Source organism: Cryptomeria japonica, chromosome 1, assembly GCF_030272615.1.
Source record: "Cryptomeria japonica chromosome 1, Sugi_1.0, whole genome shotgun sequence".
NCBI lineage: Eukaryota > Viridiplantae > Streptophyta > Pinopsida > Cupressales > Cupressaceae > Cryptomeria > Cryptomeria japonica.
The window spans coordinates 597,855,253-597,927,341 of record NC_081405.1 but is presented as its reverse complement, the minus strand read 5'-3'; the positions used below and the strand labels follow the sequence as shown (position 1 = coordinate 597,927,341).

At 37.2% G+C, this 72,089-nt stretch overlaps 1 protein-coding gene and 1 long non-coding RNA gene across 2 annotated transcripts in view; both read right to left on the bottom strand.

Moving 5' to 3' along the window:
- Positions 1-46,154: 46,154 nt before the first annotated feature.
- On the bottom strand, positions 46,155-56,776 carry LOC131048138 (uncharacterized). Its single transcript, XR_009372393.1, has 3 exons — positions 47,778-56,776; positions 46,996-47,627; positions 46,155-46,778 (listed from the first exon to the last, which is right to left on the bottom strand). It is a non-coding gene; the product is annotated as an uncharacterized LOC131048138 (long non-coding RNA).
- A 6,005-nt stretch (positions 56,777-62,781) lies between these two features.
- Positions 62,782-72,089, bottom strand: part of LOC131875537 (uncharacterized mitochondrial protein AtMg00810-like) — an 11,971-nt gene continuing 2,663 nt past the window's right edge. The window contains exons 1-2 of the mRNA XM_059220141.1: positions 66,216-72,089; positions 62,782-66,116 (exon numbers count right to left, since the gene is read on the bottom strand). The exon at positions 66,216-72,089 is cut by the window's right edge and continues 2,663 nt beyond it. Of these exons, the coding sequence (XP_059076124.1) occupies positions 68,426-69,424 (999 nt within the window). The 5' untranslated portion in view covers positions 69,425-72,089 and the 3' untranslated portion in view covers positions 62,782-66,116; positions 66,216-68,425. The remainder of the gene's footprint in view (positions 66,117-66,215) is intronic.

The window sequence follows — 72,089 nt, the reverse complement described above, 5'->3', positions numbered from 1 at the left end:
GATGTTTCAAGAGAAACTAGTGTATGAGTACATAGGTCACACACATAGAGCTAGGTGGTTAGATGAGCAACTTAAGTTGTGTAAGGACACTTTCCCCCTCGGTACTATTGTCTCTATCATTGATTTTGCTGAGAATTATACACTAAAGCCACAAAATGAAGTATAATCTATGTATTACCACTCTACACAAGTTATAATTTTTGCACACATAGCATTCATGCATGCACATGATAGCACCGAGGAGGACAGAAAGGTTATAAGAGAATATCACTTCTATATCAGTGATGATCGTACTCATTCCTCAGAGTTTGTGCAAGGATGCTTTACAGTCGTCTATGATAGTTTAAGGGAAAGAGATATAAGATACAACCAACACTTAATATGGTTGGACAATTGCACTGCACAATTCAAGAATGCAAGGATGTTCTATTGGTTGACTAGGATGCATGTGACAAGTGGTGTGCAACATTTTTAGAATTTCATTGAGGCAGGGCATGGAAAGGGAGAGCATGATGGTGCAAGAGCATGTGTGAAAAGAGCTCTTACCAAAGAGGAATTGAAGTACGAAGGTGGTGCATTGTTAATAGATGCAGAAACAATTGTGCAATGGTGTAACTCTACGATGGGACTAGGTAATGTAGGTAAGTCTATGGTTTCTAGATTTTTTTGATTAATACATTAATCTAACATTGAAAACTATCTAGATTGTTGTACACTTACCGGATCAAGTGACATGCATTCATTTATAAGTTCAAATGCAACATCACTAGTTATTTATACTAGATAGATTACATGCTTTTTCTCTTCGTGTATGCATTTTGTGTGGAATATATGTGAATCAAAAGAGTGGGTTGACCAATGGTCTTGTAGACCTTTGCAAACCCTAGATACATATCAACTTCCTAGAGCACTACAAATGAACCAGATTGAAGCACCAATGGATTTTGACCATGTATTAGACATATTTGAAACAAGTAAAGGGTTACAATTTGCTACAATTTTAAGCTCAATTTATTAGTATTAACTTATGCTGATTTTGGTATTAACTTATATCCTTCTATTAAATGCAGGTAATGTATATGCAGTTATTGTGGATGATAACAATGAAGAAGGAACATATTACTTTTTGTGTCATTTTATTAAGGCCAAAATGAAAATTGACCTCTACAATGGTTGATGGAGAGGGTATTGAGTACCCAATAGGATCTGTTGCTATGACAGGGACATGGCTTAGAAGGTACCATTGTTGTGTCGAGTTGTATTGAGACCTCTTAAACTCATTTATTTAGCAGTCATTGTATTAATTTTGGCATTAACTTATCCTTCTTTAAAATGCAGGTACCCTATCAAAAATTCTAATGCCTAGTTGTTTGAGGACTTTGAGACACAGATATATTCTTCATTACTCAAACCTTCTTGTTGCAACAAATATTCATTTGATTAAATATCATGGTAGACCTCTTAACAAGGATTCATGGAAAGTTCATGAATCTGACCATGAGGCAATACTTGAGACAGTAAGCGTTAGAGCTGATCTAGAAGGTTCACTTGATTGATTTTGGGTCATCTAGAAGAATAATTCTACAATATGGTAGAATAATTTTGACAATTTTGTATATATCTTTTGCGAAACATTGTAACTTCGCTTTTTTGGATGTGCTTTACATGCATATGAGCTGTAATATGCATATGAGCTGTAATGTGCATATGTAAATACAAATTTTGTATATAAAAAAATCAATGAGTTGTAATTTGCATATCTAGATGCTAAATTTTGTATATAAAACAACAATGAGTTGTAATGTGCATATCTAGATGTTAATTTTTGTATAAAAAAACAATGAGTTGTAATTTGCATATTTAGATGCAAAATTTTGTAAATATAAACAATAATGATCTTGATCGTTTATATGAGATGCCAAATTTTATATATGAAAGTGTCAATGGGGCTGATTTGCAAATTTTGAGAGCCCAAATTTGTACCATTTGATTATAAATACATTTGTAATAAACTTGAACTATTTGATTATAAATTTGTACTATTTGATTAGAAATAATTATGTCTAATTTTGACATCTATTAAATAACTTTCAAAGGGCTATCTGAATATGCAATTTTTTTTCCAAGTGTCATGGGAAAGTTTTGAGTTATTGTTGAATTACCCGATTTGAAGGGCTACTAAGAATAGTCTAAAACCGAGAGAGGCCCTTTTAGGCAGCGATAACATGACCCCATAGGTTCAAATGAATCATCCATAAGGTCCATGGTCTCCAAGTTATGTGACATCAAAGTTTGACCCTTTTTTTCCACTTTGAGCACTCAAGGGAAAACGTTTCTACGAGGTGGCTCGGAATGATCAGACGTCTTGGGGAGTGAGAAAAGGGCACACCTAGCATAAAATCGGCCACCCCAACACGCTCGCACTGACATTTCATTTCCATGACGAGCAGAATGAAAATGCACTATTTTGCCACCTCTCACTAACAGTTTTTTATGCGATAGAAAAAATCTCACCACAAGAAAACAAAATCGAGTTGTCCAAAACCGAGAGATTTTTTTTAGGAAGAAATAGCATTACCCCATAGGTTTAAATGGATCATCCATAAGTGACACGGTCTCCGAGTTACACAACATCAAAGTTTGACTATTTTTTCCACTTAGAGTGCTCAAGGGATAACTTCACTACGAGGTGGCGAGGAACGATCGGACGTCTTGGGTAGTGAGATAAGGGAACACCTTGCGTAAACCTAGCCACCCAGATGCACTCATTCTGATGGTTCAATCCCATGATGAGAAGAATGAAAGATGCACTATTTTGCCACCTCTCACTAATAGTTTTTGATGCGAGAGAAAAAATCTCACCACAAGAAAATGGAATTGAGTTTTCTAGACCGAGAGAGGATTTTTTAGGTAGAGACAACACAACCCCATAGGTTTACATTTATTGTCCATAAGTGCCATGGTCTCTGAGCTACGCAACATCAAAGTTTGACTATTTTTTCCACTTTGAGCGCTCAAGGGAAAATGACACTATGAGGTTCCTCGAAATGATCAGACATCTTGAGGAGAGAGACAAGGGAATACCTAGCATAAACCTATCCACCCAGACATGCTCATGCTGACAGTCCATTCCCACAATGAGTAGAATGAAAGATACATTATTTTTCCACCTCTCACTGACGGTTTTTGATGCGACATAAAAAATCTCACCACAAGAAAACGGAATCAAGTTGTCTAAAACTGAGAGAGGATTTTTTAGGCAGTGCAAAACAACCCCATAGGTTCACATAGATCATCCATAAGTACCATAGTCTTTGATTTACGTGACGTCAAAGTTGGACTATTTTTTCCACTTTGAGCGCTCAAGGGAAAACGTCGCTACGAGGTGGCTCAGAAAAATCGAATGTACGAGGGAACACCCAGTGTAAACCCAACCACCCAAACATGCTCGCACTGATGGTTCCTTCCCACGATGAGAAGAATGAAATATGCTCTATTTTGCCACCTCTCACTAATGGTTTTTGATGATTTTTGATGCAATAAAAAAATCTCACCACAAGAAAATGGAATCAATTTGTCTGAAACCGAGAGGGGATTGTTTAGGAAGAAACAACATGACCCCATAGATTCACATGGATCTTCCATAAATGTCGCGATCTCCAAGTTAGGCAACGTCAAAGTTTGACTATTTTTTCCATTTTGAGCGCTCAAAGGAAACCATCGCTATGATGTGGCTCCAAATGATCGGATGTCTTGGGGAGAGACATAAGGGAACACCTAGCACAAACTCAGCCACCTGGACATGCTCTCTCTAACGATTTGTTCCCACGATGAGAAAAATGAAAGATGCACTATTTTGCCACTTCTCATTGATGGTTTTTGATGCGACAGAAAAAATATCACCACAAGAAAATGGAATCAAGTTGTTCAAAACCGAGAGGATTTTTTAGGTAGAAAAAGAATGACCCCATAGGTTCAAATGGATCACCCATAAGTGCCACGGTCTCTAAGTTACGCGATATAAAAGTTATATGATTTTTTTCACTTTTAGTGCTCAAGGGAAAACGTTGCTACGAGGTGGCTCTGAACAATCGGACATCTTGGGGAGTGAGACAAGGGCACACCTAGCATAAACCCAATCACCTGGATGTGCTCGCATTGACGGTTCATTCCCATGACAAGCAAAATGAAAGATACACTATTTTGCCACCTCTCACTAACGGTTTTTGAAGAAAGAAGAGCTAATTGGTTTGATTTGATGTTAAAATGATTGCTTCAACTCTTCTTTTATAGGTGATTTGGATGAATAGGTGTGTCTCTTACCTTAAGGCTGACTTGTTATGGAACAAAATTTAAATGAAAACCTTACCTAAGCCTACTCATCCTTAGATAAATTTCAAATCTATTTTGTGTGCTCAAATCTTGTATTAATTGGTTCTTGAAATGATGAAATTCGCTCCATAAGCATGATTTTATGAAATAATAAATTCACTCCAATCTATTCATGCACGAAGGAAGTTCAAAGAAAATGCACTCAATCAAAATACACAATATCAACATTATTGGTGTCGGTACTTGGGTATACACAATATGAGCAATAGATAGTTTAAAAGTATAAGCCATATGAGTTACAAGTAATGAATAAATTGGATCACATTTCAAGACATATACACAATGAACAAGTTTGATCACAGTTCAATAGCAAATAACTAAGCTTCAAGAATATCAAGTTTCATATATATCAATGAACAAATTGGATTGAATATCAAGTTTCATATATATCAAAATGAACAATAATCGTTTACATATCCAAAAATGGCATGGATGCCAAACCAATAATAGTTACTATTGCATGTGATATTGGAATGGTGATGGCTTCCTTCTTTTTCGGTTATGGTTGCTTGTGAGGCCTGCGCTTTGCATGTAGCAAAAGGAGTGACAATCTCCTTTGTCAATAGTCAAGAGAGAGGTTGTCCTTCTTATCCGCATTGAAATTGAAGACTCTACTTCAGGTGCATGGTGAATGAAGCGTTGTTGAAAACTACAAAGGGCTAGGGCATTGTGGCAGTGTTTAGGTTTATTTTAGCAGATCTGAGAACTAGAAGTAGGGTTGGTTTATGAATTGCATAGGTAAGATCGGATAGCTGGGAGTGTTACAGTTGGATTCATTGGGTTTTATCCCAATGTCGGGGTCACTTGATGGACTTTCACATGCATATTGTTGAACTAGTCATTATCAAAAGTGTTGGATCTGTTTGGATCCATTTCTACTATGGTTGTATTGTCTGCAAGGATGGTGCATTTACTCTTTAAGCGAGGTTTTCAAAACTTAGGGTTCGACGCTATGGTTTCCATTCAAAGAGGGCAGAGGCTGGTGAATTAAGCATAGTAGAAAATTGCAAAATGAGATAGAGGTGACCACTTTGACTCTTTCGTAGTGGCACTGTAGTAGGATTGTTGGTGGTAGGGATCGGATCATTCGATATAAGATGACGAACCCTAAATGCAGCGGTGGTCATGGATTGTTTAAGCAATGGAAACTAGGTAGCCAATACAGATCACAAGGACACATAGAGGATGGTAGACCGTGATGGCATCCAGGGATATTTGAAGAAACCCCTAGGAATGGCAGATAGGTAGATGTAATGGGCAGATGTGTCATTTGACGACCATGATTTGGCTCAGTTACAAACTTCTAATCATTCTCCTCAATGGGTTGTCAAGGATGGTCGCTAGCATGACTTGGCTTATGACAAATTCTTGTCGGCTTCGTCATATTTTCACAAATTTACAAGTAATTTTGTTCCAAAACCTTCGCATTCTTATTATAAATCTTTTGTTCCCAAGGCATTAATATTTTAGGGCATTCTAGGTCCTCCTCCTGTTGATCACCCAAAGACTCCTTTTAAGCATTTTCATTCTTTTTTTGGTTCTAAAAAACCTAGGAAGCATAGATATGTTTCGCCTCAACCGCCATTCGACATTTGTGATGGCTCCCCGCGTTCTGATGGTTTTTCCCCATTAGCTTCTTCTGGATGTCCCTCCCATGATTGTAATCCTTCCCTCCCATCTTATGTCACATGGCCAAATAACACTTTGGTTTCTAACCCTCACTTCCTTTCTTTCGTGAATGACATTCATGTTGCTAAACGAGCTCCCTTCCATCCAAATCCACTTCCCCATAACTCTCCCTTCGCATTTTCCAATTCGATAAGGGGTAATCCGCATTCTTTTGTGCAGTATAAGGTTATATTCCCCGATTACATGATTTGGGACTCTATGAAGTTATTGTGTTCTACTGCCCTCATTGGTAAGCTTCTTTCTCCAGTTTCTTTTGGTAAATTGTTAACATGGGCAAAGTCTAATTGGGATGGTATGAAGGATTTATTTCTCTTTGATAAAGATTCTCTATATTTCACTGTGATTTTTTGATTCTGAAAAGTATAGGGATTATGTGCATAGATTTAAAGGGTGGTTTTGTTTTGGAATAGGAATTTTTACCTATGCTTGGCCTCCTCATTTTGATATTCAATCGATGAAGCCACAGTTTATGCCCTTCTGGGTAACTTTCCTAGGTCTTCCTTCGGAGTATCTGATGTGTATATGGTTGAAATCCTGGCAAACAAATTGGGCATCTTTATTAAGAATGATTTAGTTCCTTTCGAACGGCCTTATCTTCCGGTTAGGATTTGTTTGTTATTAAATTTGTCTAAACCCATTCCCTGTGAGATTACTATTTTCTCCAAATATGGTGTGTGGATTCAACCTGTGGTAATTCAAGATTCGATCGCTATTCATTCTTGTGCTCTGTTACTTGGCCATTTCACCTCTAAATGTTGTGGTGATTCTGATGCACCTTTACAAGTTTGTTCATATTTTTCATTTGATTTTCGCCAATGTTCCTTTTTTTAGAGTAAGGATCGTCAGTCTTTGAAGGATCATAATGTTAAGGATTATGCTCCTTTACCTCTTTCTATTACATCTCTCATTCATTTTTCTGGATATACAGTATGTGATGTGCCTCTGATGGATTTTACTTTTCTCTTCTCTCTGGCCATGTTCTTCTTTGTTCTGTCCACCATTCGTCGGTTTTGTTTTGTTTCTTCAAACTCAGTTAAGTTTCTTCCTAGTCCTGTCAAGGATTATTGGTCTTCTGAATTTTGTTTTGAACCTTTTCTGTTCTCTTCTATGAGTTTTTTTCAAATTTCTTGTCCTTCAGTTCTGTTTCCAAAATTGTTGTTACCTTCTAATGGTTGCACAAATCATTGCTCTGTTAATTCTTCTCCTCGTTCTTCTTTTGTGGGTCTGGCGGATGATACCAAAATTGTTCATAGTTTTATTTTTGATAGTGATTCTTTTTTGCCCATTCCAAGGTCTCCTTCTTCTCTTTCCATTTCTGAAGAGAAGATTCATCTTATTGCTTCAGATATTTTATTTTCAGTTTCTTCTGATCTATTTGATGGGATTGTTGCAAAGGAATTTCCTGAATTTTCTTTTTCTTCTGCATCTGCCTCTTTGGGGCCTTTCCATGATGGTTGTCATGTTTCCTCTTCTCAGCCAAATTCAATTGAAGGTATGGATGCAGATCTTATTCATAGTCCATCTTAAACTATTTATAATGTGTATGGATTTGATTTCTCTTAGAAGTTAGCCTTGGAGCAATCTCCTTCTGTTTCCCCCCTATTATTAAAACTCCTAAGAAGAGGGGTCGGAAACCAAAATTGGCTAAAATCGAGGAGGAGATTGTGACTGATATTCAATCCACTATTGTACAAAAATTTTCTTCCCAAGTCAAAACATGGAGGGCATGTTACTCTCCTTGTGATAAATGAGGATTTTATCTTGGAATGTCAGGGGCTTAAATTCCCCTGACAAAAGGGGAAGGATCAAGAAATTTCTTAATTCTTCAAAAGTGGATATCATCTTATTGCAAGAGTCTAAACTTTCTCAAGATTCTTTTGATAACATAATTTCCAAATGTTCCCTTTGGAAATTTGTTCATGTTCCTTCTTTGGGTGCTTCTAGTGGCCTTATAACTTTATGGAATCCTAAATCAGTCAAAGTTGAGATGTTATCTTTTGCTTCTCATTGGTAGTTGTTAAAGGTTGACTAGTTTGAAGTCTCTTTTGTTCTGTTTAATATTTATGGTCTGACTTCTCCTTCGGATAAAATCGACTTATGGGATTCCTTATCTAAATTTTTTTTACGATATGATGATTTTTTTATTGTGCTTGGGGGTGATTTTAATGCTCTCCTTTCCTTGGATGAAAAAAGAGGGGGTAATCCGACAGCTCAGAAGGTTATTGATGACTTTTCTTCCTTTGTACAAGACAGTGCGTTATTCGATATTTTCCCTTCTAATGGTTATTTCACTTGGACTAATAGGAGATCTAAATGCTAGATTGCCTCTTGCCTTGACAGATTTCTTATTTTCCTAAACCTACGTTTGAGCAAATTTTCCTTTTCTTCTGAGATTCTGACCATTTCCCAATTTTGCTCAATTTTGATAAAATGGATCATGTTCCCTCTATTAGACCTTCTTTTAAGTTTGAGAAAATGTGGTTCATTCATCCTCATTTTCTTTCTTTATTAAAGCAATGGTGGATAAGTGCTCTATTTTGCAAAGGTACTAAGATGTTTCAATTTTATTCCAAACTGAAATTTGTGAAATCTCAAATTATGGCTTGGAATAAATTGGTCTTTAAGAATATTTTTCATGAAAAAGAGGTAGTTGCCAATGATTTGAAGGTTGTTAATGAGGAGATTATTAGACATGGCACTAATTCCTCCACTAATGATGCTCAAAAGAAATTGAAGGCTTAATGGGAGATCCTTTGCTCCCGGGTTGAAATCTATTGGTAGCAAAAGTCTCATGAGGTTTGGCTTAAAGAAGGTGAGAGGAATACTGTCTTCTTTCAAGTTGTAGCCAAGCTTAAACAAGCTGCTTCTACAATTTTTAGTATTAAGGATTCTAAGTCTGGTTATGTCCTTAATTCTAATAAGCAGATTAGAGAGGAGGGGGTGTCTTTTTTAAAGGAATTGTTATCTCCTTGTTTTTCTTCTTCCTCTATGGATCATCATGTGGATTTGATTTTAGATTCTATCCCCTCCCTTGTTTCTCATGAGGATAATGACTTTCTTATGAGGCCTTTTTCTTTAGATGAGCATCATTCTGTTGTTTTTTCCATGGCCCCTGACAAAGCTTCGGGTCCTGATGGTTTACTATCTTGTTCTTTTAGAAATGTTGGGATTTTATTGGTTTCGACCTATTAATGGCTTTGGAAGAGTCTAGGAGGGGTGGTTATATCCTTAAAAAATTTAACATCACTTATATTGCCCTTATCGCAAAATCTAAGAATCCCCAAACTTTTGCTGAATTTAGACCCATTTCTTTGTGCAACTCTATTTACAAAATCTTCACCAAGGCTATTTATTTAAGACTTAAAATTCTCCTTCCTCATATCATCTCTCCTCAACAAGGAGGTTTTGTTCCAGGTCGATAAACTCATGAGGGAGAAATTGTTGCTCATGAAACTTTACATTCCATAAATTCGTCCAATATCCCAGCTTTTGTGGTCAAACTTGATATGATGAAGGCTTATGATAAAGTTTGTTGGGCTTTTTTGCTCAAAGTTTTGAGAAAATTTGGTTTCTCTGAAAGTTGGTGTAAATGGATCAAGAGTTGTATTTCTACTGCTTCATTTTCTATCATCATTAATGGAGCTCCCTCTGGATATTTTTCTTCAACCCAGGGTGTCAGACAAGGAGATCCTTTATCTCCTTTCTTATTTATCATTATGGCAGAAGCTTTTAGTCGATTGGTTATTAAGAAAAGGGATCTGGGCTTTTGGCAAGGGGTGTTAATTCCTAACTCTGATATTTCAGTCACTCATAACCTTTTTGACGATGATACACTTTTATTTGGGTCTTCTTCTATTCAAGAGGCTACTCATATTAAATTTATTCTGGATACTTATACTGTTGGATCTGACCAGTAGATTAGCCCCCATAAATCCAAGATCTTCATTTTTAATACTCCTTAGTTGGTGGCTGATAGACTTGTGAGTATCTTAGGTTTCCTAGTAGACTCTCTTCCTTCTACCTATTTGGGGATTCCTTTCTTTATGGGATCTGCTAAGTCTTCTTTTTGGAATTCGGTTATTGAGAGACTTAAATCTCGTATTTCTACTTGGAAGGCTAGGTGGTTGTCTCTTCCAGTTAGGATACTTCTCATTAAAACGGTCCTATCTGCCATTCCTAATTACTATATCTCAGTTCTTCAAGCTCCCAGATCAGTCATCTCCCAAATTGAAAAGATTATTTGATCTTTTCTTTGGAAAAATAACATGACAAAAGATAAAAGATTCCATAAATTTCTTTGACCAAGATGTCTCTTTCCAAGAAAGTTGGTGGTGTTGGGATTCAGGACTTATCTAAAAGAAATAGGGCTTTTGGGGGAAAACTAGTTTGGTCTATGTATACTAAGCCCCAATCTTTGTGGTGCCAAATTATGCAGGTTAAGTATTTGGATTCCCAGAATCTTGCTAGGATCTTCACAATTTCTAATCCTCCACAGGGGTCTGCCATTTGGAACTTTATGATCTCATGTAGGGAAGTGGTCTCTAATTTTCTCTCCTAGCAGGTCCATTCAGGGGAGGATATTCTTTTTTGGAAAGACTCCTAGAATGGCTTTCCCCCCCTTTCATAGCATGATTCTCTTGCTTCTGTTTTAGTTGTTCTTTCTCAATCATGGGGAGTTAGATTGGTTGATTATGTAGATAGTGTTGATCTATTTTCTCACAAGGTCTCATGGAACAATCCCTCTACTCTTCCATTGTCCTTGCAAGAAATTCAAAATTTTAAATCTATTTTGCAAGACCGAGTGGCTTTCCTTTCTAACATCAAAGATCAACTTATTTGGTGCCCTTCTAAATTGGGAAACTACTTTGTTAAAGAAGGATATTTTGATGTTCAACAAATGGCCAATCAAAATGCTCCTCATCATGCCTTTTTGTTCTATTGGAATAATTCAGTATTACCTAAAGCTAGTGTTTTTTCCTGGCTCGCGTTGCAAAATAGAATTTTGACTAGTGACCGTTTAGTCAAATTTAATATTGCATCTTCCTTTTCTTGTGTGTTATGTGGTAAAGCTCTTGAAGATGTCAATCATCTTTTTTTTCATTGTGAGTTTGCGAGTAGTTGTTGGTATTTTGTCCTCCAAAAGTTATCTCTTTCATTCCCTTTACCTTTATCTTTATGGGACATGTTTCAGTCTCGACCAGTTTTGTATTCATCTTCTCTATTTGCATGTTTGTGGTTTATAATTCCCTCTTCAATCATATGGGCCATTAAACAAGCGCATTTTTAGATGTGACTCATCAGATTTATCGGTTGTTCTTGGAATTTTGGAAATAAGTATTATTGAGAAAGTTAATGCTCATGTTCAGAAATATTTCAATATGAATTCAAAGTTCTCTTCCTGGGACAATTTTATGATCTCTTCTTGAAAAGTATCATTATTCCTATATCACCCACCTTTTCAAGGATTCGAAAAACACCTGTAGACATAAATTCCATAAAATGGCATCCTCCTAATGCCCCTTTTTGTAAATTGAATTTTGATGGATCCTCCCGTGGAAATCCTGGTGATTCAGGAATAGGGATAGTTTTTCATGATCATTTGGGTTTTTTATTAGCATTAAAAGCTATGCCAATTTCTTCTGGCACAAATAATATGGTTGAGGCTTGTGCTCTTTTAGAAGGTCTTGTTATGGCTAAGGATTTGAATTTCAAATACCTTCACATTGAAGGTGATTCATCTATTGTCATTAATGCTTGTAAGGCAAGAAAAGCTAATAATTGGCATTTCCGGTATATTCTTGAACAAATATGTACTCTTCTTGATACGTTTGAGCACCTCATCATCTCACATGTTTATCATGAAGGTAATGCATTGGCTGATTGCCTCGCTAATATGGGTTGTGACAAAACTATTATTGATTCCCCTCGATTGGGGTATGATTTGATGAGATTCTCAAACCTATTAAGTATAGCTTGTAGAGAGTCAAGTATTTAATCTTTCTTACTATATGATTTCTCGTTTATACGAGTTGATATTCTCTTCTCTTGGTGAAGTATTTCTTTTCATAATTCCATTTGGTTTTGATTTGAGGAACTTTTCTTTACTCGATCATCACTAGGCATTTATTAATGATGAGTTGGTTGTTATTGATGTTGTTTGTGTGTTTGGTACTCTCTTCTGGTGCGAAATATGGAGATATTTATTTTCACATTGGGAATCTGTCCTCCATATACCATTTAAAGTTTGGTGTGGCGTTGTTGTCATGATTATCTTTGTACGTCACTTCTTTTGGTTTTTCAGATTTTTTATGATATATCTCCTCTTTCTTTTCATTTACGGCATAAAAATTTTGGGCTTCATTTCTCTCTAGCATTTCCGCATTCACCTCTTCTCCTTTGGCATTTGTCTATAATGGTAGACCACAGATCTCATGTTGTTGGTGTTAGTCATATTTTGGACCCTTGTGTTTCTTGTAAATTCTCTGCGTTCTGTAGTATATATATATTTTGGTTGCAGGTGTTTTTTGGTGCAGGGGCATGTCAATTTTGGTTGCAAGAGTTCTTTGTTGCAGGGCCTTCAAGATATCCTAGGAACTTATTTTGTAAATAATCTTGCATGCTCCTATTATGTAAAATGAGCTTGAATGCTCCTATTTGTAAATGAGCTTGCACGCTCCTTTGTTTATCTCTATTTTGTAACTAGCTCTGGCTAGAGGATTGTTCACTACTTCTCTTCTATAGTCATGTTGATGAGCAATGACCAGAGTTTTTCTTGCTAGTTATTTTCTTTGGGAGCTTAGTTTGAACCAATTTTTAAATATATTGTAAAAATTATATATTATTAATAAAATATATCAAGTGGCATTGCCACCTTGCCGAAAAAAAAAATGATAGTTACAAAAATGTGGCATGTGTCATGTCTGTCAAAGTTGATATATACATATACAAATGTCGAATATATAAAAAAAATTGGTCCTTCAATGACCACAACTATAACTATATGTCTCTATTGGTATCTATGACTGTGGTGGATAATCAAAATTGAGCCTCTTCGAAGCAGTACATGGCTCTGCACGTGGCTACACAAGGACAATTCAAATGTCCAATCAGATATATTTTCTCAATATAACATCAAAATAACTAAATACTGAACTCTAAATTGTTTGAAGTTGAAATTTTGATTACCTCATCTCTGTCTTCTGCAATTGGGTGAGGTTGAGGATCCATGGGATGTCCTGAAGTGGGGTGAAACTGGTAAAACAACATTAATACATGTAAATAACATATATGTCAAATAACACATAATAACTAAAAATGAATAGACAAAAAAACTAAAGCATACTGGAGCCTCAGATGGATGTGTTGTCGTCGTAGGAGGAAAAGTCACAGATGAATCAGTTATGACCATTTCCTGTATCCATGGTAAGTGATCCTAAAGGAGTTAACTATAGGGTTTCAACTTTGTTGTGCAATTAGTGAAAGGAGTTGATCTAAGATAAACATACCTTTTCCCTTGGCCGTGTTGGATCCCATAATATATGTGTAGGACTTCTACTGAAATGGAATGGTAGAATAACATTAGGAAGTTTAGAAGGGGCTTGTAATAGGTTAAAGACAATTATACAAGTAAATAACCCAAAGTTGTTGAAAAACTAGATAAAAAAAATACATTTGTAGAACAAATGCACACCGAAGCCTCGTATAGTTCTCATATAACCTTAGGAGGCCTAGTTGAATCTGATGCTACTATTACCATTTCCTGTATGAAAAATGATAACATATGATATAGACATAAAAGGATTTAGTTATTTAGAACAAGCAACAATACAATCCAAAGTGAATATGAAGATATCACCTCTTCCCTCTGTTGAACCTCATCGACATCAGGTGGATTCATTAATTCCGTTAACCCCATATGTTTCTGTATATAAAACAAATAAATTAAGTGCATTTATCAATATCTGCATATACATGTTCAATCATATTACATTTCAACAAATAAATTTAAATTCTACTAAATTACCTTATGTCATTTGGGTGTCCGAGAGGATATATTTTTCTGCCTCGAAGTGCCTGAGGATGGATTTCTCACACAAGATGTCCTTGAGGTGGGTGGAGTAAACTAATAGAAAAAAATTAATATAAGGAAAAAGAGCATGTATTTAATATATCACTTAAGTCAAAAATATATAAAACTAAATGGTACCACATAGCTATCTTGGCCAAAGTCAATGGCCGAAAGAATGATATCATCAAGTTGGGACATCTCAACCACTGATAAGCCCTATTAAACACCAAATAATGATACATATAATTAACAAAAGATATTTTGAAACCAATGTATTATTATATTTTTAACAAATTTACAAATCTTTACCTCTAGTGGCAATACTACTCGTGACCATGGAGTCGACTGAAAAGTATGTGGTGTACTCCCACCACCTGTTGCACCCCACAATGCATTTTATTTATATATCACTTTAAATTTTTCTAAAAATAAAAATTCATTTCTTTTTATAAGATTTAGTCACTTAATTGATAACATGTCATAAATAGAATTAAACGCACCTATGTCTGATAGAGAGGGTACAACATATTGATCAATTCATTAGTGAGGGCCACATCCTCTATAGTGGAAGCATGGCATCTACTCCCACAAAATGTACACGAATGAGTTGTCGAACCATCCTCGTTCGTGTTAGTGTCTACGCCAGAACATACACCCTGGCAGGTGGGGTACATATCCTGAATGGGTTGGCCAGTGCCAAACGATACATGAGGTGATGCTAATGAAGGAGATGACGCTGATGAAGGAGGTGCTACTGATGAAGGAGGTGTCATTGATGAAGGATGTGTCACAAGTGTTGGTATATCCTTTTCTCCGACCAACTGTGTGCTATGCTAAACAATGACATCAGTCAATGATGCAGTTGGTTGAAGAGTCTGTAATTCCATAGAATACTTCAGGGATATAGGGGCAGTGACATGAACCATGGGTATAGGAGCTTTACGCCTCCTATGCTATGGCTCTACCACCCTATGGGCCCCAGGTCTATCTTGCGCAAAGCCTCTCCCTCTACCCTAAAATTGTTGGATGTCAAAGTAATTCGACTTCTCGTTGAGGATAAACTCACAATACAACTTTCTCAAAAAATATAGAGGCACCTCCCAATTATTACAAGGTAGTTGGTCAAAGACCATATACCACCTATCCCAAAAATATTCTTTCAATCTAGCATGAACACACCAATGTATAGGAAACCAAGCCGTATTTAGTTCTAGGTTGTTACTGGTAATGAGATCGATGAAAAGAGCACATATTTCAGCTTTACCTATGGCCTTTTTTTTTCAGTTCATCATATGACAACCCATCTACATAAAATGTTTGACATCTATCCCTCCATGAACCCCATTTCATAAACTCCCTAGATACTTAATTTGCACTATTAGCCATTGTTTCTAGTGTTCTGGTAAGGGTTGAGTGGTGCTCAAGCCTAGATGACCTCAACCTATTCACCAATATAGAAATTTGGGCACTATTTTGTGTAAGGTGATTGATGAGATCCTCTTATGTGGCATCTACATGATCAAATGAAGGACATGGAGGGTTTCGGGATGGAGGTGGATGTTGAGGAGAAACATTTTGAGGATTTTGAGGATTTTCTTGTTGCTCATGTGCAATGTTTACAGGGTTTGCTTGTGTTGCTTGTGCAAGAGGAGGTCTTTGTTGTCTATTTCATTTTTCAGGATTGCTTGAAGAATCTGACATCAAATTAATAAAAACAAAACTTAAATCAATTAAAAAATTCTACTTCAATTAAAATGCAAACAAAAATAATCAAACCAATCAAATCTTACTTGTTCGACAAGGTGCCATTGTTGAAAATTACTCCCAATGTTGGAAAAATCCAAAATAATTGCAAACCCGTGCAGGTTCTATGGTTTTTTGGCTTTCCCTTGCTATTGTTCCATGGGTTTTGGCATTGAAAATGGCCAAAACCCATAGCCTACACACAAAAACAAATGTTCCTCAAAACGCGTAGGGTTTTGAGGAACTTTTGGTTTTTTAAATTGTCTTTGGCTAGGTTTGATGTTACCAAGCCTAGCACATTTTTGAATTTTTAGAACCCACACAGGTTATGAAAAATTTGGTTCTTTTTTGGCATGTGACCCCTTTTCTATTCACCATCTTGGTGCACTTACCCGATAGCTCAAGCCAAAATGACACAAGAGGCAGATGGTTACTAATATAACCATATTTTTCTATGGCAACTAATTTGTCAGAAAAGAACCAAATTTGGAGCAATGACAGAAGGAGTTAAGCCAATGTCCTACATCATCAGAAAATTTAAATTTCAAAAAGATGGCACATTGATTCACACAGTTAAGGCACATTTACTGTTGCATGAAAGACGCTTTCTGAGAAGCGTATTCAGGAGAATGTTGCATTCAGAATTACAAACTTTGAGATGATATTGAGGCAGGTTGAAGGCACATTGGATAGCGGTGAGTAAGTGCTTTGAGCGATTCCCCTATTATTGTTTCGAATAGTCTATTAAATTGCTTGTGAAATGGAAAACCCTAGTGGTGCTGCAAAGAGACGGAGAGGGGAAACAAGCAAGGGTAAGGGAAAGAAACAAAAAATAAGTGAGACAAGTCCTAAAACTAAGGATGAAGATAGAAAACTAAATCAAGACTTGCTAGATCAACTACCAAGTTCCACCCCAAAGCCTAAGAGATCTGCAAAGTGGAAATTAGAGGATAATTATACTGATGTGGGAGACGTGTACACAACCATCAGGGGATATGAATTGTTTTTGTTTTACTATCTGTAAAGCGGAAAAATCGAACCCTAGTCGTTCTCCCCTCCCCAACTCCAAGGAGAGAGAAGGGAGAGTCACTAGGGTTGATGGTTTTCACTTAGGAGAGACTTTACATTCAAAAGAGGGGTTGAAACCCACAAGATCCAATCCTGCGCAATGCAAGATTGGATTCTATATGAGTTTCAAGGGTTGTGATAGCAAGGATACCCTCTTTTGTAAAGAATGTGGATAGAATGATTAAGCTAGGAATGCATAGAAAGTGAGAAAGATTCGCTTATAAACTGAGTTAGGGATATGATATGAAGCTGCGGACCTGGAATTAGTAGTAAAATGTCGGGACGGTGTTGTTCTACAAATTTGAGCGAAAGTTGACGGGACGATGGCGCCCGGCGTGCACACGGTCCTTCGAAAAATCCGCAAAACGAAGGGGGATCTGTTCGTCTCTGCACAAGGATTCCAGATCTTCAATTTCAGCCGCATACCTGCAACCTACACACAAAAAAGTGAAGACGATTGGGGGGTTAGGGATGAGGGGTTTGCCTTTAGGTCAAACCCCGGTTTTGGAATTAACCAAGAAATGAGAATGTTGTAAATGTAATGTAAAACAAGTACTAATACCTTGTTGTAAGGATGTTTGTATCCTTATATGCGAAGGTATAGATGTTGTTGTATGTTGTATGTTGTATGTGATATGTGATCTCCTCTTCAATGGTTGAATCCTTGTCTTGAATGCAACACTTAGCCTTGAATGGAGACTTAGAATTATCAATTGCTTGAAGGAATGCTTGAATGCTTGAATGCTTGAATGTTGTTTCCACGTCTTGTACATATCTATCCTCCTTTTTTCATCTACCCCAAAATGGGAGATGAAATGTAGTTTATATACTTGTCAATTAGGGCTGATAGACTGATTTTTCCGACCTTGGGCCGACCAGGAAAGAGTATTTTCCAATTTGCAAACATAAAGACCCAAAGCCCCATAGGAGACCGAGCCCAAAATAGGGCCAGGGACCAGGGCGCTGGGCGCCATGGTCCTGGGGGACCAGGGCGCTGGGCATCCTGGTCCTGAAGGACCAGGGCGCTGGGCGCTCTGGTCCCACCTCCTGGGACAGTAGGGTGCAAGGAGGGATCAGGCCAGGGTGCTGGAAAATGCAGTTTTTGATGTCATGAGCAAGTTTTGGGGTCTCCATTCAGGTTCAGTATTGCGTCGCCATCGTGAAGATCCAAATGCGGTCGAAATTGCAAGTGTCGCAATTTTAGGATGCTACATTTAGCCCCCACTTTAGCGGGAGTATAAGCGTATGCTCATACTTCCGGTAAAGTACAAGGAAACAACATTGAAAAACTTTCACCATGTCAAGGAGGCAAGATACACCAAGCCCCCAGTGGACTAAGGATCTTACGACTTTGATTGACAAAGTAAAAGGGAAGATCACGAGGGAGAACCATGACTATCAGTAGTAAGGTTCCCTCACTATGAGTCATGCAAGAAAGATATCAAAAATTTTCAAGGCAAAGCTAAATTTGTCAAGAAATTTTCAAGTATCTTGAAAAGATATGGACGGGATGTATGCCCCTCTACATTAAAGCGATCGCACACGCCTCATCGGGGGTGATTGCTTTAAGGTAGTGATACATATAAGAAATGAGAAGGGAAAGGAGTACGTTATCACAAGGATTTAGCCCCCAAGTGTGAGATAAGCCCAAGGATAATAGACACAAAACACAAAGCACAAGGTGACTTCGCTTTCCTCGGGGTCAGTATGCTGTATGATAATTCATGTATATCATATGTATGTATGCATAATTGTTCTTCATTCCCCAATCAAGGAAAGTCACCTAGAAGAAGGGAACACATGTGTCTTTTGAGTCAACATGAGAGAGACCAAAAGAGGTCGCAATGCTTTGCATCATCCTCAAGTAGACAACACTAAGGACAACAAATAGAAGAATGAGAGTAACATATAGAAGAAGTAACAAAAGAGAGGAGGAGAGAATCTGCTATGCTAATGAAACTAGTCTAGCACGTCATCTACCCCCCGATCTTGCTGATCAATGTTTCGGGAAGGTAGGGAACACGCTAGAGGAGGAACATCCAACACAGCAGATGGAGCTATCACAAGATCCAAACAAGGGCTATATTCATGTTCCAAGCCACGTTGTTCTTGTCTAGGAGCTAGGATAAGTGCTTTAGAAAATTCGTTAGATAAATGGTTATCAATATCAACAAGTTCATATTCACTATCAGAAGCAAGAGAAGTAGCATTTCCATCATGAATGACATTTTCATCTATATCATCATCAAGATTTATAAAAATAGGATCTTTAACTCGCACAGGATCAAGACCATCATGCATCTTATGTTTAGGAGATTTCAGCTCAATCGTCGGCTGAGGAGAAAATGGAATAATATTAGTTGAAGGTGTTTTTGGGGATTGTAAAGTTTGAGAAGCAGCTGCCTGAGCTCTAAGATGACGCTTTCGTCGGCATTCACATGCAGAACGATTTCGTCTAGTCTTAGTAGGAAGTTGAGAAGATCGAGGAGGAGGAATGTTCTCATCCTTATCACTTGGGTGTTTAGGTTGTGGTCTCTTAGGCTGAACAATAGGAGAACAGGAAGGTCTCTTCTCTCCATAAGAGGAAGGAGGAGGAGCTGCTCCATATAAGGGAGGAATATTCGGTTTAGGAAGGAGACTAAGTCCATCATGACGAGGAGGTATAGGTCTACCTTTAGAAGGTTTATTAGACATAGACATAGTCACATCCATAGGGATGGGTTGGGAATCTTCTTGAGGAAAGACATTACTTTTATCTTTCAAAGGAAGAACTTCCTTCTCAAGAATGATAGGAATGTCAAGTTTGGGTGTTCTAGGTTCGCTTAGAGATAGGATCATGTCTTTTTTCCACTTTTGATAAGATTTGAAAAGATGATCACTTCGCGGAGGAAGAGATTGGAATTGTTTAGGCCAAAAATAATCAATAGGAACGCTAGAAGTTCTTTCAGCTGGTTTAAAGAGACTATGATTGACAGTAACAACTTCACCATTATGAGGAAATTTCAAACACTTGTGAATAGGAGAAGCAACAGCTTTCATGGAAGATAGCCAAGGATAGCCTAGCTTCACACGAAATTGTTCGGATGATGGAATAATAGCAAAGTCCACATCAAGGGTTTTGTTATGGACCTCAATAGGTAATGTAATAGAACCAATTGCAGGAGAAGAAAATGCATCAAATAATTTCACAACCACATCTGTTTTGTCATAGATCACTTGATTCAATTGCAAAGTAAAAAGAAATTCTTCAGTAATAACATTAACCATGCACGAAGGATCAATAAGCACTCCACGGCAAGGTGTGTTCTTGACTTTTGCAACTATGTATAAAGGACCATCAGGTGCCCTGATAGTTTCACTAGAATCAAAGGTGATGGAAAGTTCTTTAGGGATTTTCTGCTGCTCCACAAAGTTAATCACATTCGGAGTCATGGACACAAGATCATCAGGTGAGACAGAGGAATCCGTAGTATCAATTGCATTAGAGGTATGAGAAGGCAATGGATCAGTGAAAATCTGAAGATTTTTGTTAAGAGGAGCTACAGATGTATTGCCTTTATCATTCACTCCAGAAACAGAAATAGTATTATTATCAATCAAATCTTGAATTTTACCCTTTAAAGCAAAACATTTTTCAGTATCATGCCCAGGTTGACGATGAAATTGACAAAAAGATTTGTTATCAAAATAGGGTGAATTAATCTTTGTAGAATCTATTTGCCTTATAGGAGGAAGAGTAAGCACATTTTGTTCCAATAACTTATTCATAATACTATGCAATGATTCATTCAAAGGAGTAAACTTTCTTTCTTTCTTGAAAAACTTAGAAATAGGAGGCACACCTGATGCTGCATTCACATTGTTGTTGATGATGTTTTCATTGAATTTAATGGACTCTCTGTTCGGTTTAAACTTCCCAAATGGTTGTTGACTACTATCACCCTTATCACTCGGAGCCATAGGATGTGATTGTTCCATTTGACTCACAGTCAGTTGATAATTGTGAAGAGTTGCACACAACTGTTGGAAAGAAGTAAACTCAGAAAACAGAAGTTTATCTCGAATATCTTTTTGTAAATTAGAAATAAAGATTCTTTGAATATCATTGTCAGGCACTGGAAAAGAAATTTGAGCATACAAATGCTTATATCTACCAATGAAATCAGTCACTTTTTCTTTAACACCTTGTTTACAATGCATTAAATCGATCAAAGTAACTTTAGGACTTATATTGTTTTGAAATTGTTGAATGAAAGCATTTGCAAGTTGTTCGAAAGAAGAAATAGAATAGGAAGGCAACAAGCAATACCATTGTAGGGCTTTGTCTCTTAATGTTCTAGTAAATAGTTTTGCAAGCAACCTTTGGTCATAAGCAAAATCAGTACATATTGTTTGAAAGGTCTTAACATGTGTTAGAGGATCACCCTTACCATTATAAAGCTCCAAATGTGGAATTTCAACATGTTTAGGGGGAATAGCTCGAACAATGTCAAGAGAAAGTGGGCTCGCAACATCAAATGTGGGCACACTAAACTTAGATTGATTCATAGAGGCAATTTGTTGCTGTAAAGAAGAGACAGTTTGTACAAGATTGTTAATGGTCGCTTCAGTTGAAGAGTTCATATTAGATGTGTTAGATTGTGATGGAGGTGTTATGTTATTGAAAGAAGGTAGAGAGTAAGGTGGTGGGACACTATGATAGTTAGTCATAGGAGATGATTGGAAAGGAGGAACACCACAAGGAGGAATGGAAGGGTTAAATGAATTGCCCCCTTGCGTCAGGTTCATTTGTGGAGATATAAGAGGAACACTCATTGAAGGAATGAATGAAGAAGTTGGATTGAATGAAGGAAGAGGGTTGATTGAAGAAGAAGGATTGCCCCCATGACTAGTGATCATAGGAGGAATGTCTTGTATTGAAGTAGCCATTATGTTTGATGTGAAAGTAGGTATACTAGCAATAGGAGTTGTCAAAGGAATAGAATGATTAACTTGAGTAGGAGGTTGTGTATAACCTAAGGTTTCGGCACAACTTTTCATAGGCATCACATTCAAATCCATAATGTGTGTAATACCACGCAAAATATTGATTCCATTCTTATCACTTTGAACCATACGTTTTAGACCCTCAATTAATGAAAGAGCTTCACTATCAGGGTATTCTTGAGACATCCATTGTCGAAAATCATCAAATTGGTTATCCAATTTCAAAAGTTGTTCTACATAAACCTCATGGAGAGCTTCTTCATCATTAAGAGGATTAGAGGAATTACCCATGTCCTCGTTAAAAAGGCCATTCAAATTAGGTTCCATCTCCTCAGTAATTACACCTTGGAAAGACTTAATTCTAAGGCTTCGTCTAACGGGAATAGTGTAAGTAGGGCTTATTGTTGTAAAACTCATGCACTAAAGAAAGATAGAAGATTTTGAATTTTAGAGGTAGCAAATTTCAGTAAAATCAGCCAATCTTCTAGATTTAAGCTGTTAAATACAATCAGGACAATCTCTCGAAATTTCGGAAAAAATGTCCGGGACCGTGGCGCTCGGGGTGCACACGGTCCTCGCAACTTTTTCCGAAATTTGCAGGGATGAAAGTTATGATGATTTTAAAGCTAATCTGAAAAAATTGAGTGATTTTACGATCTGTAGATAGGCCAAATTAAAGTTGCAACCTCAAAATTGAACCCTACCCAGATTGTCGAAAAATGCAAAATTTGAATTTTGAAAAAGAGAGGGAAACTGAAATTTTGAATTTTATGATTTTAGAGGGAATGTTAAGAGCAATGCAAGTTTTGAATTTTAAAAGTTGACTCAATTTCACGCAAAATTCAATTTTGAAAGTGGAAATCAAAGTTGTTGTAATTAAGCACTTAATTTCAAAAGTCACAAATTGCAAGAATTTGAATAAAGCACTGAAATTTCGAATGAATGCCAACACACTTTTCAGATTTAGGACTGTAAGAAACACAATTTTGACACGAATTTCAATTTCAACAATTTTTGAATGATTAGAAGCCTCAATCCAAGCAATCGCTAAACCAACTTTGACTTTAATTTTGAAAGTGTTAAAATTGATAAAATCAGCCAAAATTCTGGATTTTAGCAGAAAAATACAGTAAGATCTAGCTCCCGAAATTTCGGAAAAAATGTCGAGGACGATGGCGCTCGGAGTGTACACGGTCCTCGCAACTTTTTTCCAAATTTTCAAGGATGAAAGATATTATGATTTTATTGCGGAATCCAAAGTTACAGCTGATTTGAAGTTGTTTTGATCAGTGAAATTGTCGGACAAATGTTGAATCAAGAGGGTTTCAAAAATTAGGGTTTTGACACTTAACCACTTAATTTTCAAAATTAAAGCACAAATATGAATTGATAATTTGCAATAGAAGGGTAGATCTAAAACAAGCATTAACATTTAGACATTTCGCAAGTTCAATTACTAAAAAGAAAATTTAGGGTTTTCACACAATTAACCTCTAAAATTTTGCAAAAGATCAAACATGGAAATGTAATTAAGGAAGCAAATTTTCAGATCTAACCATGAATAATCAGAAAGGATGTTCACGTAGGGTTCACCAAAATGTAAAGCGGAAAAATCGAACCCTAGTCGTTCTCCCCTCCCCAACTCCAAGGAGAGAGAAGGGAGAGTCACTAGGGTTGATGGTTTTCACTTAGGAGAGACTTTACATTCAAAAGAGGGGTTGAAACCCACAAGATCCAATCCCGCGCAATGCAAGATTGGATTCTATATGAGTTTCAAGGGTTGTGATAGCAAGGATACCCTCTTTTGTAAAGAATGTGGATAGAATGATTAAGCTAGGAATGCATAGAAAGTGAGAAAGATTCACTTATAAACTGAGTTAGGGATATGATATGAAGCTGCGGACCTGGAATTAGTAGTAAAATGTCGAGATGGTGTTGTTCTGCAAATTTGAGCGAACGTTGACGAGACGATGGCGCCCGGCGTGCACACGGTCCTTCGAAAAATCCGCGAAACGAAGGGGGATCTGTTCGTCTCTGCACAAGGATTCCAGATCTTCAATTTCAGCCGCGTACCTACAACCTACACACAGAAAAGCGAAGACGATTGGGGGGTTAGGGATGAGGGGTTTGCCTTTAGGTCAAACCTCAGTTTTGGAATTAACCAAGAAATGAGAATGTTGTAAATGTAATGTAAAACAAGTACTAATACCTTGTTGTAAGGATGTTTGTATCCTTATATGCGAAGGTATAGATGTTGTTGTATGTTGTATGTTGTATGTGATATGTGATCTCCTCTTCAATGGTTGAATCCTTGTCTTGAATGCAACACTTAGCCTTGAATGGAGACTTAGAATTATCAATTGCTTGAAGGAATGCTTGAATGCTTGAATGTTGTTTCCACGTCTTGTACATATCTATCCTCCTTTTTTCATCTACCCCAAAATGGGAGAGGAAATGTAGTTTATATACTTGTCAATTAGGGCTGATAGACTGATTTTTCCGACCTTGGGCCAACCAGGAAAGAGTATTTTCCAATTTGCAAACATAAAGACCCGAAGCCCCATAGGAGACCGGGCCCAAAATAGGGCCAGGGACCAGGGCGCTGGGCGCCATGGTCCTGGGGGCCCAGGGCGCCCTGGTCCTGAAGGACCAGGGCGCTGGGCGCTCTGGTCCCACCTCCCAGGACAGCAGGGTGCAAGGAGGGATCAGGCCAGGGTGTTGGAAAATGCAGTTTTTGATGTCATGAGCAAGTTTCGGGGTCTCCATTCAGGTTCAGTGTTGCGTCGCCATCGTGAAGACCCAAATGCGGTTGAAATTGCAAGTGTCGCAATTTTAGGACGCTACACTATCATAGACAAGAGAAACTAGAACCCATCTATAATCCATGGCAGTTAGGTCTGGGAAAACTTGTAGTCTCAAATGTCTTTGTTAATATTGATCTCCTAGAATTGTTAGCACTAAATTTTAATCCAAACAAAAAAGAAATATGTGACCGAGATGGAAATCCTTGTTTCTTCGTGTCACGAGAAGCAGTTTCTGAGGTTTTTGATTTGCCTAGAGTTTATGATTGTCCCATCATTCTTGAAAATTTACTGGAGGAATACAAAAGATTGGATACCACTTATGCTAGGTGGAGATTACCATTTCATTTGTTTAATCTTGAGGTCCCTTTGGAAATAGAGGAAAGTCTATCATTTCATGTAAATCTATTCAAGGACTACTTCAAATACACATATTATTTAGTATGAAAAGTATTGGGGCTAAATACTCCAGATTTCATGAGAATTAAATCTGTGATCATTGTAGAAGTCATTCAATCGCAGAAAGCCAAAGAATTTGACTATGCAACATTCATGACAGAACAACTTGTCCTTGGACTCACAGCCATCCAGAGGGACTACAAAAATTCACTTTTCGCACTATTCCCTACTTATGCATATGGTGCTATTCTATGGGAATGAGATGGGTCTATGGCCCGAAGAGATGAAGATAAGAAGACATGATGATAACAACCATTGTCTACCAGTCCAATTATGGACTTCAATATGGGATTGCAGATTTTTTAGATCTAATTAAATTCATTTTGAAGAATATTTTGTTAAAACACTTTATAGGTTTTATAGTTATCCTTACCACTCTGCACTTTCAGAAGATGTAAAGAGATTATTGAAGCCTGTAGACTTTGGGGGACCAGAAATATCAAACACAATTGGGGAGATTGGTATTGCTTCTCTGATGTAACCATGATAAGGGTTTATGGCTTCAAAGATGCCCCACTATTTTTTCCTAAAACAATTCCCAACAGGATAGCTTATCTGGAGATCATAAGGCAAATGGGGGAATCAAGTTCTATGCATCTGGCTTCACATGATAAGAAATCATTTCTGCCTGGGACTCTATGCATAGGAGAATTTGTTGTAAATGGAAGAGAAGGGCAAGATCTCACATGAAACAAATTGTTCCATTATAACATGAAATTGGGAGCACCAAGAAAAGGCTTTGACCCAGAGGGGTATATTCATTCTGTGAGAAAAAGGTAGAAACTAGGTGTCTATGAACACATCATGTATCTAAGAGATGACTTGATAAGAAATCTAGCTGAAAAGGATGTTAAAGTGGCTATAGATGATCAAAATAGAGATGTTGAACAAAAGGATAAGGAGAAGAAGACTGTAAACATATCATCTTTAGAGGATAAGGAATCATCAGAGGAGGATGAGCTCTCATTAGAACAATTCTCTAAAATACTGATTGAGGAACACATGTTGCCTGTAAGAGATCCTAATGAAGGAGCCTTGGTGGAAGATGATCCAAGGCAATTGCCATGTGACACACTGATATCTGATGATTATTTCATAGCATCTTCTGAGTTCATGTCATTTTTATATAGGATAAAAGGGAAAGCTACACTAGTATAGATGAAAAATGTGTGATGATTTATCCCTTCAAAGCAGGTGAGCGATCCAAGGCAGATCAGATTAGATTGGATACAGATTTTATCGAAGGAGGGAAACCCTAACCGTCCTAATTTTGAATTAGCTTTTGGCGGGAAGCCTCAAGTTTAAAGATGTCAACCTGAGACTAATATGAGATGATGCTGCAGAATGAAAGTGAGTGGGAAAAGTCTATTTGAGTGAAAAAATAAGAAAAATCTAAAGTATTTGTGTATCAGTGAGAAGGAACAAGAAAAACAATGTAAAGGACAAACCAGCAGAGTAAGTGAAGAACATAGAGGTGTCAAAACCGACAAAGGCAGAACTTGGAAAAGTGTGGTCAAGTGTGAATTGAATCCAGTAGTCAGAGGGAGAGAAGTTTTAGCAGAGTAAGAATCTGCAGAAAGGCATTGTTGCAGGGTGTGTGGATTTTTCATAGACCAGTAAGATTGAAACCGGTAGTGCATAGTATTGAAGGGTTGCAAAACTTCATTTGCAAAAGGGAATTTATTTGTGTATCTGAATCTTCATATTGTCTTCACTAAGTAGGTGCTTAGTGCATGGGTTCTAGCTCCTTTAGGTTGTAGCCTATAAACTGATCAAGGGTTGGTGCTCCTTTGAGTTGGTACTCATAAATCAGGGGTTGGTGCTCCTTGGGTTGGTGCCCTAAAATTGTAATTAGATCATTTTCATTGTGAGGCTAGATTGGAGCAGAATATCTCTAGCAGCTATTCTCATCAAGTTTTTTCACACATTGGGTTTTCCTCGTATATCTGGTGTTATGTGATGCATTCTTGTGTGTGTTATATTAATTCTATAGAAAATCCTTTCACACACTTAGTTTGCATTGTTTGGTTAACCGATCAGCACTCTGTTTGTTTTATATTGTACCGGTATATCCCTGATTAGGAAATAAGTGTTTGAATCACTTATTCACCCCCCTCTCGGTGATCGATTGTGTCCAACAATTGATATCAGAGCCTAGGTGACCTATTCTGTCAAAGCTTTCTCTAGCTTGGGTAGATCCTGTCAAGTGTACACAATGACAAGAAATGAATCTACCTCCTCAAAAGCTCCTATGTTTAATGGTGTCAACTATACCTTTTGGAGTGGAATAATGGAAACCTATCTATCCTCTCTAGGTTTTGATGTGTGGATGTTGGTTAAGAATGGGTATATAGTCCCAAATGTTCCCCTTACTGATCCAAATACTAAGAAATAATATGAGAACAATGCTAAAGCTAAAATTGCCATTCTTAGTGGGTTATCTGATAATGAGTTTGTTAAGGTTATGAACTTCTCATCTACCAAAGAAACTTGGGATAAGTTGCAGAAAATATTTGAACGTGATGCTAAAGTCAAGGAAGTCAAGTTACAGACATTGAGAGCACAACTTGAGGGTTTGAAGATGAGAGATGAAGAGAAGATTGTTGAATATCTCCAAAGGATTGAAGAAACAACAAACACCATTAGAGGGCTTGGAAAATAAATTAAAGATGAGGTGGTAGTGAAGAAAGTACTTAGATCTCTCACATCTAAGTATGATACAAAGGTTTCAGCAATACAAGAAGCAAAAGATCTAAAAAACCTTTACAATGGATGAGCTATATGGTTCCCTAACTGTTTATGAGATGAGGAATTCCTGTACTGAGGCTTTGATGAAAGAAGTTGCATTCAAAACATCAAGGAAAGGAAAAGAAGATTTTTCTCAAGATGGAACCGGTGAAGATTCTAATGATATCATGGAAAACTTTGTTAGAAGATTCAAGAGGGGTTCCGACAAATACAAAGGCAAGTTGCCCTTGAAATGTTTCAATTGTGGAAGGATTGGACATTTTGCTACCAAATGTCCCTATGGTGATAAGGATGAAGATGATCAATCAAGTGGTAGCAGATCAATCGGTAAAGACAAGAAGAAGAATTTCTATTGGCATGGTAGAAGAGGAAACTGGAAGCGGAGAGGCCTTTACACACATGAAAATGATACCACAGATGAGGAGAGTTTTTTAGATGACTGTTGCAGTGAATATGAAGTCAAAGAAAATCTTTTTATGGCCCAAGAGGTCTCGATACCAGAAGAAGAGAAAGAAGGAGAAGTAGATCTTGAAGCAGAACTCATCAGTGCCTTGGAAGAGCTAAAGAAAACAAGAAGAGATCTGAATAAGGTGAAAAAGGTTGCAGCTAAAGAACAAGAGATGTTGGAGCAATCTCTTGAAGAATCCAAGAAAACAATTGCAGATCTAAAACTTCAAAGTTACTAGTACTGGCTTGAGTGAAAAGGAGAAGGAGCATCAAAACTTGGAAGAAGAAATCGTTAAGCTCTGGAAGGAATTAGAGAAGAGAAGGAATGAATTGATGATAAGAAGCAAGTATGGAAGCAGTACAAAGGCCCTAGATAAAATGTTGAGCAAGAAAAAGTCTTCAATGGATGTCGGTGGACTTGGATTTGAAAACGGGCAGAGTTCTGGAAGCAAGGACTCAACTAAAAAGGAGATACAGTTCATGACATCCAATGAGAGTAAGGTCAAGTAGGTATTCACTGTTGGCAAATCTGAGAAAATGAAGTCATATGTTGCTTCTACAGAGTATCAACCAGTAAGATAGAATGTTTTCGTAGTTCAACATACAAACCGGTATGCTGGAAATAAAGGAATGAGGAAGGTTGATGACCAAGGTTTCACTAGATTTCATCAAGTGAGGAGAGTATATCCGGTAAGATAGAATCATGCTGCTCCTAGGACACAAAACCAGTATGTATCTGAATTCTATGGTTATTATCACCGATGTAATAAGTTCAGTCATAGAATTACAGAATGTAGGAAGATGAATGTAACCCCCAGTTTTGAGAAAAGAAACTCATTTGCTGCATTACAAACTACAAATGTCACATGTTATAATTGCAATGAGTTTGGTCATAAGAGTTATGAGTGTAGGAGAAATGTGTAGATGTCCTACAAGAATGTTGTGAATACATCTTTCAATGCTAATGTGAAATGTTATAAGTGTCAAAATTTTGGTCACATAGCAAGGCATTGTAAGCTGAGAAATGACAAGCAAAATAAAACGGTACCGGATCAGAAGATAGAGACAAAACCGGAACACAAGATGATAGAAGAGGAGAAGAAAAAAGAGAAACAGGTTTGAATAGAGAAGGAGAAGAACAAGACAGAGTCAAGCTTGATTGTGTAGACTTCTCTACATGCTGAAAGGAGGAATCTATGGGTAGTAGATAGTGGTTGCTCAAATCACATGACCGGAGACAAGAAAAAGTTTATCAAGCTTGATGATTGGAATGGTGGTTCTGTCCAATTTGGTGACAACTCCTCTATCAAGATTAAGGGTCGTGGTACATTCAATATTGATGGAAAGCTCAAGGATCATGATGTGTACTACGTGGAAGGACTAAAACATAATCTACTAAGTGTAAGTCAGATGTGTGACAAAGGGTACAAGTTTACATTTGACTCTACTGGTTGTCAGATAAGAAAGAAGAGTATCAGTCAGGTTGTGGCGGAAGGAAAGAGGACATATGTTAATGTCTACAATCTGAAGGAATGCTATGAGTCCCAATGCATGATGGGACAGGTTGATGAAAGTGGGTTGTGGCACCAGAGATTAGGCCACGTGAACTTTGATAATCTGGTGAAGATAAGCAAAAACCAGTATGTAATAAATATTCCACAAATAAATAAAGCAACAAGTACTTTTTTGTGATGAATGCATCAGAGGCAAGAAAATCAAAGTGAGTTGCAAAAAAAAAGAGTACAATACCTCAAGACCTCTGGAATTAGTACATACAAATTTTTGTGGACCAACAAGGACAAGGGCTCTGGCCGATGAGAGATACTTCATTCTATTCATTAATGACTACTCAAGGATGACTTGGGTGACATTTTTGCATGACAAATTACATGCATTTGAAAGATTCAAGATTTTCAGAAGAATGGTTGAAAATGATAGTGGATACCAGTTAAAGTGCTTAGGATCAAACCGAGGTGGAGAATATTCTTCCAATAAGTTTATTGACTACTATGAGAGACATAGAATCTGGAGACAGTATTCGACATCAAGAACACCACATCAAAATGGTAGCAAAGAGGAAGAATACGATAGTGAAGGAGATGGCTAGAACAATGTTGAATGAGGCCAACATACTGGATACATACTAGAAGGAAGCAGTTCATACTGCTATCTACACATCAAATTGGGTACAGTTAAGAGTGAACAATAGAATGCCTCCTTATGAGTTATGGTATGACCGGAAACCATCACTCAAGCATTTTAGAATGTTTGGAAGTTAGTGTTTCATCAAGAGAGATGTTGATGGTTTAGGAAGTTTTGATTCCCAGAGTGATGAAGGAATCTTCTTGGGTTACTCAACCAATAGTAAAGCCTACAAATTCTACAACTAGAGATTAAGAAAGATGGTTGAGAGTATAAATGTGAGAATAGATGAAGACCTACATAAGGGAAAATATGCACCGGTACCCTACATTGATGATTCAGATGTTGAGTATGAAGAACAATCTGACAATGGACCAATAGAAGAAGTACCAAGCAAGAACTCCAACTAGTGTGTGTAGAAGAACCATCTAGAAGAGAAGATCATAGAAGATAAAAATGAAGGTATGCAGACCAGAAGAGGACTAGCTCAGAACAATGAGTAGGTAAATTTCTGCCTCATGATTGAATTAGAGCTCAAAACTTTTGATGAAGCTAGCAAAAGTGAGAAGGGGTAGATACCATGGATGAAGAGCTGAAACAAATTGAGAAAAAACAAACTTGGGTACTTGTTCCTAGACCGGCAGACAAGAATGTCATAGGTACCAAGTGGGTCTACTGGAACAAAATGAATGAAGAAGGCAAGATAATCTGGCATAAAGCAAGGTTAGTTTGCAAAGGGTATGCTCAGGTAGAAGGTATTGACTTCGAAGAAACGTTTGCACTGGTTGCTAGGTTAGAGGCAATAAGAATTATTTTAGCTTTCTCTACCTATAAAGGATACAAGGTTTACCAAATGGATGTCAAATCTGCATTTTTGAATGGTAATCTTGAAGAAGAGGTGTATATGGAACAACTGAAAGGATATCTATTACATGATGATGAGAGTTTTGTATGTCGGTTGAAGAAAGCCTTGTATGGTTTGAATTAGGCCCCTAGAGAATGGTATTCTCGGTTAGACAAATACTTGAAAGAGCAAGGATTCTCGAAAAGGAATGCAGACATCAACTTGTATATCAAGGTAGATGGAGATCATATGATTATAGTTGTTGTATATGTGGATAAAATTATCTTTGGTGAAGACAATGACATCATGTGCAAAGAATTTGCAGATCAGATAAAGAAATAATTTGAGATGTCCATGCTGGGTGAGTTGTCCTATTTTCTTGGTTTGCAGATCTCATAGCAGGAGAAAGGAATTTTCATCTCACAAACCAAGTATGTTAAAGACATGTTGAAAATGTTTCAAATGGAGAGCAACATACTAATAAGTACTCCCATGGTTACCGGTTGTAAATTGAGCAAGCTAGATGAGTCACTGGAAGTAGAGCAAATACTATATAGGTCTATGATAGGTAGTTTGTTATATCTAACAGCGTCTAGACGAGATAAAGTACAAGTAGTTTGCATGGTCACTTAAATGCAGTCAGGAGAATCTTCAAGTACCTACAAGGAACAATCAGTTATGGTCTGTGGTATCCAAAGAAAGGAGACTTCACTTTCCAGGCTTATACTGATATAGATTGGGCTGGATGTATTGATGACCGGAAGAGTACAAGTGGAGGTGCATTATACTTAGGAGACCGGTTAGTATCTTGGCACAGCAAGAAGCAAGATTCAGTGTCATTATCTACTACTAAGGCTAAGTATATAGCAGCTTCTACATGTTGTTCACAGGTATTGTTGATGAAGTTGACACTGAAGGACATACAAGTGGAGATACTGGAACCTATTCCAATCCGGTGTGATAACTCAAGTGCAATCAACATCTCCAAGAATCCAATAATGCACTCAAGAACAAAACACATTGCAATCAAGTATCACTTCTTGAGGGAGAAGGTAGCAGACAAGGAGGTCATAGTAGAGTATGCTCCAACCGGTGAGTAGATTGTTGACTTATTAACCAAGCCACTTCCTTCGGGCACTTTTGAGTACTTGAGACAAAAGTTGGGAGTTGTCCCACCATCATGCAACACTTAAATGTGTAGGGAGATGTATGCTTCAGGGGGAGTCAACAATTATTATTATCTTATGACTCTTGAATTATGAAGCAAGGACACAGGGGGAGAATGTGTCCTACCCGTTGAAGGCATGAGTTGTGATTCAACTTGTCCAACTTTTGATTCCATAATTGCTAAAGGGGGAGAATAAGGTTGGAGTCTAGAAGTATGATTAGTGTCAGACTAAGGTTTCTTTTGCCATTGTTGTCAAAGGGGGAGAGAAAATGGTACAGAAAGTGTTGACATCGATACCAAAGGGGGAGATTGTTGGCATTGAGTTGTCATTGATGTCAACCGATATTGCACATTACCGGTACAGTATGTCAAATGGTATGGGAGAATAGTTAACATGCTATCATTAATCTCAATCAGTGAGTAGGAGTTGTTGGCATGGTCTTGTTGGCATGATCATATACTAAGTGTCAACCAGTATGAAGAAGATTGAACTAGCATAAAGAAGACTGGAACGATGGAAGAGAAGTATGTTCTGAGTTGACAGATGATATCACTAGTATGAGGTGAGATGCAGGAGTGTGTTGGCATGCTTGAGTGATAACCAGTAAGGCATAAACCGGTATGAAGGCTGGTTGCTTGTTTGTGATAAAGAGGCAAAATTTTATATGAATCACAACAACACTCAATGAGAAAAACAGAAAGAATGGTATGAAGACATACCGAAAGGCAAGATGAGTTGTCAAGAGGATATGTCACCAGTAAGTGATTTTTCAGTGTGTTGGACATACCAGTAAGGGTTTGTACTAGTAGAAGGACTTGGCGGATGTTCAAGTTTGAACCAACCCTATGTAGGTGAGTTGAATGTATGTTGATGTGTGCCTCGGGGAGTTGAGGTGGAAAACATGCAGAGTTCGGTGAAATGTTCATCCACATGTCTATATGTGTAGTAGGTGGTCATTAAATGATAAAACCACAAATCATGGGTTGATAACACACTGATGCATCTTGAGGAAGAATGGATGATAGAGAATGATCAGACAGTTGGTGGATTGTGATCAAAGCATGAAATATGATTGCAGATTGACCTCGATAAAGAAACAGTTGGATCATAAATGTGTCAACAGATTTCAAGGCCGAAAAATAGGGTTAGTTTGCTACTTTTGGCAAACATGCTTTGGATAGATGAAAAATGCGTGATGATTTATCCCTTAAAAGCAGGTGAGCGATCCAAGGAAGATTGATTAGATTGGATACAAATTTGATCGGAGGAGGGAAACCCTAACCGTCCTAAGTTTGAATTAGTTTTTTTGTGAGAAGCCTCAAGTTTAAAGATGTCGACCTGAGACTGATATGAGATGATGTTGGAGAATGAAAGTGAGTGGGCAAAGTCTGTTTAAGTGAAAAATAAGAAAAATTTAAAGTGTTTGTGTACTGGTGAGAAGGAACAAGAAAGACAGTGTAAAGGATAAACCGATAGAGTAAGTGAAGAACACAGAGGTGTCAAAATTGGCAGAGGCGGAACTTGGCATAGTTTGGTCAAGTGTGAATTGAATCCAGTAGTCAGAGGGAGAGAAGTTTTAGCAAAGTAAGAATCTACAGAAAGGCATTGTTGCAGGGTGTGTGGAGTTTTCACAGACCGATAAGATTGAAACCGGTAGTGTAGAGTATTGAAGGGTTGTAAAACTTCATTTGCAATAGCGAATTTATTTTTGTATCTGAATCTTCATATTGTCTTCACTAAGTAGGTTCTTAGTGCATGGGTTATAGCTCCTTTAGGTTGTAGCCTACAAACTGATCAAGGGTTGGTGCTCCTTTGAGTTGGTTCTCATAAATCAAGGGTTGGTGCTCCTTGGGTTGGTGCCCTAAAATTGTAATCAGATCATTTTCATTGTAAGGTTGGATTGGAGCACAATATCTCCAACAGTTATTCTTACCGATGTTTTTCCCACATTGGGTTTTCCTCGTATATCGGGTGTTATGTGATGCATTATTGTGTATGTGTTATATTGATTCTATAGAAAATCCTTTCACACACTTATTTTGCATTGTTTGGTTAACCGGACAGCACTCTATTTGTTTTATATTGTACCGGTATATCCCTGATTAGGAAAGAAGTGTTTAAATCACTGATTCACCCCCCTCTCAGTGATCATATGAATTAATTTAATATCAATGACATTATACTTTGTCATTGCAATTTCTTTGTGTTTGTGTGATGTGTGTGTGGGTGTCTTTCAAGTTTAAAGAATTAAACTCTTCATATAGATTGTTATGAAGTTTGAAGGAAAATGAGAACCAATAAGTACGGCTTTGTAATTGTATAAGAGGATTCAATTATGTGATGCATAATTGAAAGTTATCCACTTTTTAGAATTAACTCTATTAGCTGAACATGTTCATGATCTGCATCTTGACTCCATCTCCCTAGGATTTAGGCACCGATCTATTTGAAAGCCTGCATTATTTTTAAAATTAAATTCACATTGATAAATCATTCTTACATTTTTGTTGTATGAATAGGATGGATCTAGAATTTTGTTCTCAATATTTTAAGGTATACCCGCCTAGGTCTAGCACAACCTACAGTGCAAGAGAATTCAATCAGTATTTGATTAATTCTCATTCGTTGGCCACTGATCTAGAAACTTGTTGAATTAAATTGGCTACTTCATAGGTGTTTCTGGGAAACTAGTTGGAATAACCAACACTATGGAGCAGTTAGTGCCAAAATTTGGGCCAAATTGGCCCAAATTCAAACCCTCTAATGGTCAGAACAAGTTGAGTAGGAAATGTTTTTTCATGTCAGCCTTCTTTGTAATTTTCAACACATTTTGTGAGGTTAGGTATAAAGCAATTTCTTATTCCCTCATTTGAAACATCTCTCAATTATCTCTCATCAAAGAACTTACTCCACATCAAGCATTTTAATTAAGCAATAAATCAAGCATCATTAGAGCAATGAAGGAGAGTTCAAGTATTAAGATTTTTAAACATTCAAGATGGCATCTATGATCTATTATATATAAAGAAATGCATGAGTTCTACATGAAAACATAAATATTTTTATGAAGACTTCAAGTTAAAGAAGATTCATAAAGGAAGGTATAACATTTCATTTCAGCATTTATTTCCAAATCTAACCTCTTCCCTACAAGGCTAAGCTCTCTTTTCTATTTTGATTCATAAATATAGGGTCAATTCCAACCTAGAGTTCAACTGAGGAAAACCCCTATCAAACCAACAATATTTTTCCTCTCTTGTGTGTGCAGGTTTCAAATTTATAAGAGAAGGAATGCATATCCAAAAAGTATAGACTGAAGCAAAGAGAACCATATTTTGAAGAAGCAAAAAACCCAAGACAATGGTAATCGTTGAACAATGTCTGACACTTTTTCAATGAAAATTCAAGAGAATATTCTAAGCAACATCCTAATTCCAAATTTGATTCTAATAGTTGTGTCATACACCTTTAGGACTAGGTTGCCTAGCCTCATAGTCCAACACTTTTGAGCTCAAAATGCAAACGCAGGTTCCTCTCTAACTCTCATTTATAAATTTATACTCAAAGTCTACATATCTGATTTGTAGCTTGTTATTCATGTTGATTCATTTCAATTTTTCATCATTAGCCCTAGTTCTTGCATTTAATCATTTTATCTTATCCAGTTACATCTACAACAAATAAGAAAATAATCAACCATTGTGCCTATCTCTTTCCAATAGGTTTGAAGTTGGGTTTATTGATCATTTCCTTAATGTGATGTTGTTCTAAATGGGTTTGATTCTTAGTTTGTATGATTAGACTAGTTGGCCCCATCCCCTCACCATTACAATTTTGGTAAGCCTAACTTGTTCATTACATAATTTATGATATCCATCCTTAGATCTGATTTTTATTGCATATGATTTTAAGATTTATAGGCATTAATTGTTCAAATTTGTCATTTCTATAGTGCATTTTGCTTAGTTAAGTGGCTAATTGATCATTCTATTGGGAAATTGCATTATTCAATCACTTCTTTTGTTATAATTATTTGCATTATCAATTGTATAAGAGGCATTTTAAGTACAAATCTATTTCATTATCTTTTCTCACTTTGTGTATGAGTTTCATTACCCTTTGTCTTGAATCCAATATCCTGATGAGAAAAAAGTTATAGACTTATGGCTTCCCAAAGTGTAAATACTAAGGGTATTGAGCTTGAGTTGACTAACATATTCTCTAGGAGCTTGGGAGAATTCCCTTTACCTACACATGACATGCCTAACATTGTGGAGAATCCTTCCCTTCATGCTTCTCATGATGAGGATGACTCTTTAGCTCAAGTGACTATTGAATAATTGGGTAAGCTTGACAAGCAATTGGAAAGTCTTAAACAAGTGATGAGCAAGGTGTGAGTGTGTTGTGTAGTGTTACTCATGATGTTGGCAATAATGTTATGACAATGAAAATTTATGCTGAAGTGCTTGGTTATTCAAAGCCTACAAATCAACTTCAGCCTTCCACTCCTACATCTTTGCCTAATGAGCCTACATATAAATCTTCTATCGTCGCTACCTCTACACAAAATTTTAGTGCTACACAAGTTAGTAATGGGGGGAATCATATCAATCAATAATTATACATACCTTCCTTCAAACGATCTTCCATTTGTTTCCCAGCCATCTCCTTTACCTATCTATTGTAATGTTCCACCTACCTAGCATGCCTCCAATCCTCCAAATCAATCCCACATGTCTCCATCCAATTTATCTACTGAAGTCACTATAAACCATTTGCTTCAAAATGTTTCATCTTTACAACAACCAATTGGCTTCCATCACTCAATCCAAATTCACTCTTCCTACATGTTCCATTGCTAGCCCACTTTCCCATGAAATACTTCATACTCCTCAAAAAAAATTTGTAGTGATATAATGGATAGGGCGACCTCCAAATTCGTGTGAAAACATTTCAAACTTTCTGTAGTGATTTTTCATATGACCACAAACTCATGGAAAAACTATTGACCTGTACCTTAAGAAAAATGATTTGCAATGGTTTTGCTCTTTGCCTCCTCATTCAATTGATTCTTTTCAAAAATTGTCTAATGCATTTGTACAACATTTTCAAAACAATAATGGTTCACAAATTACTTTGGCTGATTTGATGCATTGAAAACAAGGAGTTAAAAAAAAAGTGACTAATTTCATTGGTAGATATATACATTTGCATTCACAAATTGCTTATAATGTTCCTGATGGTGATGTTCAAAGAATTTTCATTAATAATTTGTAAAGACTTTAGAGATAAGCTTTTCTTTTTTTATTGTGCATCTTTCACATGATTGTGCACAACACTTCATAATAATCAAATTCAAGTGAGTCAATTTCAGCCCTTCATCATTGGCTCTAGTTGATAAGAATGAAGATGCTCATCAAACTTTTCAAAAATTTCAAAAACAAAGAAAAACATTTCCTCAAGATCAACAATAATTCTTCCTATCATATTGATTCTCAAGTGGCAATTGCAACACCCATTGTAGCTCTCTTCTCATCAAATTTTAGACATTGCAACGTCACTTCTCTTTCTGAAACAGTTCATAGCACCATGCTTAAATTGATTAATTCTAACATGATGAAGCTTCCTCTCATTCATCTAATGATAGATACTTCCAAGCCTTTGCCACGTTCTTTTGATCCCAAAGCCTATTGCCAATACCATTGTCAAGTCAGCCATGATACTAAGAAGTGTTATAGATTGAAGCATGAAATTCAAGATCTTATTGATTCTAATACTATAGTAGTGGATTATGTGAATGATAAAATAAATATATGTGCCACACCCCCTAACCAAGACTTGCAAATTTTTACCAATCCTTTGCCTTCTCATTCTACCAATGTTGTTGAGCCTAAGGATCCAAGCTTTATAAGTGATATGTCTAATAAACCCAACAACGTTATGAACTTGATTCAGCAACCTAAGCCTAAGTGTGACCCTTGTATTATCCTTGACCCAAGAGATATCATTAGAGCACTTGATGGACCATTATACTTTATTGCAAAGATTAAAGGAAATCTCTCAAGAGGAGTGATCATAGATCCAGTATGTATAGTGAATGTTATCACGGAAGAACATCTTTATACACAACAATTTCATCAAGATACGTATGACAAATCTGATGTTATAATTAAGGTGCATGATGGTTTCACTTGTCCCACTATAGGTTCCATCACCCTTCCTGTTGAAGTTGGTACTAAGTGCTTAGATGTTACCTCCGTCGTTGTCCCTACCTCAGACCAATTTCATGAAAAATTGGGACACCCTTGGCTTGACTCCATGAAAGCTATACCTTCTACCATTCATAAGTGTTTGAAGTTCCCTCGCAATGGTTGTTTCATAATGATCGATCATAATATTTATCAACCCTTAGAAAAATTTGGAATCTTCACCCTTGATTGTTTTTAGCCTTAGAAACATCAACCTTTGTGACCTCTTCAATATTTCCTTTTATTATCTTATCAAAATCAAATCTAGAAGGATATTGGCCTTAAGTAAGCCCAGTGATTGTTCACCTATGAAAATAAATACTCCGCCTCTACATCTCAGACCTAGACTTCTTCCTACCCCTCCTATTCCTCCTATATATGTCGTGGTCCCACCTCCTCAATCTTATAAAGGTCAAAAAGAAAAGTGCACATCGTCTTGTATCTCTCAACCTAGTGAGGTTTCTTCAATTCCTCCTATAAAGGAAAAAGAGAAGCTTATGTTGAGTGATCCACAACCTTCAGAATCTTTAAGTTGTAACAAAAGAAATCATAGTGTGAGAAAACATCAACGAATACTGTTAGAAGTATGTAGTTGTCGTTGCACCAAAAAATCAACCGAGTATTCCCTGATACAACCATTAGACTTATAGAATCCATAGGAGGCAGTTAAGCCATGTCACAAACCCGAGTGTTGTGTTGTTTAGCACAAGGAGACCAAGGGCATACACCTTGCAACAATCCCCCTAGTACAAGCGAGGGGGTTTGAACCTGTGACCCAGGCTCTGATACCACCTGTTAGAAGTATGTTTGTCATTGCACCAAAACATTGACTTGTTAATGCCTGATACAACTATTAGACTTATAGAATCCATAGGAGGTGGTTAAGTTAGTGACGGGGGACCAAATTCTGGTACCAATTGTTGAACAGATTGGAATACTGAGAGTGAGGGTGAATCAAAATACTCAATGCTTTATCTGTAAAAGTTTTGGACATAAGGCTAATAACTGTAGTAATCAAGTCATGAATAAAAGCTATAGACCATTTGTGAATGGAGTAAATGGATCACATATGAATAAGCCCTTTCAAGGTTATTGTCACATATGCTATAAATTTGGTCACAAAGCTAATCTATGCAAGTCTAGAATAAATTTGTTGAATTTAGGATAGAGGAATATCAAGTGCTACAATTGCAACAATGATATTGTGCTAAGGCTCATGAGCTTGCTTCCCACAGTGTTTCCTCCCCTAATTCGTCGAATGTTGACTTGGTCACATTTTCCCAACCTTCACCTAATAAGGAGCTTTATCTTAATCATCCTCGTAAAAAATTAAAATTATCTAATTCTAAATGATTCTTATACTTCATTTCATCCATGCATGAGATCTCCTATTGTGATTTTTTTTGGATGATGATGTTGATAATAATAATGTGGATACTAATGGTTCTGATGATATGTATGAAGTTGTTGAGATTAATCATGGCTATCTTTGATATTTTCAAAAGCTTTAGCTCTAGCTCCTAGTAACAAACACAGTGATTCATCATTAAAGCATGGTCCTTGTTTGGAACTTGCAATAACTCCTTCTACTATATTTGTTGTGGCCCCTCTTGCATCTTGTGCACCATCTCTAAATGATGCTAAGCAAGATTGGGAGGGGGATTATTTTCTAGACTTCACTTGTGTAGTGAATTCTTTTCTGTGTTTTCTTGCATGTGATGTGTTCCCCATGATGTGATGCTCGGCATGTCTTTGTGTTATGTTATGCTCTTTTTGGATGACCCTTGTTGCTCTGTTGGTGCAAGGCAACGAAGGGACCAAACCTATTATGACATTCCTCTATTTGTATCTCATATCTTCTATATGTCATATACATGTGTTCTAAATGTGATCTTATTGTAAAAATGCTTTTGTGTTGTCTACTTGGGGATGATGCAAATCGTTGAGATCTTCTTGTTCTCTTCCATGTTAACCTGATAATGCTTCCATTGTTCATCTTTTGTGCTCTTCTTCCATTATGCACATAGTTCCACTACCTTTGGGAATGGGGTCAATTCACTACAATTATACTTGAAAAACATAATTTATCTAATGCACGTACTGGCCCCAGATAGTGGATCCCTTATGTGCTCTCTTTTATGTCTTGTGAACTATTGCCTTTGATTTGCCTATGCTAGGAGCATTTCATTATTCCAATGTGTTTGTCTCTTCGATGTATGTAAGCTACCTTAAAGTAATTTCTCTCAATAAGCTGTACACAATTGCTTTAACATGGGGGTATACACTGCGCTCTATGTTACACTTTGTGCACACTCCACAAGGTTTGGATTGTACAATTTGATCAAACACCATGATATGGTGCATACTACAACACCCATTTTGCAATCGATCTTTGTTCAAATTACTTTGCAAGTTGAGGCTTTGTTTTGGATTGTACAATTTGATCAAACACCATGATATGGTGCACACTGCATCACCCATTTTGCAATCGATATTTGTTCAAATTACTTTGCAAGTTGAGGCTTTGTTTTGTAATCTTTGTGCTTGGTGCATGTTGCAACACCCATTTTGCAATTGAGTTTTTTGTCAGATTATTTAGCAAACTAATCTTTTGCTTTGTAATATTTCTTTGTACCAACATGACTCATAGTAAGTAGCTCCTTACTAGCCCAAGAAATCATGTCTTTTCTCTCTCTTCTTATATGGCTCATAGTAGGCAATTCCTTAGAAGACCTAGAAGCCATATTCTCTTCTCTTTCTCACATGCTCCATGTGTTTCTCCTTTTATCTTTATGTTAGACTGATGAGATCCTAAGTCCTCGGTGGCTTGGTGTTTCTTGTCTCATTAATGTTTTGGTGAAAGTCTTTTGATGCTATTCTATACTTTACCGAGAGTATGAGCGTAAGTTCATTTTCTTGCTAAAGTGGGGGCTAAATGTAGTGTTGCAAATTGTATCCTCATTCAATTCCATGCTCACTTGGGCCTCACTTTAACGTTTCTACCTTTTATACCCTGATATGCCTAATACTGCTCAAACTAGTGCCAAAGCTATGATCTTTGTCTTCTCTTGTTTTCTGACCTTGACTTAGTCCAAACAGACTAGGGTGCTTAGCACTATAGTCTGTGACAAATGAGCCCAAATTCAAACATTCTAACAGTTGGAATAAGTTGAGCGGGAAATGATTTCTGATGTCGGCATTCTTCGTAATTTTCAACTTGTTTTGTGAGGTTAGGTATAAAAACAAGTCTTATCCCATCATTTGAAACATCTCTCAATTATCTCCCATCAAGGAATTCACTCCACATCAAGCATTTCAATTGAGCAAGCAATCAAGTATCATTAGAGCAATGAAGGAGAGGTCAACTATTCATATTTTCAAGCATTCCAGATGGCATTCATGATCAATTCTATATGAAGAAATGCATGAGTTCTACATGACAACATCAATCTTTTTATTAAAAATTCAAAGCAAAGGAGGTTCATAAAGGAAGGTATAACATTTCAATTCAACAATTACTTCCAGATCTAGCTTCTAGCCTACAATGGTAAGCACTCTTTTCTATTTTGATTCATCATTTATAGGGTTGATTCCAACCTAGAGTTTGATTGAGGCAAACCCCTATCAACCCAACAAAAAATTTGTGTGTGCAAGTTTCAAATTTCAAAAGAGAAGGAACACAGACCCAGAAAGTACAAACTGAAACAAAGAGAACCATATTTTGGAAAAGCAGAAACCCTAGATAGTGGCAATCATTGAACAATGTCTGACACTTTTCTAATGAAATTTCAAGAGAATATTCTAAGAGACATCTTGACTTTGAATTTATTTATGATATCTATGTTAGACACCTTTAGGACCAAGTCATGTAGCCCCATAGTCCAAAACTTTTGATCTCAAATTACAAACACGAGTTCCTCTCTAACTCTCATTTCCAGATCTATACTCAAAGTCTACATATTTGATCTACATGGCTTGTTGTTCATTTTGATCACTCTCAATTTTGCATCATTAGCCCTAGTTCTTGCATTTAATAATTCTATCTTATCCAATTACATCTACAACAAAAAAAGAAATAATCAATCATTGTGCCTAGCTCTTTCCAATAGGTCTAAAGTTGGGCTTGTTGATCATTTTGTTGATGTAATGTTGTGAATGGATTTATTCTTAGTTTGAATGATTAGACTAGTCAACCCCATTCCCTCAGTATTACACCTTTCAAATGCTTCAATTGTGAAAAAGTTGGTCATTGTGCTTCCAAATGTCTTCTTATAATGAAAGTAACAATCAATCTAAGGCCTTTAAGTATAAGAGGGGAAACCATCAAAAAAGTTTGTATTCCAAGAAAGACAATAGCTCCTCTGTTGATGATAATGACACTTGGTGTGCCTCTAAAAATAAGAATGAAGTCTTATTCATGGCTATAATTAAAAAGAGGAAGATGAAATAGATCTAGAAGGTTAACTCATCTATGCTTTGAAGATGACAAGGAAAGAAAATCTAATGCACAAGAAAAAGATGAAAGAAACTAAAAAGTTGTTCATTGATTTGAAAACTTAAATTGAAGAAGCCAAGAAAATTGAAGATATGTTGACAACAAAGTTGCAAGCTAAAGAGAAGGATTGTAAGCAGCTTAAATCAAAGATAGTATCCCTGAGAAAATCTTTAAATTTTTTGAGAGGAATCTAAAGTTTGAAAAAAGCATAGGAGTACTAGATGAGATCTTAAGCAATCAAAGATCTCTCATTAAGACAAGGATTGGTTATGAAGAAGATCAAAACTCAAAAGCCATCGAACCTACCAAAAAGGAGAATATAGAGAAGGGAAAATCAAGTGTTGATGCAACCATGAAAATTGAGGTCAAGAAGTATGATGGATTCATCAAAGTCAACAATAGAAACAAAAGATTTAGAGGATTTGCTCCTACAAAGCAATCACATCCAACTAGGTTTGACTACTCATTCTCTAGTTATTACTTTTATTGTAATCAGCTTGGTCATAGGGTTATAGACTGCAAAACCAATATGAGAATAAATACTTTCACAACAAAATATTCTTTTGAACCTTTGGTTGATTTCAATGTGATGTTACAAATGCAACAACTTTGGGCACATAGCAAAATATTGTAGACGCTTTTGTAAAGCCCCATAGACAAGAAAGCAGAGCTACTTCTCGAAAAGAAAATGAGAAAGATGGCATTGCTGGAAATCAAAAAGAAGAATCTACAAAGGAATAGAAAGTGAAGAAAGAATTCAAATGGATGAAAAATCCTTGCTTGCAAAAGTTGCATTTCATATACAAAATGAGAAGAGCATATGGTACATTGGCAATGGTTGCTCAAAACATGACTAGAGAAAAGAGCATGTTTCTTTCCTTGAAGGGAATTGATGAAGGCACTATGACATATGGAACAAATGATACTGCAATCATAGTTGGAAAAGGCACAATCCATTTTATCAATTTCCATAGGATTTTATTATTTTCATAGTTATTTAACCTTATTTTCTCCAAATACTGTATTAAGTCACATTATATTTAACTCTTAACTTTATAAAAATACAATTTGGCTGATTTGGCTAAATCGGTAAAAGAATATTAGACCAATTTATTCAAAATCATAGTTTTTTTTTTAGATAAAAATTGCAAAACCTAATGATTCGCAATTTTTACAAATAATCATGATTTTTTGCTTATTTGGCAAGAACATTCATATAGAATTTACAATTGCTTAACATTGCCACCAATATGTACCAAAAAAATCATTGACCTTAGAATTCCCGAACCAAAAAGCTTTAAGCACACCCACAAGCAATAAGATGTAAGGAGGAGTTTTGTTACAAACTAAGCCTAAATTAAGAGAGAAGTAAACAAAACCACATCGTCTTGCCGCTGATTCAAGACAAACTTGAACCTGGCTTAGTACTCCAATGAATTGCATAAGTAAAGTGTTAGATTTGAGTACTTTCAGATTGAATAAAACTCAGAAAATCAGAATTAGTTTGAGCTAGGTTAATTAATTAATTGTTTTCCAGATTTAAGCATAGTAAAAGAATTGAAATGCAAAAGGAACAAAGCACAGTTACCCTGGGAAAACCTCCTAGGAGGAAAAACCTAGCCAAAAGATCCTCAGATCTGATTAGATTAAGTATAACAGTGAACTACAACATTGCCTTTCTAGGGCATACAAATAACTTATCTGCTTCACTGTTCAGATGTCGATTTCAGAACATATACTGAAGTTCACTTGCCCTAGAATGGTTGTTGCTCAGCCTGAAGTAGATTCGGCAGCCTTGAATTAGGTTCGACACCCTTGGAGCAGGTTCAGCAGACTTAGGAGCAGGTTCACACAGCTAGAAGATAATTCACTGATTAATTCGCTGTCATAGATCAACTTGAGGATATGATGATTGCAGAAATTAGCACATAGCAGAGATGGGATTCGCTCAATGATTGATTTGATGACTTGTGTTATTGATCTGCACTCCTCTTAGTATATTTCGCTGTAACTTAACTGCCTTAGCATGTGATTCGCTTCCTTAGAGTATTTCGCACTTGTTCCAAAGACTGAAAAATGTGTGATATGAATTGAGTGTAGTTTGTGCTTTATTTATAGGAGAGCAATTAACCATATTATTCATGTCGGCCTTCTTGCAATAACATATTATTCATTTAATCCCTTTTAACTGAGATGCATAGGGTCGGCCCTATCAAGGATTGCCATGGAGACTAGTAGCGTGGGGACCTTAAGTGTAGCGTGGGGTCCTTTTGGAGTTGTCGAAGTATATAGGACTTGGCCCCATATTGGAGAATGGGTTGGTCCATCGGGCCCTAATTATAAACAACATAAAGAACTCCAAGCTCCCTGCCACCTTAATGATAAAACTTCCTCAACAAAATCAGGCATTGTATGTGCATATAAGATATTAATAACTGAAAGTGAAAACCTCAAGGAAATATCCCTGAGAAAAGCCCCAAGCTTTAAAAGTATATTATCCAAATGACAAATAAAAAACTAATAGGCTGAATGAAAACTCAATGCAATATCCAAGGGGTTGAATTTAATTGGTCAAACTTTAAAGCATTGAGTTTTCAATTGGGAGATTTAAGTTCAAATTCTCAATAGGGCATATAATACGGACTCTAAGTTGCCACTCTTTGTCTTCCATAATTGACTTCTAATGTGGACATGATTTCTAAATAAGTGGATTTACAAGTTGTCTCTTGGTCCTTATAAGTGGTTTCAAAGAAGCTACAATTAGTCTCATTATTGTACTCCCAAGAACTTGTATTGAAAATATTTCTAAACAATTAGCAATATAAAAAAAAAAATTTTAAAAACTCAATGCAGCATGCTCACATAGAAATGCCTTCGTTGATTTGAAATTTTTATCTACATTTCTAATCACCAACAAAAAGGAAGTGACCATAAAGTTAATGACACAATAGACAAAAGCCATTAAAAAGGATTTACTAAACACACACGTCTGTACAGATGTAAGGTCATGAAGCCAGCTCACATGTGATAGGGAAGGAAGCACTGCTATCCATTTATCAAACAGATTTACCACTTTCAGACTTCTGTATTTGTATAGCAGCAAGAGCAGATGGTTATGATTCTTTTGAATTTTTAGGACAGCTCACACAGCTTTTATTGCATACATTTCTCTGTCCGCAAATAATGATGGACTTCAGCTCTGGACCCCTCCCAGATTTTCTCTCTGGTTGATGGGCGTTCTTGTTTCAACAGAGCCTTCATTTGGATAATATTACTATTTCACTGCTGACTAATTAACAAAGCACATACACAGATACAACTCCTGAAAGTACTTTGTGTAATACAAAAGTGCATTGTTAAACACTAGATGCAACTCTTTAAAAATTCCAGACTGCCAGAGTAAGAGCCTTCTCTAGTTTTAACCTTGCAATACTGAAGTCCATATGCCTTCGAATCATGCTTCAGTAGCAGACATTAACCTACAAAAACATAAATTAATTGTGAGAATAATACTCATCAGCGGACCAATTCATTCTCAAAAAATAAATTACAAAGTGTTGTTAGGACCACGGAAAGCCTGTGAGCCTGAAAGCACCGGACAGCAGCTCTCAAAAAGTTGAAGGCATTGACCCAAGTCCAGTTGATGAAATTTGAGTTAGGAAAAGTAGAGAAGAGAGGGAAGAATAGTGATTAAACCTGAGCTTGTAGCCTTTGTTTGAAGATGGAGCCAAATTTGCAGGCAATGCTAACCCTCAAACACTCAAGGAGAGGGAGCAGTTTGTCAGGCACCTTGGCCTCCCTTTGGCTACTCTGGTTCATTGTGGACACGTCATCAGTTCCCTCACCTTGGCTCTCACCTGAACACTTTCGCTGCTACTATTCATTCTACCTCCCTCCCTTCTTTGCCTCTACGCAGATTCCTTTGACAACTTCCTCTCCAGTTTCTCTGGATTCAGTGTTGCCCTCTTGGAAGGTATCACCTGATGGCCTCATCAGTGTTTTGGATTGCACATCCATAGATTCTAGTATATCCTGTTCCAATCTGTGAGTGTGTTCCTTGGCTATTGTATCAAAGCTTTGGTAATAGAAATCCAAAGGAGAGGCAGGCACACAAACTCCAAACCAAACCCAAGACTTGGGAGGGAAGGATATGGTTGTCAATGTGGGCGTGGATGTGGGTGTGGGTATAGAAGCTTCAACAGAAGGGAGCTCTAGGTGGGATGGATATTGTTTCCCATGTGAACCCAAACGCAGATGTTCTTCTTCTTGTTTCGTCCCGTTCTACTCCCATTCTGCCTTAGAGCATTTTCACCTTCAACTCTAGAGACCTGCAACACAAGCAAAAACCAGTACCCCATCCCACTACAAGTCAAAAACCAATATTCCAAGTGGTGGTCACATGGAATCATACACAATAGAATCTTGACAAACCTACCCCAAGAAAATTCAATAAAATGGTCACAAGAAAACCCACCTACCTGCAATTATTATTGAATCTGCCTTGGGGGACATGATACTGGACCTTACAATCCTACACAGAAACAAAGACCTTGCAAGTAAACAATGATAATCAGATGAAGAAAAGGAAAGCATGATATCCTGACATATGAAGGGAAGGCCAAAGGGTTATTATTTCCTCACCTGAAGCTAACCCAATTGTTAAGCCTGCACCCAATTGTCAGTTCTGTTGGCATGAACCCAATTTTATGACCATCTCTTGTGTTTGTCTTTGCTACAGTATCTTCTATTTGCCCAGATGTCTCTAGCAGTTCATACTCTGTGTGTTAGCTCACCATAAGTTCTGAAAGTGTGCAATCCTTCACTTGCAGTGTTGTCTTGTAGATTGTTCTGCTGCCCCTGCTTGCTTCCATATTGTTGTTGTTAATTGTAACTAGGGATATAGGGGTTCGGATTGCCTTAAGGCAACATCCGAACCCCATTTTAGGACCGGGTCCTATCCTAGGGTGATGTGACCCTATTCAATGCCATGCTAAACTCATGCCATTTAACATTGGCGCCAAAATCCAAGGAGGCCGACTTACATTTGAAAGAATAAATGATGCATATAAGTAAATGAAAATTTGCAAGTCAATAATCAATCAAGTTCGATAATATACAAGGCGATTTAGCTCTGCTGTGCGAAGTCTTAAAAGGGTGCGAACTTAAGGAAGATTGAGAACTTGTTCAGCTTGGTGCAAAATTGTCCAAGAGGACATAGTGGATCTTGATGCAAGCCTTTGAAGTATACAAGGAACAGATCTGATATGTGCAAATCAGATTCAAGCTAAGTATTGTACTTATGTTTAGAGGAGAAAATATAATCTGACCTATGGGTCTTTCATGTTGGGTTTTTCCTCCTTGGAGGTTTTCCCAGGGTATGCTTGTTTGTCTACTATTCCATTTCTGATTTATATTGGCTTATTAAATACTGTAAATCTGAATACAATCTAGGGGCACAATTAATCTATGTTGGTTTACTAAAATACTGCAAATCTGATTACAACCTAGGGCATAATCAAATATATGAATCTGATTAACATACCTAGGGTTTAAAATAACATGGTATCAGAGCTATAGGTGTCATTAACCTCTTATTTTAGCAAATCAATTGTTGCACATAGCTGTTGTTTGTGTTCAGATTAAAGATGTTAGGTTTGAAGGCTGAAGATAGGCTTGAGGGAGCCATTGATTTTGCTACTTGGAAAGTTTGTATTCTATTGATCCTTGAAGAAAATGATCTACTGAAATTTGTAGAAGAAGAAAGGCTGTCTCCTCCAGAAGATGCTGAAGAGCTGAAACTATTCAAGAAAGATTCCCTCAAAGCTAGAAGGATCATAATTGAGTCCATCAAGAATCATCTTGTCACTGTCATATCAAAGTTTGTATCTGCCAGAGAAATGATCAAACACTTGGAAGGGATGTATGAAGTCAACAATCTCAGCAGGGCTCTTGCCCTAAGACAGCAACTTCTTCACATGAAAATGAAAGAAGAAGACTCAATCATAGCCTACTTCATGAAGATCAATGAACTAAAGGACAAGCTAAGCACTCTTGATTGCCAAATCTCAGATAAAGATCTTGTTATGATTGCATTAAATGGCCTACCTGATGAATGGGAACCATTCATTCGTAGCATTGGTGGAAGAGCCGATTGTCCCAACTTTGAACGTCTTCAATCTGATTGCATCGAAGAGGAATCTCGAATTGAGGTAAGAGGAAAACTTAAGAACTCTCTCAAAGATAATCATGTTCTCTTACCTAAATCTAAGAAAGGTGGTCATTGGAAGAAAGAGAAGAGAAGCAAAGATTTTAGATCCTCCTCCTATGATAGAAGGAAAAAGTCAAGAGATTCCTCCCACATTCGTTGCTTCAGATGTGACAAATATGGTCACTATGCCAGAGATTGTCAGAATGACCCAAAGGAAAGGGAAGCCAACTTAAATGAAGTTGCCGAACAAAGTGAAGACTACCTTCTTATCTCTGCTCTTTCCAGCAATGTTCCTACGGACAACAATACGTGGATTCTTGACAGTGGTGCCTCCAGACACATCTCAGGATTTCATGAGCATCTCTCAGATCTGATTGAAAAAGACACCAATCTTCATGTAGTAATCGGTGATGATGCTCTATACTCGGTAAAAGGTTCTGGCACTACCTCTTTAAAACTAGATTCTAGTATTTCCTTACAACTCTGTGATATTCTCTTTGTACCTGGTATTAAAAGAAATCTTATTTCCATTTCGGCTTTAGAAGATAAGGGTTTGCAAATAGCATTTTCTGAAGGGAAAGTACTCACTTGGCCTAAGAAATCTAATTTCAAATCTGCTCATATTATTGGAAATAGATGTGAGAGTTTATATAAGCTTGCAGCTAATCCAATTCAAGCTCTCATTCATGAGACCTCTGAATCATGCAAGCTATGGCATAGAAGATTGGGTCATCTTCACTTTCAAGCTCTTCCCACTCTCGGTAAAATGGTCAAAGGTATGCCTAACCTCAGTTTATCTCATGATGATACTTGTAAAGGTTGTGCAATGGGTAAGAATATAAAGAATCCCTTTCATAAAAGCGATAGTAGGGCTAAAGAAAGGTTAGAACTTATTCATTCAGATTTATGTGGTACTATGTCTATAGCATCTCCTAGCGGTTTCCTATATTATGTTATCTTCATAGATGATTTCTTTAGGAAAACATGGATCTATTTTCTTAAAACTAAAGAGTTTGAAGAAATCCTAAACAGATTTAAAGAATTCAAAGCCTTAGTTGAAAATACTACAGGAAATTGAATTAAATGTTTGAGGTCTGACAATGGAGGTGAATACACCTCAGGTAGCTTCTATGACTTTTGTGTTAAAGCAGGAATTAAGAGGGAGTTCTGTGTTCCTTACAACCCTCAACAAAATGGAGTTGCTGAAAGAAAGAACAGGACCATTGTTGAAGCTGCAAGAGCCATGATACATGATCAAGACTTGCAACCTTTTCTATGGGCAGAAGCATCCAAAACTGCAGTTTATATTCAGAATAGATGTCCTCATCGAGTCCTAAAGGATGTGACACCTGAAGAAGCCTTTTCTGGAATCAAACCAGACATCAGTCACCTAAGAATATTCGGAAGCCTGTTGTGACGTTTTCACACATCGCCCCATTGCAAATGGGGACCCATGTTTTTATGCTCGTTCCTTTGCTCGTTTTTCACTTCGTTTTTAGGATTTTGTTAGTCAGTCAGTTGTCTGGATTTAGGGTCAAGCCTTAGGGTTTTAATTACCGTTTTTTCAGGCCAGAATCCAGTCAGTTTTGAGAGCTTTTTTGAGCTTCTTTGTAGGATGCAAATTTTGAATGGAATAAATTCGCTAGAATGGTCTATTTTCAATTGGAATTTTTGAGTGCAGAGCCTAAATTTGTCTAAGTGTTGATAATGAAATGTGAAATTTTTGTCCAATTGAATATTTTTGACCAAAGTTTGAGTTTTTTGATTTTTGATCCCGGGCATTGAGGGTGATTTGTTTTTGCCTCGTGAAGTGATTAAACGTGTAAAATCATGTTATTCTGCCCTGTAGGAGCAAAATCGCTCCTGTCCCTCAGTGAAGGACCGGAGCTACAAATCAAATATTGCTTTGTCCTTGCAGGATTTTAACGACTTGACAATTTGAAGATGCTCAAGGAGAGATGTTTTATCAAATGAATATAACTTGAAGTGCCGCCGTGAAGGAAAGTGACCCAGAATGCCAAAATCGCTCCTGTCCCTCAGTCAGGGACCAGGGCGAAATTCTTTGTAGCTCCCGTCCCTCTCCAAGGGACCAGAGCGAAGTTCTTCACAAGACAAAATTCAGGCAAAGATCAAGTCAAGTTTATGTTTGAAGGCAAGGAAGGAGGTGAAATGAACTCATTGAAGATAAATTGAAGATTACCAAATGCCAACAAAGGACCAAAATGCTTAAGTTCGCTCCTGTCCCTCAGGAAGGGACCAGAGCGATTTTTGTTATAGATGATTTTCTTGCCAAGTTACAACCGATCTCAAGGCATGAATGAATGAAAGGAAGTATGACGAGACAATTGAAGATAGTTTTTGAAGGAGATGAAGTGAAATGAAGCCCACAAGAGCAAAATCGCTCCTGTCCCTCTCCAAGGGACCAGGGCGATATGATGATTATATTGCTATTCTTCCAAGTTCAAGCCACTCCAAAATGAAGAACAAGGAGGCAAGGACGTCTTAAGACATCTCAATCAAGCACGAAGTATCCAAAGTTGCCAATATTGAAGGAACCGCACTTAGACACCTAGTTCGCTCCTGTCCCTCAGGAAGGGACCAGAGCGATATTGATTATATTAGCCAAATCTCTCAAATATCACGTAAGGTCAAGGTTTTGCAAGGTCGTAAAGGGTCCAAGACATGATTAAAAGATGATATTCAAAGGCTTCAAACGTTAAACAATCATCAAATTGAACAAAGAAGCTATATCGCTCCTGTCCCTCTCCAAGGGACCAGGGCGATTTGTATGGGATCCTTCATTTTCCTTCAAATTCATGCCAAGTCAAGGTTTTTCGAGATCACACAAGGTCTAAGGTGTCTTTTGAGGGTGATATTCAAAGGTTCCAAACGTCAAAGTACTATCAATTAAGCAAAGAGCCTATATCGCTCCTGTCCTTTGGACAAGGACCAAAGCGATTTCATTAAAACATTCATGTTCCGTCAAAACCAAGACAAGGCAAGTTCACGCTAGATCAAGAACGACCTTTGGAAGGCAATGAACGAGGAACCAAGGTTGAGAGGTGATGCATTTGGACTAGAGCTTGAAGATCGCTCCTGTCCCTCTCCAAGGGACAAGGGCGATGATCCTTCCAACGTCTAAACACCTTGTAGAATTCAAGTGGAACGAAAGGGGAGCGAAAGAATAGCATTGTTTGTCCATCACAATGAAGATTAAAGATCAAAGATGCAAAGATTAAGGAGAAATTATGAGGATCGCTCCTGTCCCTCTCCAAGGGACCAGGACGATATTTGCCAAAACACATGATATCCTTTAAAGATCACGTTAAAATAAAGTCGCATAAGCTTTAAAACATCATTTGGAAGGTGATACAAGGAAGGTGAACGTTAAGATGAGCTTGAAATGGAGAAAACATCAAGATCGCTCTTGTCCCTCTCCAAGGGACCAGGGCGATGTCACCTTAAAAGAACACTAGATCACACAAGCAAGACATTCAAGCTCGAAGGGCCCAGCAAAAATGGCAATCACAACGTAAGGATGGAGACTTTGGACGTAAAATTGCAAGAATCATGACCAAGGTGATGGATCGCTCCTGTCCCTCAGTCAGGGACCAGGGCGATGAGGTTTGTACTCTTCTCAATTCTCCAATTTTGGCGTTCAAACAAGTTTTTGAATTTATTTTAAATGTTAAATTCGATGGGTTTTCAAAATTTAATTAAATGGCATTTAAAAATAACGCATAACATTTATTAATTAATTTTGCCTATTAAAAATCGAAAAAAATTAATTATAAAGGCATAATTAATTGTTAATTAATTATAAAATCAAGTTGAGCGCTTGGGTTTATTTTGTCAAGGTCGGCCTTTTAAACTTATTTTAAATTTGCCTTATTCACCAAAGTCCGCCTAAGGTCAATATGAAGGTGAGCGCCTATAAAGGGAGGTGAAAGACTTTTATTTTCACATTATCATTTTATCATCTCACATGCGATCTTAAGGGAGAAGGGTGCAAATTTATATCCAAAGATGGTGCGAACTTTCATTTCAAGCAAGGAGGTGCGAACTTAGTTTCCACTTGAGCGAACTTGCCAAGGACATTGAAGAACACATCAAAGACTCCAAGGGTGGCGAATTGATAAAGAGGATGTTCCTTATCCTTGAAGATCACGTGGCAAGGGCTTCAAACGTTAATTTTGCCTAGGCGAATCCATTTGTTTTTGCATTCTAGAGTTAGCTCTCAAGTGAGGTATGACGATATGGATTTATTATTTTGATTTTGAACGTTGATCGTCATAGCTTAAATTTTGAATTTTGAATTTTGAATTCCAGTAGCCCAATCGTTTTTTAGGAAATAATAACTCAAGGATTTATTATGAAGTTTCCTAAAAATTAATCTAATCTATGTTATATATTGCAAAATCATGTTACTAATTTTAAAATGTTGTGTAGGCATCAAATGGAGATCTCATCAAGGAAAATCAAGCCGGATCAAGGACGGTCTTCGCCGGGACGATCAAGCCAGGACAAGGACGACCTTCTTTGGACTAACGTCATCAAGGGCAACCTCTTCCAATCCAACGTTCCAAGGCGAGGTACATCATCATCCTGCACATCAAGGACACAAGGAGTTAGAACAAGAGTTAATTAAAGATAGCCTCTCAACGACATCAAATTGAATATCTAGCAAGCTACAAGTGTCAGATGAGGTGGCATCCCAGTCATCACTCCTCCAGTCAGTGTGGTCCACCTCAGCATGTCCAGATTCAATGTACTTAACTCATGGAAGGTGGCACAAACTCCGATGTACCTACCCCGGCTATCCATTGGTCGATTTTTCTAGAAGGGACATGTGTCCAAGCAATACAATTTTGTCATTGGTCAAGCATTAAATGTTATGTAATGGTTGTAACAAACCCTAATTAGGGTTTTCATTGTTGAATCTTGGCCATTGATCTTGAATTGATCTAAGCCATCAAATTGTATTGTGGGCACTATATAAGCCCAGGCATTTCATTTGTAAAGGTTAATTAGCAATAAGTTAGAGATAGCATGTAAATAATTGGAAGAGTTAGAATATAGTTGATAGAATAGTAATTAGAGTAGAATAGGAGGACAAGGCAAGAAATTGTTGCCATTGATTGTAAACAAACTCCATTTTCATTGAAGTAATGGTGAAGTGTGTTGTTTCTTGCAATTTGCATGGTTTCTTGTTGAGTCTTCAATCCTAGATGGTAGATGATTAGATGAATGGAGGAAATGCGATTGATTAATGGTGGAATTCATACATCCATACTACTAGCAGTTTGTTGATTGCAGACTTGCCTTGCGTAGTCAACTGGAATCATTCAGCCTAAGCTCAATTTCAATTTGTCGCTTCTTCATTGATATGCATCAACTTGATGGTGTCTATGCCTATGGTGATGATTTGAACATCATAAAGCTTCCCTTAGAAGATCGCACTAGCCTTGTGTAGATGTTCCATTGATGTCAAAACAAGACCTAGTTGGAGTTTCATCAAAAATCAAATCATTGCTCCTACATTCTTAGTATTAGGATTAGATCCTCTCTTCACCCCCTTCCTTTTTCCCTTTTTTTAATCTAAGTTAGTGAGAGCTTGTGTTCTAGCAAAGTAGATCGGAAATTCAATCACCAAATGTAAGTCCCCTTGTGATTCCAGCAAATCACATCATACCACAGAGAGCTTATCCACATGTAGAGACCCTACTAATAGGAACCTTGGAGTCATCCTAACTGATCCTTTATGCGAATCTTCAGCAGTTAGAGACTTTTTCTCAAGAGAGGATAAGATACCCTTAGGTATTTTATTCTGTGTTAGGCTGTGTACAAAATATACGTCAACAAAGCCCTGTGTATGTTCATGTGCCTAAAGAAAAACGAACCAAGCTGGATCCATCTGGAAAGAAAGGCATCGTAGTAGGATACAGTGAATCTTCCAAAGCCTTCAGGATCTACATTTTAGGTCAAAGGTATGTTGAGTTAAGTAGAGATGTAACTTTTGAAGAAGATATTGCTTTCAAAAGATCTAAAGGTTCATTAACCAACTATAATGATATGGTGATGGAAAATCAAGATTCAATTGTTGATGCTAACCCTGAGTTACAGGAGGAGTCTACTGATCTTCCAAATCAGGAAGTTCAGAATGACTCATCAGAACCCATGCAATCTACCGATATTCCTCAGGATATTGTGGTCTGCAAGAAGAGACCACTTTGGGTTAGAAATACGATTCAAGATGCTAAAGGGTTTGCTGCTCCCAGAGGAACTTTCAGAAATAGCAAGAGTGTTCAAAATCATGCCAACTACATTTCTGTGATGTGCAATATAATTGAGTCTGAACCCCACAATATCGGAGAAGCTATGTCCCATCATGCTTGGAAATTAGCCATGGACGAAGAGTATGGGTCTATCATCAAGAATAATGTCTGGGACATTGTACCCAAACCCAAAGGTAAGTCTATCGTTTCTTCTAAATGGTTGTTTAAAATTAAACATAATGCTGATGGTAGTATTGAAAAATATAAAGCTAGATTTGTACCACGTGGTTTTTCTCAAAAGGAAGGAATAGATTATGAAGAAACATTTGCCCCTGTTGCTAGATATACCTCTATTAGGTCTATAATAGCTATTGCTGCAGCCAAAGGTTGGGAGCTGCATCAAATGGACGTTAAGATAGCCTTCCTTAAAGGTGTCATTGAGGAGGAAGTCTATATTGAGCAACCAGAAGGTTATTGTTGTGACGTTTTCACACATCGCCCCATTGCAAATGGGGACCCATGTTTTTTGCTTTTTAGGGTTTGTTTTCTAGGTCTTTTAGGGTTTTGTCAGTTGGCTTTTGCATTTTTGAGTGCTGTCGGGGAGATCAATAGGATAGCAAGTCCGGCTTGAGTGATGTCCTGATCCTGAAAATTTGGCTAAGTCTAAAAGTCCTGATCCTGAAATTTGACTAAGTCTGGAATGTCTTGATCCTGAAATTTGACTAAGTCTGGAAACTGAAAAACCTCAAAAAACTAGATTTTGCAATATAACTCCTGGAGGTCTGAAACCACTCTCAAACATCCTGAAAGTATATATGGAATATAACTTAAAGTATAAGAAGGAAGAAAGATAGAAGGAAATGTCACTTATACTTTAATGTTATATTCCATAAAAATTATCCTGATAGAGAGTTCAAAAAGTCAAATTTCGCTCCTGTCCTTCACTAAGGATCCAGAGCGAATTTCGCTCCTGTCCCTCTCCAAGGGTCCAAGGCGAAGCGCTCCTGTCCCTCACCAAGGGTCCAGGGCGAAAAGGCTTATTTGAGTCATTCCTGACCTTGTTTGGTCAAATTGAAACATCAAAGACACAATGAAAGACGAAATGAACGTGATAGAGCATCCAGACTTGATTAAAAGCAATGAAATGATGGAGTTTTTGTCTAGAAAGGTAAAAGCGCTCCTGTCCCTCACTGAAGGACCAAAGCGATTTTCTTTATATGCACAATTTTAAACCTTTTTTGGACATTAACTTTTATTCATAGCATGAAGTAAGGTGAAATCTTCCCTAGCAAAGGAATTTCGAGATGAAAGTGAAAAGATTTGGCCTAGAGGGCAAAATTCGCTCCTGTCCCTCACTGAAGGACCGGAGCTTGATTTTCAAATTTGCATTGTTCTTGCAGGATCAGGACAATTTTATGATTGGAAGAGATCAAGGAGGGCATGTTTTGTCCATTGAATATAATTTAAGCAGTCTACAAAGGAGTAAATCAACCCAAATGACAAAAAGTGCTCCCGTCCCTCACTGAAGGACCGTGCCACTTTTTCAAGTTTCTCCTATTTGTTTGATATTTTATGGCAAAACTTGACTTGGATGGGAAGGACGAAGGATGTTTTATGCCTTGGACGCAATTGAGAGATTTAAAGAACAAAAGGGTACACCAAGATGTCAAAAGTGCTCCCGTCCCTCACTGAAGGACCGTCCCACTTTTCCAAAAGTGCTCCCGTCCCTCACTGAAGGACTGTCCCTCTTTTCTAAAAATACAAATTTCTTGCAAAGGCAAGGCAAGTTGCGTGATTGAAATGAATGAAAGAGGGCAAGATTCATCCATTGAAGATAATTTGGAAGACTAGCAAAGGACGAATTGGCTTAAAAATGAAAAATCGCTCCTGTCCCTCACTGAAGGACCGGAGCTTGAATTCCGAATTTGCATTATCCTCGCAAGATTTAAGTGATTTCGCGATTTGAAGAGGTCAAAAGAAGTATGTTTTGCCCGTTGAATATAACTTGAATAGGCCACAAAGGAGAGAATCAACCCAAGTTGCACTAGGCGCTCCTGTCCCTCTCCAAGGGACCAGAGCGATTTTCTCACAAGACAAACTTCGGGCAAAGGCAAAGCAAGTTTTATGTTTGAAATGAATGAAAAGGGGCGTGATTGGTACAATGAAGATAATTTCGAAGGCTAGCAAAACACAAGTAAGCTCATAGTTGCAAAATCGCTCCTGTCCCTCTCCAAGGGACCAGAGTGAAATCTTCAAAATGCCTAAGTGCCTAACATTTTGAAATGCTATTTCTTGTTGCCAGGACTCAAGATGAAGTGGGGAGTGATGTTCTACGTCTAGAAAGTAATTCGAGGTTGATATGATCAAGAGTTTGTGCAATGAACCAAAAGTCACTCCTGTCCCTCACCAAGGGACCAGGGCGAAAATGCCTTAAGGCAAGCTCCTTCCAAAGATCACATGAATTGAACTTAAAGTTCCAAATAAAATGCCATTTTGAACGTCAAGGATGAGGTTTTGAACGTAAAAAATGAAGGATGGAGGACAAAAATGCAGGAGCGCTCCTATCCCTCTCCAAGGGACCAGAGCGAAGTTATCAAAATTCATTATTTTTTGCCTTATTTTAGCAAATCGCACTAGATGCCAAGTTCGCCAAAAAACTTCGAAATATTTTTAAAAATTCTAATTAAATTGGCATTTAATGAAAATCGCATAGCATTTAATAATTAATTTTGAGCCTTGGAAAATCGTTTTTTTTTATTAATTGAGGCATTTCGAAATTAATTATTATTAAATTAAAATTTAAAAAGAAGAGCGCTTGAGGTATCATTTTTTTTATTGCTTAATTAAGTCGGCCTTCTCCTTTTATTAATCTTTGTTTATTTTTTCCACCAAGTCGGCCTATGGAGAGATGTAGAAGGTGAGCACTCTATATATTGGAGGTGTTGTTTCACAATTTAAATCATTCAATCATCCTTTCAATTGCGATTTGGAGAAGCAAGGAAGGAGGTGCGAAATCTAGCTTGTATGGAGCGAATTTCTACCAAGTGTGGAGACTAAGGAAGGCGAAATTCATCTTGAAGGCTATTGGAGAGGCGTATTTCTTGCTAGATTGGAGGATAATTTCCAGATTTTTGAAGACATTTGAAGGCGAATTTCCAGATCTTGAAGAAGCTAGTGGAAGATGGAGTTCTTTTCCAAGCTAAAGGGGGCGCATTTTGCTAAAGGGAGTCTTGATCTACATTTTGCCTAGCGAATTCTCCTATTTTTGCATCATTTTTTAGAATTAATTCCCAAGTGAAGGTATGGCGTAATCACCTTGGCACCATTTTTGAAGATTTAAATTTTGCTTTGAAAATCCTAAATTAGGAAATGATAACTCAAGATTTATCATGAAGTTTCCTAAATTGGAATCTTGAATTTTCCTTTCTACACTTCAAGATATATTACTAATTTTGAAATGTTGTGTAGGTACCAAGATGGCGACTCCCAAGCTCAAAAGATCCACAAGTCAGAAGACTCTCCTCAAGGAAAATCAAGTCAGATCAAGGACGGTCAAGCAAGGACAAGGACGACCTCCTCCAGCCTAGCATCGACAAGGACGGCCTTCTTTGGACTAACGTCATCAAGGGTGACTTCTCCAATCCAGTATTCCAAGGCGAGGTACATCAATCATCCTGCACATCAAGGACACAAGAAGTTAGAACAAGGGTTCGTTGAAGAAGCAGATAGTACCAGATGAATTAATTAAAGCTAGCTTCTCAACAACATCAAGTTGAATATTTACCAAGTTACAAGTGTCAAATGAGGTGGCATCCCAGTCATCACTCCTCCAGTCAGTGTGGTCCACCTCAGCATGTCCAGATTCAATGTACCTAACTCATGGAAGGTGGCACAAACTCCGATGTACCTACCCCGGCTATCCATTGGTCGATTTTTCCAGAGAGGACATGTGTCCAAGCAATACAATTTTATCATTGGCCAAGCATTAAATGTTATGTAATGGTTGTAACAAACCCTAATTAGGGTTTTCATTGTTGAATCTTGGCCATTGATCTCGAATTGATCTTAGCCATCGAATTGTATTGAGGGCACTATATAAGCCCTGGCATTTCATTTGTAAAGGCAATAGTTAGAATAGGAATAGTTGGAAGCAGTTAGAAGATAGAGAGAGAATAGCAATTAGAGTAGAGTAGAGAGAGAAGGCAAAGATTGTTGCCAAGATGTTGTTGTAAAAGACTTGTAACTTCATTGAAGAAATGGTGAAATTTATGGGTCGATTCGACAATTTGCATGGTCTTTATACTTCTCATATTTGATTTCATGTTATTAGATGAGTGGAAGAAATGTGCTTGATTGATGGTGAAATTCGTATATCCATACTACTAGCAGTTTGTTGATTGCAGACTTGCCTTGTGTAGTCAACTGGAATCATTCAGCTTAAGCTTAACTTCAATTGTCGCTTCTTCATTGATATGCATCAACCTGATGGTGTCTATGCCTGCAGTGATGATTTGAACATCATAAAGCTTTCCTTCGAAGATCGCACTAGCCTTGTAGAGATGGTCCTGTGATGTCAAAACAAGACTTAGTTAGAATTTCATCAAAGATCAATCATTGCTCTTACATTCTTAGTGTTAGGATTAGATCCTTTCCTCGCCCTCATCTTTTTTCCTTTTTTCAAATCTAAGCTAGTAAGAGCCTGTGTTCCAGCAATATTCAAAGCAGATCAGACGTTCAATCATCAAGTGTAAGTCCCCTTGTGATTCCAGCAAATCACATCATACCACAGAGAGCTTATCCACACGTAGAGACCCTACATCGAAGAACCTTGGAGTCATCCTGATTGATCCTTTTTCGCGACATCTTCAGCAATCAGAGACTTTACTCAAGAGAGGATAAGGTACCTTTAGGTATTTTATTCTGTGTTTGATAGTGTACAAAATACACGTCAACAGTTATGTAATCCATAAAAGAGATTCCCATGTTTGCAAGTTGAAGAAAGCCTTATATGGGCTCAAACAGGCTCCTCGCGCTTGGTATGAAAGAATTGATAAGTACTTACTAAGTTTAGGGTTTTCCAAGAATGATGTTGATGCTAACATTTACTTGAAAGTTTATAATGATGAGATGCTTATTTTAGTTTTGTATGTAGATGATTTATTTCTCACGGGTGAAAATAAATTAATCATGAGATGTAAAAAGGAATTAGCCTCAGAATTTGAAATGAAGGATTTAGGTCTAATGCATTACTTCCTAGGGTTAGAAGTATGGCAAAGAGCTAATGAAATCTTTCTAAGTCAGGGAAAATACACTATTGATATTTTGAAAAGATTTAGAATGATAGATTGTAAACCTATGCGTACTCCTATGGAATCTAACTTAAAGAAGTTAAGTGTTTCTACAGCTAACTCTGATTTTGCAGATCCCTCTGAGTACAAGCAGTTGATTGGCTCCCTGATGTACCTAGTCAATACTAGGCCAGATATCTGTTATGCGGTTAATGCTCTCAGTCAGTTCATGAGCTCACCTAAACATGTTCACTTGGTTGTTGCCAAGCACATTCTAAGATACCTACGTGGCACGATTGGTTATGGGCTGAAGTATTCACTTAATACCCCAATTCTCCTGAAAGGCTACTCAGATTCAGATTGGGCAGGAAGTGTCAAGGATAGGAAAAGCACTTTAGGCATCTGCTTCAATTTGGGCTCCGCAGTAATCTCTTGGGCATGCAAAAAGCAATCTTCGGTAGCATTAAGCACTGCAGAAGCTGAGTACATTGCCGCATCTGTTGCATCCAGAGAAGCAGTGTGGCTTCGTAAGCTCCTTGTTGGATTATTTGGTCAAGCCAATGATCCCACCACCATTCATTGTGATAATCAAAGCTGTATAAAGATGTCAGTAAATCTTGTATTTCATGATTGGTCCAAACATGTGGAAACACACTATCATTACATTCGGGATATGGTGCAGAGAGGTGCCATTCATCTAAAGTACATTAGCACAGTTGAACAGATTGCTGACATCCTCACCAAACCTTTATCCAGAGTGAAGTTCGAGTACTTCAGAGATAGACTTGGTGTCATGGAAAACGGAATCCTGATTGAGAGGGAGCTTCAATCTTAGTGACTATGTGTAGAACTTTGAATCATTCCTTGTGTGTGTGCAAGAATGAATTACATCCAATCTATGCTTGTGTGCTAGATGGATAATTGTAATAATGTAAAGACCCACTGGTGTATTACACTTTCTATGCTTGTGTGCTAGAACCATCCTATGCTTGTGTGCTAGGTGGAAGATGTAATTCTATGCTTGTGTGCTAGATCCATTCTACGCTTGTGTGCTAGATGGAACTTAAAGGTTCAGATTATGTATTCTCCTCCTCCCTAGTTAAGAGGGAGTGTTAATTGTAACTAGGGATATAGGGGTTCGGATTGCCTTAAGGCAACATCCGAACCCCATTTTAGGACCGGGTCCTATCCTAGGGTGATGTGACCCTATTCAATGCCATGCTAAACTCATGCCATTTAACATTGGCGCCAAAATCCAAGGAGGCCGACTTACATTTGAAAGAATAAATGATGCATATAAGTAAATGAAAATTTGCAAGTCAATAATCAATCAAGTTCGATAATATGCAAGGCGATTTAGCTCTGCTGTGCGAAGTCTTAAAAGGGTGTGAACTTAAGGAAGATTGAGAACTTGTTCAGCTTGGTGCAAAATTGTCCAAGAGGACATAGTGGATCTTGATGCAAGCCTTTGAAGTATACAAGGAACAGATCTGATATGTGCAGATCAGATTCAAGCTAAGTATTGTACTTATGTTTAGAGGAGAATATATAATCTAACTTGTGGGTCTTTCATGCTGGGTTTTTCCTCTTGGAGGTTTTCCCGGGGTATGCTTGTTTGTCTGCTGTTCCATTTCTGATTTATGTTGGCTTATTAAATACTGTAAATCTGAATACAATCTAGGGCACAATTAATTACTAAAATACTGCAAATCTGATTACAACCTAGGGCATAATCAAATATATGAATCTGATTAACATACCTAGGGTTTAAAATAACAGTTGTGGCACCTCCTTTGCGTTGCATTGCACCCTTAAGTTCTTGTTGAGATTGTCTATTACTTGTCATCCCCTACTGTTGGTAGCAAATGAGCTTGTGACCCATCTATTCTCACCACGAGGGTAGAATACACCAACTACCTATCTCATTTGTTTCCCTTATGGTGAACCCTCCTATATGTGGGAGCTTTTCCCAGCTTGCAGTGGCTGCCTACGTCTTTACAGGTACAATTATGTGTTGTGGTGGCTTCTCTTAGATCCTTATAATCTTTAGTTAGAACTTAGAAGTGTATGTTGCACTTTTTATTTTAGGAATAAGACGGCTAAATCTTGTGTCCTTTAGTTGAGCAGTGGCTGAGCATTTGTGTTTTCCAGTCAGGCAGTGGTTGAGCCTTGAGTGCCTAGCAGTTAACACCACCGATTGAGGGGTGGACTGACCAATTAAATGCAACCCATTTAGGAGTAAAAGCCTATGATTGTGAATCAACTGTTTTGAGGAAATTAATTGTCAGTTAGTTGACACCATTTGTGGACTGACTGCATATGATTTAGGGTTGCTAGGAGCTGGGTCTATTAAACAGCGCATAATACAGAAGAGGGGGCTTCTTTTGAAAAATTAACACACATTGAACTCTCATTTCAAGGTTAGTGGCATTGAAAAAGCAGCCGAGCGTAGCACAGATGAAACCATTCAGGCATGAACCTATCATCTTGACAGAAACTCTCAGGAGCAGTACATATCAGTTAGTATAGAGTTTGTAAGAGGCAGGTACTCAGTAAGTTGTATTGGATTGGTAGACTTCCCTTTGAATTTATGTTGTTGGCAAAAAATTATAAAAAAGTATAATTGCTTCTGGAGTGTTTTGTATCTGTTATTTGTGCATTTAGTAGGGATTATTACAGATTTGGCTGTTGTTTAGCAGATCCCTGTTTGTTTGCAGTTGTTGGGTTTGTTACATTACTTTGCATTGTCTAACAGTTTGATCAATAATACGAAAAAAATGGATCCAACATTAAAAAACCCCAGGCACCCCCAACTATGTTACATGCATCTACATGGGCTCTTTACATGGGTTTGAACAATCAATTTCAGCACCAGAATTCTGCATGGCGTTAATTTTTTTCTGGCCAAAGGACTTTCCTCAGTGCGTCAACAATGTGCTTTCAATTTGTAGACTGAGTGCATGTCTCGTCAATAATTTATCTTAGTTCTTAACTATTGAACCACTTTTTGAGGATCTTATATAAGTAAAATAAGACCATCCAAGTTGGACAAATAATTTCTATAAATAAAATATCCACAACAAAACATGAATTTACATGTATAAATTATTAGCACAGAAGGATTATCATAAAGTATGTATATGAAATGGACTGTTTAATACCAATGATAGAACCAGGCAAAGCAAAGGTCAATAAACAATTTTATGCCATTATAAAACTTATATTTGCACCCTTGTGTGATGTATAAAACGTCAAGAAAACTTGTAGAATATATTGAATTGTTGCCTTTCTAAAATATGTTTAGCTAATTCATTACAGAGCATTTAAAATGAATAATCACAAAACAGAAAGAGAAAAGAAAATGCCTCAAACTACATTTCAGATGGCACAGTCCCCACCAATGAGCTGATCTAAATTATTGGATTAATCAGTCCAACCTTCTTACAGTTGGAAGATCGGACTGTGAATGAAGAACTGCATTTTCCATCTGGAACATACAAACACATTGTCAATGCAATACAGTACAGTTTATGCTGTTGTGTTTGAAATATTCAACAGTTAGGCTCTAGACCAGGGCCCAGATTTCATGTTACTTCAATTGTTACAAATTTATATGAAGATTGAAAAAAATTGTCTCAAGTAATGTTCTGACTAGTTATATCAATAACTTTTTACATAATTAACTAGCAGATTGATGCACATTATTTTTGTTGTTATATTCTTGAAATTTGTTGAACAGAAAGTGCTGCATGCACCATCTCATCATGTTTTATAATTAGTTGTTCACAATAAATATGCATTTTTTAAAGATTACCAGCCAATGCTCCTTTGATAGGGATTCAATCCCAACCATAGCAGAATCCTCGAAGCACAAGGCAGCCTTAATTTGAATATGGGATACATATCAATGGCCAAAGGATTCCATGGTGGATTTACAATCCTGTAATCAACACTTGACCCAAAATATTGAATAAATAGCTAACCCTCTTGTGCCTGCAATAATTTGATTTTAGGTATAAATATTTTGTACCCTTCATGTTGAGTGAACCTTTGATTAAATATAAATAAATAGACGTTACCCTGGTGAAACCATTAACATGATCGTCTGAAAAGAAAGTGCTCAGTAGTGCATTAACCACATTGAGAGATCCAAATGGAGAGAAAAATTACTCAAGAAGCCTCAAGCTGCAAGTGTATTCAAAAATAAATACTAGAGGGAACAAACACACAGTTTATCAATCCTTTTCAATTTTAACATTGTTTCCCACATACACGTTCTTAGCAATATCACAGATCATGTGCAAATGTACAAACACATCTTAGTATTCATCTTATTCAATCCAATCTCCATTGATACTGCTGATTTTCTGATGCCTCTTCCAACTAGATAAGCACCTCTGGCATGCAGATAACTGAATTACGTTATTCTTGCTGCTGTCAATATTTTCCATGAGCTTATGAATTGATGTCAGACATTGGGAAAAAATCTCAAAAAAATTGTGAAAAAAATCAGATTTAAAAAAAAAGAAAAAATTGTAGGAAAAGAGTCAAAAACTGTTTTTTTTAAATATAAGTACATTTCCATAGCATAGAGATATAGAGATCAAATAAAATAGAAAGTATAACCCATTATTTGTAGAAAATGGATTTTTTTTGTTTGTCTACATGTCACTGATTACATTGGATTGTGTAGAGTATACTTCAAAGTGCATAAATAGTAAGTAGATGGTGACAGCTGACAAAATGTCAGTTACAATATAGTTTGTACAAAGACAACCTATAAACTAAGTGTAAAGTTCCAAAATATCAAATGTAGCCAATGATTCTTGGCACTACAAATAGAGCTATGCTAGAGAGCTGCAGGTATTGATAATGAAGCTCTTGGGTTAGAGCCTCTCCTAAGTTGTTCAATCTCATGAGTATCCAAGTTGGCCTCCATTGGGATCTCAAAATCCTCAGGCTAAAGAATATTATCATCAATAGCAATCCACTCAAACTCTGGATCAATCTCATTAAGGTCAATTGGGTCGTCATCCTCAATAGTACCTAATTTAGTACATGTAAAAATTAATCTTGGCCTTACAAGTGAAAAACATAGTGAATACAATTACAACTATGATTACAAATATATACTAAAAGTCTAACCTTGAACTTTCTTTAGCTTAAAGCGGAGGTTGTGGTGAACAAACACCAAGTCATTCATTTATTGTTGTGTTAGATGATTGCGTTTCTTGGAATGCATGTGTTCAAAAACACTTGGATGAACCACATGGCTGACTCATCTCAACATCCATCTTATATTTTTTGTTTTGTGACCAAAAAATCCCACCATTGTGCTAAAAAACACATTATATCATGTAAGAATATATTTAAATCTTAATACATTTAATGTACATAACCACAAAACAAAGAGATTGTCAAAATTGTATAGAGTTCACCTGATTTTAAAGTCTTCATGCCTTCCACAATAGCCTTAGATGACAAAAAACCCATTGCTTGCTTGTACATTGGCCACTTTGTCATAGCTGCCTGCAATGTTTCTATGTTAGAAAATATTTTCTCCATGCCTATGAACAAGCCTTGTGTGACCTCAACATCATCATGTCTGAATAAAGAGTTATATAACAATGTTCGATTGAAATAGTATCTTGCAACATGGAGAGGAGAGTGCATTTATTGATCCCATCTTCTATCAATTATGTCCCATAATGGCATAAACATGTCATTGTTATTTTCCATCCTACCCCTCATCACCACCTTCGCCCTATACATGACCTCATACAAATATCCATGGGGTATTTACCCCCATCTACTAGTCTCGAGACTTTTACGAGAGGATCTAAAAATTATACAACTTGTTCTGTCGCACCCCAAAAACTAATAGAATACATGTACTTTGCCACTATTTGTCATCTGCTAGATTTGTGAAACCAAATTCCATCCACTCGTTTGGCAAAAACGTTCATTTCAAATTCATTTTTTGTTGGCAAAGAGTCTCTAATGCAAGGAAGTGTTAAATTTTACTAGCAAAGAGTCTCTGTAGGCAAAGAGTCTCTAATGCAAAGAGTCTCTATTTGCCACTATTTGTCTCTAATGCCCCTAATTGAACTAGCTCCTTGCCTCTATGAAAGAGCTCATCATGCACAAAACCCTTGTGTGTGTTTAATTTTACACTTTCAGATTAATAGAAAACTTAGAAAACAGAATTAACCTTTAACTTAGATAGTTTGTTGTTAGATTTAGTAAGTTTCAGATTTAGGAACAAACAGAAACATAACCAAACTTGAATAAGACCAAAGTTGAATAAGACACTTATTACCTTGGGAAAACCTCCTAGGAGGAAAAACCCAGCCAGAAAAGATCCTCAGATCTGATTATGGATTATGAATAATATTCTGATTACAATACTTATTTCAATTCACCCTTAGGGCTGATAGCATCTTCAACTTTCCAGTGGTCTCAGATCTGCCTCTTAACAAGTTTCAGATCCGTCTTTTATTGTACCAACCAGTAGGTATACATAGCAACCAAAGATTTGTCCTTGAACAGCAGATAGATGATATATATGTCTTCAACTGATGACTGTGACCAACTTCAGAACAGCAGGTCCTTCAACTGTCAATTCGCATGATGAGGAGTAGACTAATGGATGTAAATTCACCTTAATGTTTGCATGAATGAACACCACTTTTGTGGAATTCGCACTCTCCTAACAGCAGAGATAACAATGGAGAGAAGCTGATGGAGTTCGCACTTTGCTAAAGATATTCACCTTAATACTGATGTATTTCGGACCTCTTGCAGATAGAATTTGCCTTTTAATGTGTGTTCATTTGAATGCTTCATTCATACCTTTATTTATATGCACTTCAGCCTCTAATTAGGTCGGCTTTCTTGAATTTGAATTGGCGCCCTTTTATTGTTTAAAACTTATTGTGTGGTGTGTTGAATTATAGGGTAGGCCCTATTTTAATAGAGCACACCACCCTTGTGTTGGATGTGAGAAGGGGCCTAGCCCTACATGTTACCTTATGGGAGAAAGGGGCCAGCCCTTTGGGCGGATTCCAATGTTGCCTAAGGCAATTGGAATCCACTCCTCCTACCTAATTACAATCAACACTCCCTCTTAATTAGGGAGAAGAAAACATAATCAAAATATCATAATCTTTCATCTTGCACACAAGCAAAGACTGGATCCACCTTACATTGCCAGCAGAGGGTGGTTGATACAACACAATGTATCACTGAGGTTGAGACTCCCTCTCAACCAGGGTTTCATTTTCCACAACACCGAGTCTGTCTCTGAAGTACACAAATTTCACTTTGGACAGAGGCTTGGTAAGAATATCTGCAACCTATTCATCAGTGCTGACATACTTCAACTGAATGGCGCCTCTTTGCACCATATCTCGAATGAAGTGATAATGAGTTTCCACATGTTTTGACCTGTCATGAAACACTGGATTGACAGACATCTTGATACAACTCTGATTATCACAATGAAAAACTATAGGTTCCCAAGGTTGTCCAAACAACCCAGCAAGAAGCTTACAAAGCCACACTGCTTCTCTAGAAGCAACACTTGCTGCAATATACTCAGCTTCAGCAGTACTTAGTGCAACTGAGGATTGTTTTCTACAAGCCCAAGAGATCACTGCGGATCCTAAGTTAAAAAAAAATCCTGAGGTGCTTTTCCTATCCTTGACACTTCCTGCCCAATCTGCATCTGAGTAACTTTCCAAGGTTATTGGAGACTTAAGTGGATACTTCAGCCCATAACCAACTGTACCTCGCAAGTATCTCAGAATGTGCTTGGCTGCAACAAGATGAACATGCTTAGGCATGCTCATGAACTGGCTGAGGGCATTCACTACATAGCATATATTTGGTCTAGTATTAACTAGATACATCAATGATCCAATCAACTGCTTGTACTTCGATGGATCTGCAAAATCAGAGTTAGCTGCAGAAACACTCAACTTCTTTAAGTTAGATTCCATAGGAGTAGACATAGGTTTACAATCCATCATTCTAAATCTTTTCAAAATATCAATAGTATACATTCCTTGACTCGGAAAAATTTCGTTAGATCTTTGCCATACTTCTAGACCTAGAAAATAATGCATTAAACCTAAATCCTTCATTTCAAATTCTGAAGCTAATTCTTTCTTACATCTAATAATAAGCTCATCTTTACCAGTGAGAAATAAACCATCTACATATAGAACCAGAATTAGCATTTCATCATTAGATACCTTAAAGTAAATGTTAGAGTCGGCATCATTCTTACAAAACCCTAAACTTGTACTTATCAATTCTTTCATACCAAGCACGAGGGGCCTGTTTGAAACCATATAGAGTTTTCTTCAATCTGCAAACATGAGTTTCTCTATCATGAATCTCATAACCCTCAAGTTGTTCAATATAAACTTCTTTTTCAATGACACCATTAAGGAAGGCAGTCTTAACATCCATTTGATGTAGCTTCCAACCTTTAGCTGTAGCAATGGCTATTATAGTTCTAATAGAAGTATATCTAGCAACAGGAGCAAATGTTTCTTCATAATCTATGTCTTCCTTTTGAGAAAAACCACGAGCTACAAATCTAGTTTTATATTTACTACCATCAGCATTATGTTTAATTTTAAATAACCACTTAGAAGAGACAACAGACTTACCTTTGGGTCTAGGCACGATGTCCCAAACATCATTTTTGATGATCGATTGATATTCTTCATCCATAGCTAGCTTCCAGGCATGTTGGCTCAAGGCTTCCTCAACATTGTGGTTCAAACTCAATGAGATTGCTCATTAATGCAACATAGTTGGAGAATACTTGAGGTCTCTTGCTTTCTCGGAAAGTGCCACTGGGAGCTGCAAATCTTTCGGCTTCTTAAATGGTGTTTCTCACCCAAAGTGGCCTCTTTTTGCTAACAACAATGTCACTAGGTATATCAGTGGGATTCATAGGCTCAGGTGGATCATTATGCTCTTCTTGAGGTGGAGGCTCAACAGACTCCCTCTGAATCTTAGGGTTAGTATCAACATTCATATCTTGATTGTCATTAACTTCATCAATAACAAGAGAACCTTTTGATTTCTTAAAGGCAATATCTTCTTCAAAAATAACATCCCTACTTACCTCAACATACCTTTGACCTGGAATGTAGATCTTGAAGGCCTTGGAGGATTCACTGTATCCAACTAGCATGTCTTTCTTCTCGAAAGGCTCCAACTTGGTTCGTTTTTCCTTGGGCACATGGACATATACAAGACTTCCAAAAATTCTTAAGTGACTGATGTCAGATTTGGATCCTGTGAAGGCTTATTCAGGAGTCATATTATTTAGAACACGGTGAGGACATCTATTCTAAATATATACTATTGTTCTAGAAGCCTCAACCCATAGAAAAGTCTGCAAATCTTGATCATGAATCATAGCCTTTGCAGCCTCAACAATTGTTCTATTCTTCCTTTCAGCAACTCTATTTTGCTGAGGATTGTATGGAACACAAAACTCCCTCTTAATTCCTATCTCAACACAAAACTCATGAAAGCTACCAGAGGTATACTCACCTCCATTGTCAAATCTTAAACATTTAATTCTTTTATCAGAGATGTTTTCAACCAATGCCTTAAACTCTTTAAATCTACTTAAGACTTCATCGGATTCTTTAGATTTCAAGAAGTAGATCCAAGTTTTTCTAGAGAAATCATCTATGAAGATTACTTAATAAAGAAATCCACTAGGAGATGCTACAGACATAGGACCACATAAATTAGAGTGAACAAGTTCTAGTTTATCTTTAGCTCTACTTTCACTTTTATGAAAAGGACTTTTAACATTTTTACCTATAGCACAACTGTGCATGTATCATCATGAATTTGACTGAGTTTAGGTATACCTCTGACTATCTTTCCAAGGGATGGAAGTGCTTGAAAATGTAAGTGTCCAAGTCTTCTATGCCATAGCTCACAGGATTCGGGAGCCTCATTAATGAGAGCTTGAACAAGGTTAGCAAAGAGCTTATATAAACTATCATATCTATTTCCAATTACACAAGCAGATTTAAAACTAGACTTCTTAGGTCAAGCAAGGACTTTACCCTCAGAAAATGCAACTTGATAACCTTTATCTTCTAGAGCAGAAATGGAAATTAAATTTCTTTTAATTCCAGGGACAAATAAGATGTCACTAAGGTGAAGAGAAATACCAGAATCTAAATTCAGAGAATTAGTGCCAGAACCTCTTACCGAATGTTTAGCATCATGACCAATTACTACTATAGACTGGTGTCTTTCTCTAATAAGTCTGAAAGATGCTCATGATAGCCTGTGATTTGTCTGGAAGCACCACTGTCAATCAACCATGTGTTACAGTCTGTGGGAATGCTGCTTGACAGGGCAGAAATGAATAAGAATTCTTCATTTTGATCTGAGACTTCATTTAGGTTGGCTTCTCTTTGCGGAGGTTCATTCTGACATTCTTTAACAAGTGACCAAATTTGTCACATCTAAAGCATCAAACACGAGAGAGATCTCTTGGCTTCTTCCAAGAATTCTGAGCATTTGATAATCTGAAATCTCTATTCCTCTTAAGATTATTCTTCTTCCAATGGCCACCTTTCTTGAATTGGGTTGCAAGTACATGTTGATCATTCACTTGAGAGTTTTGAGTTTTCCTCTTGTGATAAGACGAGACTCTTCATGAATGCAATCATTCTTAAGATGATCAAAAGTAGGTAATTCAGTTCTTCCACTATGGTTTGAATGAAAGAGTCCCATGAGTCTGGTAGACCATTTAGAGCAATCATGACAATATCTTTGTCTTCCATGTTATGTCCAATTATACCTAGTTAATTCTTTAGTTCTAAAATCCTCATGAAATAAGACAGCAGATTCTTCCTTTGACATCTTGATATTAAGTAATTGCTGCCTTAAGGTAATTGTTCTACTGAGATTGTTGATTTCATAAGTACCTTGAAGATGACTGAATATTTCCCTTGCTGTAATGAATGA